Source organism: Pogona vitticeps, chromosome 9, assembly GCF_051106095.1.
Source record: "Pogona vitticeps strain Pit_001003342236 chromosome 9, PviZW2.1, whole genome shotgun sequence".
Classification (NCBI taxonomy): Eukaryota; Metazoa; Chordata; class Lepidosauria; order Squamata; family Agamidae; genus Pogona; species Pogona vitticeps.
In genome coordinates, this window is record NC_135791.1 from 9,465,465 (window position 1) to 9,537,136 (window position 71,672).

General features: G+C 42.6%; 2 protein-coding genes across 5 annotated transcripts; one reads left to right on the forward strand and one right to left on the reverse strand.

Moving 5' to 3' along the window:
• Window positions 1–1,332: 1,332 nt before the first annotated feature.
• WASF2 (WASP family member 2) lies at window positions 1,333–40,925 on the forward strand. 4 transcript variants are annotated; one of them, XM_020810685.3, is made up of 11 exons: window positions 1,360–1,477; window positions 2,044–2,128; window positions 6,201–6,233; window positions 22,787–22,940; window positions 26,596–26,730; window positions 27,200–27,353; window positions 28,704–28,821; window positions 30,868–30,977; window positions 36,796–36,951; window positions 37,840–38,336; window positions 39,403–40,925. In XM_020810685.3, exons 4-11 carry the CDS (start codon window positions 22,811–22,813, stop codon window positions 39,558–39,560), a joined length of 1,458 nt encoding a protein of 485 aa, XP_020666344.3. In that variant the 5' UTR covers window positions 1,360–1,477; window positions 2,044–2,128; window positions 6,201–6,233; window positions 22,787–22,810; the 3' UTR covers window positions 39,561–40,925. The 4 variants fall into 4 exon arrangements, with proteins under 4 accessions (XP_020666343.3, XP_020666345.3, XP_020666344.3 ...); XM_020810686.3 differs by lacking the exon at window positions 2,044–2,128 and having other exon boundaries at window positions 1,353–1,477; XM_078379900.1 differs by lacking the exon at window positions 6,201–6,233.
• Window positions 40,926–64,873: 23,948 nt separating this feature from the next.
• GPR3 (G protein-coupled receptor 3) lies at window positions 64,874–68,655 on the reverse strand. The gene is made up of 2 exons (XM_020810701.3): window positions 68,456–68,655; window positions 64,874–67,272 (listed from the first exon to the last, which is right to left on the reverse strand). Exon 2 carries the CDS (start codon window positions 67,261–67,263, stop codon window positions 66,280–66,282), a length of 984 nt encoding a protein of 327 aa, XP_020666360.1. The 5' UTR covers window positions 67,264–67,272; window positions 68,456–68,655; the 3' UTR covers window positions 64,874–66,279.
• Between the last annotated feature and the right edge of the window lie 3,017 nt (window positions 68,656–71,672).

Genomic DNA, 71,672 nt, shown 5'->3' on the forward strand with positions numbered 1-71,672 from the left:
ATAATAATAATCTGAGTGATTCAGTGCATCAGTGCTAGGTAGTCTCTATAGAAAAATAGTAATTTCACTTTCCCTGCCCCTCCGCAGAGGAGCAGGGGAAGTGTTCAATTGACAAGGGAAGCAGCCAGGGTGGTGCTTGAGGTCGATCTGGCTCATCCCTGTGACTTCATGTGGCCCTGCTTTGACCCAGCAGCCTGTTCCAAAAAGGCCAGTGTAAACATGTCCTTTAGTCCATTATTCAATCCATTATACCACATCTTGTACTTTTAGAGTTCAAGAAATGGGGAAATAAAAAGATAAAGATGGGGGTGGTGGTGGATGCAAACACACACACACTTTTTTTTCTTTTCTGTGCTGAACTTTCAAAGGATCAGACGGAAAAATCTCCAGATTCCTCCCCCACAGTATACAAACATCCTTGAAACAAGCCAGAAGCATCACACACCGATGTTTTGAGCAGGTATGATGGCAAAAGATGCACTTCTTTCTGAAACGAAGGGGGGGGGAATCTACGTATAACAGGGAGAGGCACAAGAGCGTGCAGATTATTGTCCTTCAGCTACAGCTCCCAGAATTCCCCCAAAAGGTATTCCAGAAAGACAAATCTGCACACTTGTAGAGGTTTAATAATGTTTAATTATGGAAGGAGAGAAGAAGAATATGGAAATGTATATATTAAACGGATCATCATCCACAGGCGATGGCTACCAGCTTGCTTTTGCACGTAGCCACAGTGACAGCTGCTCTCAGCTGGCGAATCACGTGTGAACGAGCGCCAAACCCCACTTCTCTTTCCTCGTTCCCCTTGCAATTCTCACCACCCACTTCAAGAGCGTCCAAACCTTTCTCCGTTCCTACCTCCGAACGCCAGGGGGAGCCTTTCGTTAGGACCATAGAGCTGACTAGCCTCCCTGGGTGAAACAACAAGAGCGCGGGCGAAACTACCATGCCAAGCCGACCTCTTCTATTGAAGTCGACGTGAAATGTGAACCATCCTTGGTTTCTTTCTTTTCTTTTCTTTTTTAAAGGACAAGTGCTAGACTTCGGGTTCTTTTCTAATTCTCCTATCATCCCCCATTAACAAGCTACATTAAACTTCTTACTCCCCCCCCCCTCAGCTTATGGTACGTCCCACGTTGTTTACGCTGTTTAAAAAAAGGGCTCACTTGGGTGTGGTCGTTTAAGGGTGCGGGAGGGGAGGGGGGAAAAGGAAGCTGGGCGCGTCCGCAAATCGCATACGGGAACGCTTGACAGACAGGGAGGCCGAGCCAATGAAGTGAAGGCGGGAAGTTGCCGAGGAACCAATGGAGACGCGGACCGGTGGCCGTAGATGAGGAGGAGGCGGAGGAGGCCGGGAGGGTGGGGTTAGGTTTGGTCAGGCTGGGCTGCAGGGAAAGCTGCCTGCAATGGCGGACGGTTGGGACGGCCCGTGTTGGTCCTGACGCGTTGAGGCCCGGAGAAAAGGGGACGCAGGCGGGTAAGGCTCGTTCCGTGGGGCCAGGAGACGAGGGGCCCTGCTGTCTTCCGGTGCCGCTTGAGCGGTTGTTTAATGGGGGGGGGCGCAAATTTCTGTCGTGGATATTCTTCCAAAAAAAAAAAAAAACCCTCTTCCACTAAATGTGCTGATCAGCAAGCCCCATCATCCCCACTATGCATCGTAGGGATGATAGGAGTTGTAGTCTAAGATGGAGAGAGGGCGCTCCTTTGGGTGGGGCAGGGTAGTGGCGTGGAGGAAGTTCTGGGGCAGGAAGAAAGGCTGCGAGGAGGGCCCTGTATGGGTGGCTCCCCCGAGAGATCCGAAAGAGGAAGGCCGGGTTGTGTGTGTGTGTGCTGGCCTTTCCATCCTGGGAGGGGTGGCTTGGCTTGGCTTGGGGGGGGGGGGAAATCTGCTTTATTAATATTATTGTTTGCCTCTTTTCTACTTGTTCTGCTCATATGCTTTTAATTTAGATCTTCATTCCTTAGCAAGTGTGGTTGTTGTTGTTGTGTTTTTTTTTTAATTCTTCTTTAGATAAATTTGGTCAACTTTTCCTTTTTTCTAAGTGCCACCATGACCTGTTGACGCTGACGGCATAATTTCAGTACTTTGGTAGCCTTTGCATTTAATCGGAAACTTGATAACAAAAAGGTGAAGAACAGCTTTTCTTAGAAGGGGGAAACACTGGAGTTTGTTCTGGATCCATTTAGGACAGGTCCTTCGAAAGGAGTAGGGGAGCCAGTCACGACTAAAATGATATTGAGTTCATTGTCTCTAATTATTCCTAAATTTGAGTTTAAATTTGAGTTCAATCCAATTCTCTTTGTTGCTTTGAATTAAAATGGGTTTTGTCACAACTAAAATGCTATTGAGTTCATTGGCACTACTCTAGTTATCGCTAAATGTGAGTTCAATCCAATTCTCTTTATTGCTTTGACTTAAAATGGGTTTTGGACACAGATTGCATGGTTATAGGGCATAAGTTAAAAATATATATTCAGTTCCTTAAAGCATCCCTAAACTCAGTGAGTTAGATTTTAGCTGTGGAGTCAGAGTTGGGAGTTCGATTCTTGGGAAGAGAGCTGGCTATTTTGGCCTTGGTTACGCAGTCCCGACGGGCCCCAGGAGAAGGGAACATAACTGTATATCATTCCTGAATATTTTATACTTAGAAAACCCTGCAGAGGGAGGCCATAAACCAGGATTGTCTTGATAGCACACAGTTATGATTATAAACTGCAGTAGTAGCAGTTTTTGTGTTAAAGTATTCTTTTTCTTAAATTGTCTTCCTGGGTGATTCCAAGTTGACTTTTCAGTGGAGACAATCTAAAAGGTGAAACACTGCTACTTGACAGTAGAGGTGTGGGTGCGAGAGTGAGAGAGGGAGTACGTAGTTTCTATGGACGGAAAAGAGCAGATATGGATTAAATGGTTTTCAATGCATTCCTATGGGAAATGCAGATTCAACATAAGAACTTTTCAACTTGAGAACCACCTTCCAATACGGATTAAGTTCTTAAGTAGAGACCCCACTGTACTCCGAAATGAATTTCATATTAAGAATTTCATGTAGCAATTAGAACTCCAGAGAAGGGGTTTGAAGATCTGGGTTTGAGTTTCCAACTCAGCTTCGAAGTACCTGTTGGACTAGTTGCTGTCCCATGTCCTAATAATCATAGAATAATAATCTTAGAACTGCAGATCTGGAGTGGACCCTACATCATCAAGTCCAGCCCTTGTCAAGGATGTACAATGAGGAAATTGAATTCCCAACCTATGGCTCCATAGCCAGATATCTACAGCGCTGAGCTATCAAGCACTTTTAACCTACTTCTAATGAAAGTTGTATATATTGGTTTGGGGAGGGGGCATTGTATCCTGAGCTCCTTGGAGGCGTACTGAGTAAAAATGAACAGAGTAGTAAATAATAATAGCTGGCATTGTTACTCTGTTTACTTAGGTTTAGTTCCTAGTAAATGCATTTAGGATTACACCCTAAGAGTATTAGGAGATCAACATAACTTTGTAAAGCAGTTCATTTCTGTTTTGTACTTACTGCCACATATGGAACAAATTTTTGGTAATAAGGATAGGCTGTATTACAGTTTCACTTGGGGTACGCTGAGTTGGCAGTGTAGTAGAGAATATACATTTGAACAATTCTATTAATAACCTGTTTTCCCAAAAATAAGACCTAACCTGAAAATAAGCCCTAGTGTGATTTTTCAGGATGCTTATACTATAAGCCCTGCCCCTAAAATAAGCCCCAGTTAAGTGAAACCCCGCCCTCCACCATTGTGCAGCAACCAGAAGATGGCATGACTGTACAGTATTTGAATAAATGTACATAAAAAAAATAGAACATCCCCTGAAAATAAGCTGTAATGTGTTTTTGGAGCAAAAATTAATAAAAGACACTGTCTTATTTTGGGGGAAACATGGTATAGGTTTAATTGGACTTACTCTGGGCTTCACAATACACTGTTATGTCAAGTCAAAGTCTTCTGCAAACTAGGCTTGTGGCTAAGTGTTGGATGCCCATTGATACCTTTTGTTTCATAACTGGCAAGCATACTTGGATTTTGACATTCTCTTCCCTTTTTCCCCTATAGAGGGATCATCAGTTATGAGAGATGGGGAAGCTCTCTGTGGATAAAGTTTTCTAGTTCTTTGTGTGGTATAGTAGGAAGGATGTGGATATGATGGAGACCGCAAAAGGAACAGGGTGTTTGTATGATTGTGGTGGCAGAAAGCAGGGCACTAGGGTGCTGTATGTGGCAGAGCTGAGAAAAGACAGTGGGTGGAACAGGAAAAGGTGCCCTGTGGCTTTAAAGAAGATAGAGAATGAGCAGTGGGCTTCTGACTCTGCTGTATCCAAGAGCATTGAGTATACAATTAAAAAAGTGAGCAAGGAGTTGGAACCTTTCCTAATAATGTAGGATTTAAAAGTGAAAGAATGTGCAACCTTGGTGCATGGTAGATTACAGAAGTTGTGAGCCTACGAGAGCATCTAGAAATGGAGGGTAAGGAAGGGGTTATTTTTAAGGATGGTCTATAACAACTGGACAACTCTTCTCTTAGTGTCTAGAGATAGTGTGCATCTTCAGGGAAACAAATATATCACTAATGCAGCACTAAAGACGTACCAGGTAGAGAAGAGAGTTGTTTTTTTCCAAGTTGATGGTATGTTGAGAAAGTAAATTTAAGTCCTTGGATAGTCTTGGAAGACATGTTGAAGTGTAAAAGGTGTATCTCTTTAATGAGATAACTGAAATTTGAGACTGAAATGTCTCCAATGGTAGCCCTATTGAACAGAGTTGTTAATTAAAACGGGAAGAAAAATGAATAGTTATTATAGTAACTGTGGCAAGGTTAATTTTCACAAAGAATTGGAAAAATAGTAGCTTAATACAGTATAGAAGAATGGTATACAGGAATGTGGAACATGGCTATTAATGATAAATTAACTTGCAAAATTAAGATAAGAAAAGGAATACTGTATCAAATATTAATGATTATTAAAGAACTATGGAATTCGTTTTTGGTATGCATGTTTGAGAAGGGGTAAGAATCAATGTATTTTTGGAGAGGAATGGGGCAACACTATGTAAAATAAATGACTAAATAATAATATAAATAAATTAGTAACTAAGACAAATAGTCCTGAGCAATGTACCCTCTAATTTTCAGCCCTCCTGGAGGGGCTCTGCCTTTCTCTTTTGCGACTTCACCCCCGTACACACGCACAACTCCTCACTCCCACAGCCCAAAGGGACTGAAAACGATTGCTGCATGGAGGGAGGTGGAGTCGTGCATGCAGGTGTATACCTTAGAGCAGTGGTCCCCAACCTTGGGCCTCCAGATGTTCTTGGACTTCAACTCCCAGAAATCCTGGCCTGCAGAGGTGGTGGTGAAGGCTTCTGGGAGTTGTAGTCCAAGAACATCTGGCGGCCCGAGTTTGGGGACCACTGCCTTAGAGGAAACCTTGGTTTGAGGAAGGAGGGGAGCACAATGTGTGTTATAATTGTGCTTTCAAAATTTCTTTTCATTGTTACCTTATTAATTGTAGGTGGATATGTTTGTTTTTGTTATATTATTGAAGACTAATAAAAGTATTTTTTAAAAATGACATACATATTTGAGTATTTAGAAATAAATATTTCCCCATGAGTGTAGTTGTAGTTTGTTTTTCTTCCTATGTTTATGAGATACAAAGCTTAAAGGCCAAAGATACAATGGCAAAGAGCTGTTGATTTGTTTCTTCTGGTGACATTGCCATGTGAAAACAGATTGTTAGCAAGTGAATAAGATCTGCTGGTATAAAAACCCCACAGGCCTTTCTGATGGGATAAGAAGGGTTCTTTAACTTTGGGTCTATTTTGCTTTTTACCTTTGGTGTAGGCATACATAGTTTGAGAAAATAGCTAATGGAAACTAACAGAGTAAGGTTTGATTAGGGTGGTCTAATAAAGGAGAAAAAGGACCATGGAACTGCTACCAAGCTTTGCAAAACATTTTCCCTATCTATTTGTGGAAATCAGTCATCCACATTCTGAATAGCTTCAGCCTAGTTTTGCTGGAAATTCTATTATATGCCTGATGCAAAGTGCTGGTGTTATTTATGATTCAGGTAGCGTTGTGCAGTTATTCATTAACCCATAGATGCTGAAACAAAGTGAATTGCTCACAGATTTATGGTAATACTGTTTCTGTTTCTTTTCAGTGTTGAGCAGTTTTTGTATGTGCACATAAAAGGGTAAGTGCAACTGAAATCAGTAGATATGTCAAGGTTTGTGTTGTTACCGGTACTTTAGTGAAGCAGGTGATTTATTCTCCAGACTTGTCTAACCTTGGCCTTCTCTGGAGTCATTCTCATTGTTGATTGTTGAAGCCCCCGAAGAGAAAAGTAGGGAGGGAGGTGTTACTAAAGCTGCCAGAGGCATTGAGTAGTGCTGACAGCAGGATTCAGCATTCTGCAAGTCAACTCAAGAAATAAGGGTGCCCCAAACAAAAAATGATGACCCTTTACCTCAGATAAGAAACAAAATTGGCACAGCTGTAGCAGAAAGCCTCTTCTTGCTCTGTGCCAAATTTGGGGACATTTGGGCAAAGGGTTATTGAGTTAGCATTTTTAAAAACTTAACATTGTTTTACCCCCATGCTAAGGCAAACAACCTTGAGCTAGTTGATTTAAAACACATTAACTACATTGAAAAGACCACATTTGTATAGCTTGAAAGAAAACATTCAGTCCCAGCAGCTTTTTTTTAATTTGGAAGGAATCCAGCCATTCATGGCTTTAATACATATTTTGAAATTAACACTTTTAAAGCCGGAAAAACTATAAGTTTGTGTGGTCTCTTTTATATAAATTGTCAGCATTCTAAATGGACTGAACTTTTGACTCTGCCATTCAGAACCCCATTCAGTGACTGAAAAAAATATTTTTAAAAATATTTTGAAAGATATTTTTAAAAATAGAGAACAATATTCAGCCGCTCACTCATTTAAGCTGTGAAATTATTTTTTGTGTGTTTTGTGGCTGGGGATGATCTCAAAGCAAATTCTGTCCAGTTTACTCACAAGTAAGGAGACAGCAACCAAGGACAGCTGCATTGTGAGGGGAGAATTTTAGGGCCAAGTTTAGGGAGACAGAAGGAAGATAAAAAGCCCATTTCCCTCCACCTTTTTCACTTTTTATGAGTTATTGACTTCCAGAATGTTCTGTCATTAAGCGCACTGTTCTATCTTGCAATCCAACAGCATCTAACATTTGTTGTCTCTTCCTGCTGCTCTCCCTTCCTAGCATTACTGTCGTTCCATTAAGTTCCACTCAGATCTTGCAAACTAACAGCTATGGGTTCCTTTATTTAATCAACCCATACTAGGTCTTCCTCTTTTTCTACTGGTCCACCTCACTTTCCCCAGCAATATAGTGTATTCTGGTCACTTCAGTATTTCCATTATATGTGCATAGTAGGATAGAGTCAGCTTACTCATTTTTGTGTGAATAAGAGTTCAGGCTTGACTTGATTAAGCATCCATTTTTTTCTGCTTTTCTGTCTGTCTTTAGTATTTGTACCAACACCATATTTCAAATGAGTCCAAGCTGCTCTCTCTTCTCCAAGTAACCATAGTTCAGATCATATGCTTACTTTCTAAAATCCTCTGAGACTGGGTAATTCTCTGAGGGAAATTTCTGATTGAATTTGTGAGTAGTATGTGTATATTTAAACTCACATTTTAAAAAGCTAGGAAATTCAGTTCTTTAAAAAACCTCTGCTTTATGAATTTGGGATACTGTGATTCTTTTTCCATGATTCAAAAAGTCAGGAAATTGCCTTGCTATACAATATTGTGCCCACGTTGGCAGTAGGAAAAAGGATGCCAAGCTTTAACTAGCAAAGGGCATCAATGGCAGCAGTCAAGATGGTCTACAAGATACCCTCTTGTGGTCACTGCCATTCACATTAGTTGAAAGGTAGCCCTGACAATTGCTTTGTGTTTGGGTGAGGTTTACTGATGGAAAAAAGGAGTCAGCTTCTGGGATTTTCCCTTGTGTGGTGTCACTTTGTGAATGGTAGTGAGTAATTGCTCTTGTTTGCTGTCATCTTGATGCAGTGACCATTAGAAGCTTAAAAGTAATTTTAGACTTTTATGGAGCTCTTAAAGATAGGATAGTTGTTAATTTTCCTTTGAGATAACCAATGGGTTCAGCTAATTTTCGTCCTGCCTCTGTTATTCACTTAATGAGTGACATGATCTTGTTACACTCACTGCTTTGGTGCCTCAATAGAGCCACTTCCCTTCTCACTTCTGTTGTTTTCCTGTTTAGTTCTCTGAATCTTGAAATAGTTCTGCACAAGGGGACATAAATATATTTTGCCCTTTTGTTCTACGGCAAGAGATTGAATGAAGTCACGAGCCAGCGCAGTGTTCTGTGTGTGGCAAGATGGCATAGTTAAGAGACTGTGCAAAAAGTGCAGACATTAGGGACTTATTGAAAAAAAGAGTTGTTGGAGGCAGTACAGTTGTTGTGGTATACTCAGTATTTATTTCACCTTGTGTCAAAAGGTTATCTTGAGTTACTGCGGGAGCAGAAGTGAGAATTCCTTTTTGCATACATCTGGTTCTTATTGCACCAGCTGAGAGCATACTCAAGAGTCTCCAGTTCTATGAGAATTGCTCAGTGGGGGTAATTCCATGATCTAATTTGCTAATTTCTCTTCCACAGTTATGAGTGTTACATTCTTTAGAATTCAAGCAGGAGAAAGAATAAAGGCAACTTCTTTCCAAAGGAATTCATCCCCATCTTTCTGAGACTATCCTAGTCAGTGACTTCCAACAGTAACACAGACATGCATTTGAGCAGTTTCTAGTTTGGTTCTTCAGAGATATTCTCAGCTTGAACAGAGGTTGAAGTTTGAGGTTGGGAAGCTACTTGCTCCTCCCGGAAATGTCTTTGATCCACCAATTTCCCAAAGCAGAGGTTTTCTTTTAAGTCTTTAGAAAACCAGAACTGCATCAAGGGCATTTCTGTGCAGCCTTGCATGATGAGATTATAGCAGGTTATCAGTAGCAAGTTCAGTTAGCCCTGATTTCTGGACAAAATGATTGTTATAAGGCTTGTATAGTTCAGGACATGCTCTGGTTCTAAAGTTTACATTAGTGCTGACCTTATTATGTATTCCTGACTTTTATTTTTAAAGAGAATCTTTTTTAAAGTTACAACAATATTATAAAGGTTCTGCAGCAAAGCCAAAGAAAAGAAAGCAAAAACAAAAACTGGAACAAAGAATCTATTTATATTGCTACTAGAAGAACTTAAATGAGTGGGTTATTTAGACAGTTCTTCTGGACTGTGAATATGGCATTTAAGTAGTTATTTTACAATACAGTGGTGCCCCGCTTGACGATTACCCTGCGCCACGACGAATCCGCTTTACGATGGGGTTTTGAAGGGTTGGGTTAAGTGTATGCAATGACAAACTCATTGGTATAAGGACATAACTGAAAGACTGTAATCAGAGATAAATGGCAAGGGAGATAAATGGTTCTTCATAACCAATAATGTTGTGCCTCATATTAGGGTATCTGTGCTTCAGGAATTAGACCATGTAGAGTAGAAACTAGCAGTGTGAAAAGAAATGTCTTGTCACATTGCAGTAGTGTGTTGTTAAGGGTAGAGGTCAAAGTGTTGGACTGGAACTGGGTAGCCCATGTTTATTTCCCACTGTGATATGAAATTCACTGTGTGATCTTGGAACAGTAACTTTTTCCGAGTGGAATCTGCCCTGAATGGTTCCTTTTACTCCCAGGAAATTAGTCTCTGTCAAAGTCTTAACTTCAGCAAGTCTGAAATTGATAGCTTTGACCACTTGTGTCTTTCATTGTCCTTCAAAAAGTATCAAAGTCAGGCTACCTATGTTGTCTCCTCATGATTTCTTTTGCTTCAGTTGAGTTCCCCCTGTCCTGGGCAGGAAGGGCTTGTTTGAGCTGCCAAAGTTGTTTGAATTGGCGCTAACAACAACAACATGATTTCATGGGAGTATGGTGTTTTGGTCTGAGATCAGCAGCATACCTCAGATCCAAGTTCTGCTAGTGTCTAAGATTCAGGCTCCTGTTTTATTTAGGAGCTGTCAAAATTGACTTGTGCTCAGTAAGCAGAGCATCTGGGATGCCAGGAGTTACTTACCAGTCCAGAGTGTTGATCCACACCACCTCCACCTCCCCCCTTCCTCCCCTACAGATCAGCTCTTTATATCACTTTCCCTGGGGCTTCCTCATGTTTCTCCATGATTCTTTCCTCCTCAGGATCTCAAGAACCCACTCCTATCCCTGTATGAGCCCCAATGATGGGGGGGGGGGCAAATCCTCCAGGCAGATCCTTAGCTAGGGCACGAAAACAAGAGTCCCTTCTTCACATACGCAACTACACACCGGGGGGGGGGGGGACACAAAATGGAACAAAAACGGCCGGTTACGGGATTAATCGGTTTTCAATGCATTGTAGGTCAATGGAGCCTCGACCTACAGACTTTTCGACCTGCAGCCACCATTCCAGTACGGATTAATTCTGTAAGTTGAGGGTCCACTGTACGAGCAAAGATTCATTTGTAGAAGCAGCACCTATGATGTTGAACAAAAGACCTTTATCTATTGTTGCTGTACTACAAGCTGTGCCTGTGGCATTTGTAAACTGGTTTCTTCGTGAAATTTATGAATCCTAAAGCTAATTAGTTCAGAATTTTAAACTGTGATTATCACACAGGAATAAAATGTCAGTCTGTATTATAACAAACTTTTCCTCATTTATTGTGACTTGCAGAATTTTAAACTGAAGTTTGGATCCTTTTAAAGAGAAAGGTGGGATAAAATGTTTTTTAAAAAACTAAAATAAATAAGTATTAAAACAATGAAAATGCAATAAATTACAATATTAAAAACAATTAAACATATTAATTGTTAAAAAGTACTAAATAAAATTGCTTTTAAATGATTTTAAAAGATTAAACCTATCTGTTGAAACTTTTCCTTTAGCAGCAATGAACTTGTTAAAGGCCTGCCTAATAAGACAGGTCTTTGCATGCTGGTGGAAGGATACGAGAGAGAGAGAGAGAGAGGGCCAGGCTGGTTCCCATGGAAGGGATTTTTGGAGCTTGGGAACAACCACTGGAAAGACCCATTGAAGTATGCATGGGAGGGCAATGGACCAAGAGAAACAGCTCCCTTAATATCTTAAAATCTGGCTTATATAGGGATATACGGTCCCTCAGATAGCCTGGGCCCAAGTCATTCAGGGCTTTAGATAAAAATCGGCACTTCAGATTGTGCCCAATGACTGGTAGCCAATGAAGCTGTTGTAACAAGGAATCTCTCTCTTGTACCTGTAACCAGCTCAGGTCAAAAAACTAGCTGAGCATCCTAGACTGGGTGAAGCTTCTGAACACTTTACAAGGGCAGCTCCACACAGAGTGCATTATAGTAATCCAAATTTACCATGTTAATTGTTCAGAGCCTATATTTTTATTCCATCTTGGTTTCTCTTACAGATATCTTAGTTCAAATGCTTGAGACACTTCTAATAAGAAATAAACAAAAACACGATCTGCAAAATATTTTAAGTAAAATAAATTAGGCTGCCATAGTTTTTGTAATGTCAAAGGTTGACTTAATAATATGACTTCAGCAAAGATTAATTTAAGATATTAAATCTGTTCAGGCAAGAATGCATGTACATATTGTAATGACTTCCTTTTCTTACAATTAAAGTAATTGGATTATGTTTAATGAGCTATTTACATTTAGTAATTAAGAAAAGACTTATCTTTCCAGTATTCCCTAAGTGCAACAAACGGAAGGTTGGGGGTATTCAATGCTGGGATATAATTAACAAGCCGTAAGTTAAAACTGAAAAGAGCTGGTGAGCTGCTGTGGAAAACAACTGCTTTAATTCAGTAATTTAGAATTGGTTTTGAAAGAGCAGTGCATAATTTAAAATCTGAATCAACAGAAAGAGAGTTGGTTGCTTATATGACACAATTTTGGGCATGTGTTCTGGAAAATGTCAGGAGATAATCATTCCTAGCTAGATAAGATGTTAGAAAAGGAAGGGTGTCGTCTGTAAGGCAAAGATATATTTATTATAAAGGGGAGATGATTTTCTCTCCCTTTTTGTAGGGAAGTAACTAGCCCACATGTCTATAAGTGAGTTATAGCACACATGTAAATTTTAAGTGTGGAGAAAGTGCAGGGTATTTCCTGGGTGGAGAAAGCAGTGTGTCAGCCATATGCAAACGAGAATAAATGAACCAGCTTCAAATGCGTTTAGATATGGGGGGCAAGTGCATACAAAGTATGGCCTGCGTTTCACACACAAACGTTAGTAATTTGCGGAATATTCTTTCATGGAATGAAAAAAAAAATTTCCAATTGACAAATGTTTATCTGGTCTCCTGGTTTCTTATGTAGTTTTTGCCACAGACAACTGACTGTTTACCAGTTTTCATAATCTTTTTACAACTGCTATGATTCTCAAGGCATATGACTGATAGAAGAACAAACCATTCTAGGTATACTAGTCATGTGCAGAATTGTGCATTAGTGGCAGAGAAATTATTTATACTCAAGAAGACTTGAAGCCCTCCTCCATGGTTTTGGAAAGCTGATTATCATTTTAAAGTTGTTTGGTTTACAGCCCAGTTACTTGCATGCTTACTGAGAAGTAAGCCTCACTGAGTTCAGATGAACATCTTAGTAATTGTTATAAGTTTGTCGCCATGTAGCATGTGTTGTATCCATACAGTTTGCATCTTTTGCTTGTCTCCTTGTAGTCTTCCGCAATAGAAGAGCTATTTTTTGAACACACTGCGGAATAATAGCTGACGTGTAAAGCACTAAACTGTAGGAACAGCTTTAGTGTTTAGAGGAATCTCTGAGTAACAGTCCAAGGGTTAAAATAGTTCCTGTCTGTGTTGTTGCACTCCAGAATCTGGATACAGTACCTGCATTGTGAAAGATAGCATAAAATAGACTTCTTTTTAAAAAGCTGCAGCAGATTATCAAGTTGTAGAACATTTTGCCTCCATATACCTAGCAGTTTGAGAGTACAGTAGTAGAGAGCAACAAGTCAGACTGTCATTGTTAACTCTGGCTTAAATAGCTAATAGAGGCTAAGGGACAGGTGGAAATGAGAACACTGTGACTGAAATTTGTGGAGCTCTGTATGTACAGTGGTGATGGTGTCATATCAGTGGCAAATCACCACTGATTAAAGCCTTCCTTTGAGGATTTTGGGGTTCATCACCCCAAAATCACTTTTAATCAGCAGCAGTTTTCCACTGTTGATGATATTGTGTGGCTCTTCGCAAAGAATGATGACAACAGGATTTTAGCCAGTAAATCCTAACTGAAATCCAGCAAAAGGGCCAACACTTTTTTTTCTTGACTATCCTCTTTTCCCTAGCTAAGGTGAACTGACAGGGTGGTGATGGTAGCATGTTGGCGTTCATAATTGTAAATTTGGAATAAGTCAGTTGGTGTGATTGGATTTTCACATTGGTAGGGCAGTCTGCACGAATCTTGGAGGGATTGTAGAGGAGGGTCAGTAGAAGCTTCTCTGTGATTTTGATGTTTCTAGGTGCCTAGGTAGAACTTTACTGGGGGGGGGTATTTTTGTGGGTGTATAACCCGGACATCTGGAACTCAATAGTCATCAAACTTGGAGGGATTATAGAGGAGGGTTTGAGGAAGCTGGAGTCCCTAGGTGCCATGGGGGTGTTTTATAGCCAAACAAATCAATGATTCAAAAATTACTAAAAATTCATTGATTTGTATTTGTATGCATAAATATAAATGAATTAGCAATTTTTAAACAAATTTGATGATTTGTTTTTTAATTTGTCCCCATCTCTATTCACTATTATGCACTCTTTTTTTCTGTAGTTGTATGAAAATAAGAAGCAAAATGACTAATAACCATCTCAAGCAAAAATCCTACAGGCTAATGGGATGTTGGTGAATTTGCACCATAAAGTCTGTTCCAGCTATCTAGGGTTTTCCTAGTTATAAATAAGATGAATTGAAATCAGTGGCTAGTATATAGTTTCTAAATAGATTACTAAACTGTGGTTTACTTTAAATCCAATCCTAAAAATCTTTAAAGCAAAAGATTTTTGTTAATTGATGGTGCAAAAATATGGGGACCTGCAGATCTCAAGAAAATCGGAAGTGTACAAACTCAATTTTTCTGTCTTATCTTGGAATTTTTTAAATCTGCTCAAGCATATTTAATTAGAGCTGAATTGGGTGCCAGAAATATCTCGGGACTGATATATGTAAGGGCTGTACTGTAAACTATTGGTGAAGAATAAGCCATCTAACATAATAAATGATCTGCTTAGAGGAGCAAAGACCATCTAGGTATGAGTACTCTTGTCGCAAAGAGTCCAGCTTTTCATAAAAATCTGAATTTTCTGACCAGATACTAAATCCACTAAAAAAACCTACCACTTATATAGTCAAATAAAGGGTATTTTATGTAGGAGCGACAAACTGATGTAGCATCTCTCTTCAGAAATAGCTTGCTAGCGCACAATGACTGCACCAAAATGAGAAATATTTGACAGTCCCTATAAAAATGCAATATCAAATAGCATACACTTGTTTATGGACACTAGGATGAAATGGGGTAGATTTTAGGGTATCCCAATAGAAGACAGGTTGAGTATATGCGTAGATCCTGTCCATGATGATCTGGCTCACTATGTGTTTGAGTGTCACTTATATAAAGACATAAGAGAAAGATACTTACCGTCTCTTTTAAAGAATGTGAAATACAGAGGTGAACCAGAGAAATTTAGCTATTTATTATGAACATCCTAGCAACATGTGAAACAAAGAGTTGCAGTATTTGCTATGAAGGCCACTATATGTAGAGCAACGTATCTGGATAGTATTTGTGAACTCTTACAAAAATTCAGAGACATGAATGTAAGCCTACTAATTTTTATACTAAAGATTCCTGAATGTTATATAATTGTTCCTTGGATTTTCAAGTATAATTGGAACTGAAGATGATGTGTGTTTTATATATTAAGCATCTGGATGTGGAGCCAAAGGTTGGGAGTCCATTCCTTACTGTGCATCCTTGACATAGACTCAGTGATCCATAGCATCCCTTCCAGCTCTGCAGTTCGAAGATTATAATTTTTTGTTATACGTTTGTCTTATTTCAGTATGTAGTGCAGGGATATGTGGATACCTTTGGTGTGAAGTGTTATAAAATCTAGAGGTATGATTTAAGGTGACAGTTTTGATATAACAGTATTGAGTGTTATTTCATTTTAACATTGTAATGCAACAATCTTTTAATTTAGCAGTAAATGTATTGATAGATGTAAAGTACTTGGAAGTAGTTCAGCAGTCCCACCTTCTGATGGCATTGTGGAGCTTGCCTGAAGCCGTAGAAGTAGGTGTGCATGTAATCCCATCAGCCACACTGGCTGAAATCCTGGTACCCAGAGGCAATGCTATGTAAAGCTGATGACATCATGATGATTTTTTAAAAATCCTTTTTTGATTATCATGATGAATTAAATATTTCATGGCTGAGAAGCTGCTATGTGGGGGTTGAGTGAAGTCTTTACTTTCTGAAAATTGCTGCCAGAGGTAAGATCACCATGCCAGCAATTTTCAGAAGAAAAATCTTCAGTCGTATGATCTCCATTGGCTTCCTCATGGCGGAAGGGATTCCAAGGTCCCAGAAACTTCAGGAAGGGATGGAATTCAGAAAATTTTAAATTTCCAAAATTTTGCCACAGCTGATATCATCACCATACATGACAGAACATAACACTATCTTAGCCACTATCTGGGTCTATCCTCTCTGCCAGAAGGTGAAGTAGGATTTGAGCTCTCAGACCTCATCTTTCCAAATAGAAGCTCCAACCTATATAGCAGTGTTCTGGGAATTGAACAAATAATCAGTTTTTTCTAGCTTTTGTTTTCATTAACAGTGTTTGGTGTACATACAAAGTGAACAGGTTTCCCATTTTAAGCATATTTGTGAATGTGATTGAACAGATGAATCTGTATTTAATGTTATGCACTACCCTGTCTGGATGCCATATTATGAAAGTAAAAAATGAGTGATAAAAATAAAATACAGATTCCTGTAAGTGCAATTTATCTGCCCACAGGGAGAGAGAACAGTTTTGCTGGAATCCAGATTTTTGAGAAAAGTACAGTACTGTATCCATTTTGCACACTCTGTAACTTGCAGCAAGAAAAGGGACACTTTCCCTTAGAAATTTAAGCAAGCAATTTCTTTAGCTGCTGAACTTAAGCTGTGTTTAGACAATCCATTTGTTGGTACCAGACTGAGCAAAACTTAAAGTTTCCTAACATTGCTTGTAGAGCTTATGGAACTGCGTCCTTGGTTTTTGGAAATGCACCAGAATGTATTGTGGCCACGTAGAAGCGAATTATTGTTATGAGTAGGACAAGAAAGTTTTCAGAACTGTTTTCTTGTATGACGTGGATATCTTTGCATAAACTTTGAACTGGTTGGCAAAAGAGGAATTTGCTTAAAAAACACCTGTAGATGATTTCTAGCCATTGTTATTTAGCTGACAACTGTAGCTGGGCTGTTACTGGCAAATAAATCCATGATAATTGGAGAAGTGGGACAGAATAGGTGCTTATTACAGGTGGACTGGAATAGTAGGTAGAATTATGTGACAGTTTCCTAATGATCACTAAGGCACTGATTGCTGAGAGTCCTTCTTAAATTGATCTCGAATTGCAGTGCCCTGCAATTACAGCATCCACTTGTTGCCGCCATGTCTGTGCATACTGTTCTGAAATCTTAGCAGCAACTTCTACTAAGCAGCATTTTAATTTTTAAAAAAATGCTTCATGCCTTTTCATTTTTAGGTTTTCCTTTCAGAATTACATAAAGCTATCTTGCTTTGTTTCACAGAGAAATCATTAACGTTAAGACCAGATGACTCTTAAGAGGTTGGAAGGAACAGTGGGCTTGTGTTGGTAGTGTGAAGTAAGGCCTAATTGAATAGTCTGATGGAGTTTTCAGATTCTATTATCGCCTTCCTGCCTTGCCTCTTCACCTTCTGGTGTGTCTAATCCACCAGGGATTCTGCAGAATTGTCCTTGAGGAGGTCACGGTCTGGAGGCTTATTTCTGCACAGCCTTGCTGCTTAGGTCTGTAACCAGGTGGGGAATTGTCTGTACCTGTGCATCCCAGAACAGCCAGCTTGTGGGGATTTGGACAAACTGCAGAGCCTCAGGATACCCTCTGAAGAAGGGAATGATAAATTACAACTGAGTACTCTCTACCTAAAAACCCTGAAAAGGGTCACCATAAGTCAGACTTGATGGCAGTGCATTATATGTTGCATAAGCTCTTACCTCAAGCCATAGAATAATGAAGTTGAGAGGAGCCTATAAGAACATTGAGTCCAACCCCTGCTCAATGCAGAAATACAAAGCAAAGGGCATCTGCCAGGTGGTTGTCTAAATTTCTCTTGAATGCCAGTGTTGGAGCAGTCGCCACTTCTCAAGGTGATCGGTTTCATTGCTGTACTGATCTAACAGGGTTTTTTTCCCCCTGATATTCAACCGAAATCTGGCTTCCTGTAACTTGAGCCCGTTGTTACATATCCTGCACTCTGGGATGATGGAGAGCAAATCCTGCCTCTTTATAACAGCATTTCAACTGTTTGAAAAGTGCTATCATATCTCCCCTCAGTCTTTTTTTCAAGGCTAAACTTGCCCAATTTTTTCAGTCTTTCCTTCTAAGGCTTGGTTTCCAGCCTGTAATCATCCTTGCCGCCCTTCTCTGAATTTGCTCCAATTTGTCAGCATCCTTCTTGAAATGTGGCATCCAAAACTAGACACTCATGATGACGCCTAACTAGTGCAGAATAGAGGGGAATTAGTACCTTGCAGGATTTGGAGACGACACTTCTCTTAACGCAGCCTCAAATAGCATTTTTTTAGCCACATCACATTGTTGGCTCATATTCAGCTTGTGATCTGTGATGATTCCAAGATCTATTTTACTTGTAGTATTGCTGAGCCAGGTATTCCCCCATCTTGTAACTATGTGTTTGGTTTCTTTTTCCTAGGTGAACTACTTTGCTCTTATCCCTGTTGAAGTTTATTCTGTTGTTTTCAGCCCATTGCTCAAGCCTATTTAGATTATTTTGAATTTTGTTTCTGTCTTCCAGAGTTTTAGCTATTCCACCCTATTTTGTGTCATTCACAAATTTACCAAGCACTCCCTGCACCCCCTGATCCAGGTCATTAAAAAAAAGGTTGAAGAGCACTGGGCCCAGGACTGAGTCCTAGAATACCCCACCTGTTACCTCCTCCCAGAATGTTCATGGCAGGATGTTATTGGAATCTTTGCAACAATGGATGTTGATTTTCAAAATATCTGATCTGGAGCAGAGGTGGTCTTTGGTAATAACCAGCCGTTGCCATCGTGCTGACTTTAAGATTCCCCTCCCCTTGTGTCACAAGTTGCATCTAGGAATCAATCTCTCGCAATACAGTAGAAGAAAAATTGTAGCTTCCATGCCTTTCTCTATCCTCTGTGTTCTCTTCTCCATAATATCAATGATGAATTAGACTCCTGATTTCTTCTAGAAATTTTACCTGGAGGTTTTCTTGCAGTTGTGTTAGTTAAAGGTGGGGTACATACTAGCTTCCTTCCTTTCTCTGTGCCTTTTTGATCACAGTTAGATGGAAATGAGAGGGAGGCAGGGACTTAAATATTTTGGTACCAAAGAACAGCTCACATGAAACAGCTCTTCTGGGACATTAATTGGTAACCATTGGCAATGAAAATATAGTTACTTGCTTTGCAGGGGTGGGCTCTTTGGTGTTTTTGTACTACAATCTCCAGAATTCTCCAAAAACTCCCCAGAAGAATTCTTTGAGTTATAGCCCACAGACACAAGCCTTCAGACCTCCAGATTCTGCTCTTCTAGTGAAATTTTGCTCTCTGGTTATTTACACCCAGCCAGAGTAGATGTGATTTAAATCAAATTGATTGAAATCATGACTTAAATCATGATTTAAATCAAAATTTTGATTTTTTTACAGTTTGACTCAATCATGATTTAAATCACTTTGATTTAAAAAAACCATTGATACTTATCCACCCTGCACACAATGCTGCCTCCCTCCCTTCTGTTAATTTTTTTAAAAAGAAAAGCTGTCACAGTACTTCCCGAGAATCATCATTCTTTGGGTGGCACTCTGTATAGAGTCTAATGGGCAGCAAGACTGGGGGTCCTCACGTGATGATCTGTGCCTAGAAAGTCCTAGCCCCCACTAGTCGATCAGTGTGGCACCCTCTTTGTCACAGAGGTCTGCTTATAGGCTGGGTTGTTTATAAGCACCTAATTTGATAACAAGGTGAGTTTTAAGAATTCATAATATCTTCACGCCTTTAATGACATGCTTCTTGCAGCCAAATCTGTCATTATCATGTCTCATGCAGTAGACCTGTTTCCAGCATGCCTATTGAAACAGAAGTGCAAGTAGTAGAAAGTAAACTGTGTATGTGAACTTCAGCTCTTTGTGCTTTCTGAAGTTTAAAATAGCTGCCACTGGGGATTATGTCAGTGCACAACTTGAGGCGTGGCATCCTTCTATGAGGTAGACAGCTAAAGAGGAAACACCATTGAAATTCCTGTTTTGTAACTACAGTATAGGTCATTTTCAGGGTGATGCCCACTCCCTGTTGACAGAGAATCTGGATGAATCCCTTCTCAACTTCTTTCACAGAGTAAAACCGAGCTGTAGCCAAAAACATTTGAAGCAATCTGGACTACTACTTCTATGGGATTGCTGGGGTTATAATTCTCCTTTCTTGCTCTTTTACTTTGCTATGGCCTCGTATTTTAACTTGTGTCTGTTCTTTTGTTACATTATTTCCTTTTTCACATTTGCATTTCCAGTTCCTCATATTCCTGTTATTCTTATTAGTGTTCATTTTCTGTACTTAACACCGATCCTTTTTATATAAATAATGTGAATATTAGATGTGTAATAAAGGTAATAAAAGTCACAGGCAGATCCTAGAATACTCCCTTTCTACTTTCTCTGATGATGAATGGACTTTTCCATTATAGGAAATCTATGTTTCTGAACATATGTGTTTGTTCACTGGGTGTATAGGATCAGAACCACAATGTCACATTGAGGGATGTTTGTTCCTCCATATCCTCTCAACATTGGAAAGCATGCAGATGTTTTTGTATTGTATCTAGAATTTCCTGCGGTGGGTAAGTTTTGATAGGGAACATCTTCCTTGAGGCGAATACCCAAGAACTGCTAATCTGAAATTCTGTTCCAACACCTGCCTAAAGAAACAAAAATAAGGAAGGCATACCACCTTCCTCCAAGGACCCTGACCTCGCGGGTAGACCACCACTGTCCATTCTGTGGTCTCCTGGACTATAACACCTCCTTGCTTCGGTTCAGGGTCTGGTAACAGTCCTCCGACCTTTAAGTTCGGAAAGTCCTCCAATAGACTTTTTACTTCTTGTGCCTTGGTCTTTTCCCTCTCCTCCTTCTTTACACCTGTTATTACTTGAAAGTCCAGCGCATTGTTACCACCCTTTATATCTTCCTCCCATACCTCCATCCATTGCTCCTCCCTCTTACTTTTCCCCTCCTCTGTCAGGCAGACCTCTGTTTTAACCCTCTCTTGATTGGCAGCTCTCTCCAATTTGTCCCCCTTTTCTCCCTCCTCTTTGATGTTCTCTTTCACCAGAGGAGACGCGGCACACTAGCTGCCTCTTGACCTTCATACTCAGTTTTCCATCTGTAGAATAAGTAAAGCGCTACCCTGCAGGATTAACATAAGGACAAGAGAGAAGTCATTTTGTACATTGGAAAGTATGACAAATTCTTTGACTATAATAATATAACTGGGGTTTAAACCCAGTTATTACTCCCAACTACTGTATAGTAGACCCACTGAATGAGCAGAATTTGAGTAAGCATTGGCTTACTTTACATTAGTTGAGTCAGTGGGTCTACTCATTGTAGCAGTTTCATTTAGCCTTAGTTGTTTGCCTTTATTGGGTGCTGAGGTTATAGAAATAGCAAGTTCGCTGACCTTTGCAGTACCCAAGCACAAGATCTATAAGAAGGTAGAAGTATTATTGTTGAGATTTCCTGCTTTGTCTTGGCTCAAGCTGTTTTCCTTGCTTTTTTTTTCTTATTTTTTTCTTTCTTTTTTTATTTTATTTATTTATTTATTTTTTTTGGTACCCTCATGTTAGACATAAAACCTTGGATGCTGTTCTGTGCCCTCCAGATCTTGAACTCCTTTGCCGTGGCAGGTCAGATTTGGAAATTCAGAGTTTTGGCTTGGGAGGTAATTAGCAAAAGCTAATATCAGCCACAGTCCCTTAACACCCTGATAGAAAAGCATCCAGGAATGACTCCTGGACCTCAGAGATAAGCTGCCAGCTGCCACAGAGACTGTGAAAGGGTGGTTCAAAGTCAAGCACAAACAGCTGACTTTTAAAAAAATGATCCTTGGTCGTTGCTGTGGGTGACAGGAAGCCATGTTCCCCAAGCTGTCAGCTTCCTGATTTTATTTTTTTCCATTTCATCCAAAGCAGATCAGAGTCTTTGTCATAAGACAGCTGTCTCCTCAGGCAAAGCTGTTCTCCTTCTGACCTGGGGGTGGGGTTCTTCTGTCTTCCTCCTAAGAAATCTGCCATCAGTGTTCTTTAATTTTGCAAACTGGATCTCTCATAAGCCATTGGTTTTGTTCTCCACCAACACTTAAAGCACTAAAGTAGGAAAATCCGTCTTTTGGGAGATAAATGATACCTGCAGTCGGCATACAGCCATTGCAAATGGGCTTCATATTTCTGGGATGCGGGATGGTTAATTGTTTAATGAGGTGGGAGGGCAGTGGTCACCAAAAGACTGTCATTCTTGCTAACAGTGATGTATGTTTCAGTATCTATTTTATAGTAAAACTCTGTTTTGAAAAAGGAGTAAAACGTTGCTTTATTCAAGTGTCAAGTTAGCATAATTGCATATGCATTTGATAATGAGGGCAAATAAGCATGAGTCTCTGGCAAGTCTTTTCAAACCTGTAGTTTAATTTCTACAAATAGAATTGTCATCTGATAAGCATGGGTCATTGACTTTTTGCATGCCTTCAGTACTTGCTGTCGTTGGAGCTGTTACGTGTCTTTTAAAACAGCAACTGCCTTAGTGGGAAAACCTTCAGTCACAAGGGAATTTGAGAAAAATGGCACAGCCCTCCAGCTAAGAAGCAGTTGTTTGCAGGCTTCCTGACCACTTAAAAGGGCTTCCTGTTTTCTCATGACTTCCCATCTTGTCTTAAATAAATATTTAACCAGTTTCCAACTGAAATAGTGGTGGTGGGTGTTAGATTTTGTTTCAGCTTTCCATGATTTGGGTTAAGAGATTTAGGCGTAGTTGAAAAAGCTCAGTTAGATAGTTCTCAAACACAGATTGTAGAAACTGTACTTTGCTTTCTTGTAAGCTGGGGGTGGGAAGTATCTGGTTGCTGGTAATGGCTTCTCTCCAGTAAGCCTTTAAACAGCAGTCTCCTTATTCTGAATGTGTGGTTCTGATACATTTGGGGTGGGGAGAAGAGAAGGATGCACTGACTTAGATAAAGCTGATTTCTATGCAGAGAAACGAATGCTGTGCTTCTGGCATTGCTTAGATCCGTGGCTGAGTAATCCCTTTCCTGTTTGGGGAATGTTTTTTTTTATCTTTCAGAACACCGCCTGAAGCTGGTCCACCATGCCGTTAGTAACAAGAAACATCGAGCCAAGGCACCTGTGCCGTCAGACATTGCCCAATGTTCGGAATGAGCTGGAATGCGTGACCAACATCACCCTGGCAAATGTCATTCGACAGCTGGGCAGCCTGAGTGAGTACCGTGGCAAGCCTGTGCTGTGGCTGCCCTCAGGAGCTGTTGGGCTCTTGGTTCAGCTACCTCCTCTCCTTGTGTTCCTATTTCTCCCCCATCTGTTTTCCTTGGGTAGCACTAAAAGATGTGCTAAAACCTTCCTGAAGCTTGATTGCTCCTTCCTGCTAGTAGCCACGCCGTGGCGAGAATATAAGGGAGTGTGTTTAGGTGGGAGGCAGAGAGACTGCAACAGAAGCACAGAAGGAAAGCAAGGCAGATTTCTTAAATGGCCTCCAAAACTCATAGTATACTGAGGGCTTACTGTAGATCTGTTTTCAGTATCTGGTGTGATTGTTCTCATTGACCAGAACCCTGTCAAGATAATCCTGCAGTGCCTTGATAATGAATTGAAAACATAACTGTATTAAATACACAGAATGCCTAAGAGAATCCACAAAATGCCTCTGGCATTTGATATTTTCATGTTGTACATTTCTATGGATGACAAGAGTGAACAACTGGTGTTTTTTTTTTTTAATTTTAGCTCTAAACCTGGCTAGTAGCCTTGTGATAAGGCAGCATTAAAAAGTGAACTGAGGTTTAATAAAGAGAGAAGTCAAGCAGTCTTGCCCTTTTTAAAAATAGGTATGAAATTGAATATGCCATTTAGCTTTTTTTCAGTATGCTTTGTAAGGGGTAGCTCCTTTATTCCACACAACCTTTTGAGGTAGGGCAGCAGAGCAATGGCCACACAGCAGGGTTAAAACTGAGTAGTTAAGGAGGTTGATTTAAATTATAAATTTATACTTCCTGGGCAAAGCATCTATGGTACCTGTTTGCTACAATTAGAAGTTGTTGATTGTACCCACATAAAGCTTTGATGCATTGCCCAAAACCAGAGTGATTCTCCATATACACTTTTTGCTTTGCCACAGATTTCTGTTTATCCAGCTTCCTCCTTTTATATGTAAAGATACTAAACAAGTTCACTTATTTGAAGGCTTACTTAGGCAAGTTCATCCATTTGGAAAAAAAAAACCAAGGATTGATAGTTTCAGCCCACAGTCTGTGACTCAGTGAGAAGATAAACTCACATTTGCAAAAATTGATGCATTTGTCTCAGTTAGTCCATTGCAATGTTTTTCCAGCATTTAAAAAAGGTTAGCTAGGAGGTTGGCAGACATGAAATTTCCATCTTTGCATTCCCAGAGATCGGTGGATTCCCTTGGATTTTCAAACACTGCAGAGAAAGTAAAATTTAGGTCAAATCCAAGAATAGCTGTTGTAGGCAGTAGAAAGAATATCAATGGAAGAGGTAGAATTGTGTTAGATGAGAGCACAATTTTTCCAGTGTTTGAAAAGACCCCTTGGATAACTACTTTGGTGAAGAATATTTAACACTTCAGGTCTACTTGGGTCTTCTTGTAGACATGCATACAGTGATCAGACCAGGGGTTTTGTGCTGTCCAAATGCTTTATACTATCACTCCCATAAGTTCCAAAAAAACAGCCAGCAGTCAGGCATTATGGGAAGTCTAGTCCAAAATATCTGGAGGGCAACAGGTTATCTCTGGATTAGGCTGTAAATCTGAATTACACCAGTAATCTAGAGTGGAAATACATCCTAGAAGTAAATGCACAGACTTCTAAAATGGTGCAGTAGCTTACAATAAATCTATTCAGCTATCCAACTTGTCTGTGTAGAATAATGCAGTTCCACAAGAGGGTTGGAATAACTGTCATTACAAAAAGGTAGGAGGAGAAGCAGTAGCTCCATCAATAGGGCACAAAATGCCCATACAGAAATTCCCAGGTTCAATATTGGGTATTTCAAAGATTTGGATAATTGGTGTTGGATAGTTGGAAAAGATCTTTACCTGAAGCCTTGAAAAGTTGCTGCCAGTCACAGTATTTAACATTGGGGTGCATGGGCCAATGTTCTGATTTAGTTCAAGAGAGCTTTATTCATTATTTTGTATGTCTATTAAGCGTGGCACGTTTCATTTGTCCTGTTTCCTCTCTGAGTGGTGTTCAGAAGCGAATTTGGCAGATACCAGACTGCAGAACACACAGACTGTTTTGTGTAAAGTGTGTTTGTATTAAACACACTTTACATGGGGAAGATGTAAATACAGTGGTGCCTTGCAAGACCATGTTAATTCGTTCTGTGAAAAACGCTGGCTTGCGAAAACATTATTTTACAAAATGCGGTTCCCCATTGGAATGCATTGAAATCTATTTAATGCGTTCCAATGGGGAAGAATCATCGTCTGGGGAAAAATCGTCCATAGAAGTCATCGTCTTGCGAAGCGCAACAGTGATTGCAAAAACCAATCGTCTTGCGGATGAATCGTCCCTCAAGGCAATCGTCTTGCGAGGCACCACTGTACAACTATTCCATAAAGCTGTTTATGGGGGCTAATAATAAAAATCTGTTAGTAGTATTTAAAAAATTAAACATATAAGAGAATCATAGAACAGTGAAGTTGAAAGGGGCATGTAAGGCCATCCCCCTGCCCAGTACACAAATCCAAGTTGATAGCTGTCTGACTTCCTCTTGAATGCCTCCAGTGTTGGAAATTTCACCATCTCATCACTGTTATACTACTCCAGTTAGGAAGTTTTTCTTGATATCCATTTGAAATCTGGCTTCCTGTAACTTGAGGCCATTATTACATGCCCTGCACTCTGTAATGACTGAAAACAAATCCTGTTCCTCCTCTGTATGCCTTTTCTCAGTAAGTTTTATAAGAGTGGGAATGTCTCCAAAGTTTGGAATCCCTGTATATTTTGTTGCTCTTAGAAAGCACAGCTGAGATTTGACGTGTTCTCATTGTGATGTTGACATGGTAAAATAAAACAGCTTGAGATCCAAGTTGTTGTGTTTTGAGCAGGTGATTGTTCTGTTGCAAGGTCATACCACCTATTTTGCCTCCTTTGCTTTCATCTGGTTAATGTTCTTCATGTTTTTGCCATATTTAGGACTCTTCCATTGTGTAAATTGTTTTCACGTATATAAATTTTATATTTCCCCCTCTATTAAGGTAGATCATAACCATTTTGGGGTAGTGCTCTGTCTTCTTTTCCCTCTTTATCTTAGCATCACAATCCAGACTTATTGTAATATGCTGTGCTTACAGGAAGGGCGATCATTGAATTGGAACAGCTGTAGCTATCATATCATTAAAAAAACCTTGTTCCAGTTTTTTCCTTCATTTCCTTTGTTGTAGAAGTCTAGTTTAGTTGAAATATTAGATCTTCAGCTCCAAAGTTTGGAGGTGTTGTTTTCAACCTTGAAAGCACCTTAATCCCCCCCCCCCGATACTGCTACCTGCAAGTAATAAATGACTGTACCCATTGTGAAAGAAAGCTGAAAGGTGAACTCCATTTTGGTAGCATGTAATCAACTAGTAAATTGTTGTTCAGAAGGATTTCCTTTTCCCGGTGGTTTAAGAGTAGTGACAACAAAAAAGTCCTCTTCTCCTGTACCAAGTTAGGTGACTAATACTTTTTTTAAAAGGGTGGGGGGGGGCATAGAAAGTACCTGAACAGCCTCAGGTTTGTGAAAACACATGCAACAGTCTTTTGTGGTGATAAAGGTAAAATCAAGTGTCTTGGTGGCTAATATAGCCATTTAGATATGTAACATTCTGTTGTCCTTTTTTCCCCTTTCCAGGTAAATTTGCAGAGGACATATTTGGAGAGCTTTTTACTCAGGCGAATACTTTTGCCTTTCGGGTGAGCTCTCTAGTCGAGAGAGTTGACCGCCTCCAAGTCAAAGTCACTCAGCTGGATCCCAAGGAGGAAGAAGGTAATGGATTGAAATGATGTACTTCTAGCCCAGCTACGTTAAAAGAGATGCCCTGGAATCGGAATGGAGTTGAAAATAGAGTTAGAATATCTGTAATTTGATACATATTTACTGTCAGAAAGGAAATTCGCTGAAATGGTGGAGTGGTTGCTTAGTGTGTGAAGGAAAGCGGATTGATGCCCGTGTTCTTCAAATGGTGGTGCCTTCTTCCACAGCAGCCTGAAGGCACCTCATCCTATCTGGTGCTGGAATTTAAGTGGGGTTTGGTTTACTGTAACACACTCCTTGTGGGGCTCCCTTTAGAAAGTATTTTGTCTTTCAAAACTTTTTTCAGGATGGAGTCGGAATATCTGTATTGTAACTGCTGAACTTGTTGAGAATAGTAGCTTGGTAGATGTTAGCTTAGATTGCATTTTGAGCTCTCTTCTCAGTTTTTTTCCAATTTCCTTCTTTTTTTTTCCCCCCTCAGTGTCTCTGCAAGGGATAAACACCAGGAAAGCCTTCAAAAGCTCTACAACTCAGGACCAAAAACTCTTTGACAGAGACTCCCTCCCCATGCCTGTCCTTGAAACGTACAGCGTTTGTAATATGCCACCACCTCTTAACATCCTCTCTCCCTACAGGTAATGCACCTTTTGTTTATAACCAACCAGGAAGGTTGCTTATCTAGTTTATACGACTTTGAACCTGTTGTCTTTCCTCAAGCTAGTCTAGAAGAAAACCTGCTTTTTGATCAACACCTTTCCTGTAGAAAAGCTCTAAAATGTTTTGAGGTTTTTGATAGGGAAAAATATTACAGAGGAAGATGTGGAAGAGTGTGTGATGCAGATCTATTTGAGAGAGAGAGAGAGAGAGAGAGAATGGGGGATGGGAATATTGTCTAGCAATACAATTGCTTGGGCTTCTGTGCATTTGACAACCCATTTAGGAAAAGAAAGACGTACTATATACAGCATGTAATTGAGGTGTTGAGTACTGAGTGGTGCTAGATTTTTAAAAAGCAGAGACCAGTAGGGCCTTTGAGCGGCTATAAGTTGCAGTGCCTAAATGGAGCAGGTTCAGTCTCTGGCATCGCCAGAAAGACCAAGAGTGACTCTTCTGTGAAACCTGGGAGAGTTGTTGCCAGGCAGTGTATTAGTTAGAGCCAATGTGTTGCTTTTCAAAAAGTGCTTATTAAAAATATTTACTTATCATTTTTCTGCCTGCAAGAGCTCCCGAAATGTTGTAATAAAACAGATAACATAAATTTAAAATAATTTTTAAAACATTTTAAAAGCCTGTTTTTATAAGCCAGCGTTAGAGATGGGGGTATTCATATTTGTATATGAATAGCCCCACAGAGCTGGACTTAATGAGGGTCCGGCTCCTGGGGCCGGACCATCCACTCACGGGTCCACCGGTGGCCCCGCTCATCCTTCCAGTTGCTCCTGGAGCGATGCACTCTACCCACTCAGTTGACTACTCAGCAGACATGTAGGGGGACTCGCCCTCCCTCTCCTTGCCAAGAGTGGCTAGCCAAGTGGGAAGAGAGTGGTGCCCTGGGAGCAATTACTTACTCCCAAGAACATCCTGTGAGGCAGCATGTGTGTGCAATTGGGCTGGGATGAGACAGAGCACAGGAATACAAATATTTCCTTGGGCCACATCATAATTATCATTTGAAGTGATCAAAAGATAGTTAACTGGAGGTAGTGGTCTCTGATGAAGTTCAGCTGCTCTTCAAAGAAGACAGTGTCCATGCACTGTATTAAAACATTGCCTCTTGCATCCCAAAAAGCAGAGCAGGTTCCTACACTAGAGTTGGTTGAGACTGAAAGATGCAGTCTCTTCCCACTTGGGCTAGAGTTAAGAGGGCAGGGAATTAGTCAAGAGGATCATTACGGGATCATGGGGTTTCTGTCTGTTGCCTGGTGCATTACATTTGAGCTCTGGACAAAGTTTGACCATGTTGTTCTGTCTGTGTCTTCTTCTAGGGATGATGGCAAGGAAGCACTCAAATTCTACACAGATCCTTCTTACTTCTTTGATCTGTGGAGGGAGAAAATGCTACAAGACACCAAGGATATAATGAAAGAGAAGCGCAAGCATAGGGTGAGATGAAGGGCATCTTTTACTTACTGAATTTTCCAAAGCAAGACAAGGAAGGAGAAACATAAGACATCACCACCGTCTAAATCTAAACAAACCCCCCAAGAACCATCGGAAATGGGGAAAAAATACCAAACAAACAAGCAAACCCCCCAAGACCCATCTCAGCACAGAAACTTAACCCCCCAGCCCAAAACCACACTGCAAAACCCACCCAGAACCGTTTTTAAAAAGCAGAAAGCAGCACCTTACCTTACTAGGCAGTCCGAAGCCTCTTCCGATGGCACTCACTCTAACTGCTGTTGCGAAAGAGCTACAAAGAAGCAGCCTCTTCGCCTACCAGTGGTTAGCAATTTGAATTTCCTGCCTTTTTCCCCTGCCCTTTTCTGTTTGCAAGTCAAAGCAAAATTTTGCAGCCGGAGCTGGTCGTAACTCGAAATGGTCGTAAGTCAGGATGTTCATAAGTTGAGGCACCACTGTACTATATGACACCACATCTTTGTTTTCACAGACTTTTAATGTAGAGTGCAAAGGTCCAATCCATTGCTTTAATTAGTTTTTTGTTTCTCATCTGGCTAGTGATTTCCAAACTGAATTCCAAGGGATCTTAGAAACTGCAAATTATGTCATTGAGGAGCAGAAACATAATGAAAAACAAAGATCCCTGTTTGTTTGTTTGTTTGTTTTAGAGACCGCCTTTCTCCCGATAAAGTGACCAAGACGGCTCACAATATTAAATTAATAGAATTAAAAACGTAATCATTTAAACATTAAAAAAACAATTAAACGGTATGCTACTAAAAATGCAATTGAATAATAAAAAGTACAGTGGTGCCTTGCTAGACGATGATAATCCGTTCCACTGAAATCGCTGTTTAGCAAAATCATTGGCTAGTGAAAAGCATTTCCCCATTGGAATGCATTGAAACCTGTTTAATGCGTTCCAATGGGGAAGAATCGTTGTCTAGCAAAGATCGGCCATAGGAAAGCCGCTTTGCGAACTGCCAATCAGCTGTTTAAATCGCTGTCTTGAGAAGCTTAGGTCCCGAAAATACCTGTTTGCGAGCGCGGAGGGAGCTGTCAATATCGTTGCCTAGCGAAAATCGGTTTGCGAAGCAGGGACCAAACATTGTCCAGCGAAATTCCCCCATAGTAATCACTGTTTTGCGAATCGCTATAGCGATCGCAATAAGCCAGTGTCTAGCGGAAAAACTGTCATGCGGGGTAACTGTCTAGCGAGGCAACACTGTAAACATTTAAAACTATTTTAACTTTAAAAAGGCATTCAGGGACTCAATCATGATTGCTAAAAGCCTGCCTTCAAAGATCCTTGCCTGGCATGACTGATCTTCCTGTTAATATGAGAGGGCTGGGTATGTTCCAGGGCAGTTATTCCCAGTCTTTGTGTTGTTTAGTCATTTAGTTGTGTCCGACTCTTCGTGACCCCGTGGACCAGAGCACGCCAGGCCTTCCTGTCTTCCACTGCCTCCTGGAATTGGGTCAACTTCATTCCCAATCTTTAGTCCCCAGATATTGGCAGACTGCAACTCCTACAACCCCTGTTTGATTGGGCTCTTCGGTAATAGGTGTGCCTCTCTGTTTCCTCTTACAGCACCCCCCCCCCCACAGTTTTAGGCTTTAAAAAGCATTTAAAAGAAACAAAACCAAAAATAACCCGTGGATCAAGAAAAAGTGTTTGAGGAACTCGAAACAACCTCTAGGGAGTGTATACGAAACTGTGATTACAAGGCAAATGGTGTTCCCCCAGAGGCCTCTGGCAGGTGTAACATGCTTTCCCCCCCAAGGTTTGGAAGCTTGTTGCCCCACTGCCCATGTCCGTGTTTTAAAAGTTGTGCTTTGTCTTGCTCTCTGACTTAATCAGGATGTGCTCCAGCAAAGGAGAAGCTATTTTCTTTTAAAGTGCTGTGTGGTTCTTGGAGAGAATGGCTGTACTGTCAAAGTAATAAAAATAGTACAGAACTGCAAACTAACCTTTTTGGAGCCAATTCCGAGATATTCACCTCCTAAAAATAAGTATTTGTCTTCTAGAAAGAAAAGAAAGATAATCCAAACAGAGGAAATGTGAATCCTCGGAAAATCAAAAGTCGGAAAGAAGAATGGGAAAAAATGAAAATGGGACAAGAGTTTGTTGACACAAGGTAAAAACTTGGTCCTGGAGAGTAAGAAAAACTACCAGAATGTTTAGATTCTCTAGAAGACCGTTTTTGGTTATAGTGACATTTGAAAACTGAGACCTGAACATGTGCAGGTATGTGTATCTTGCTATGTTCCAAGGGCAAAGGTTTGGAAATCCCTAGATTCTGGGAGTTACAGTCAACATAGGTAACTTTTCAAAACTTTGCCATGGAGCTCAGTGTGGGTCAAATAATTGACTGTGGTCCTGGATAAAAACTTTACACTGTTAAAGTCAGAACTTGATTTACTCTTAGGTGTTAGTTTAAACGTAATGGAATCATAGAACAAGTCATGCAGAGGGCTTTAGGTTTCGAAGTTCTGCGCAGCAACCTCCCAGTCCTACAGCTGTTCACCTGGAAACTGGAAAGACACTCAGAGTGATTGCATAAAGTGAATGTATTATTCAAACAGAAGTCATGCAAAGTAGTCCTCCTCAGTGATGTTTCTGGATCCTAGGCGATTTTGTTCTGTTTTCGGATGATGTACTGCTAAGTGTAGAAATTAGAAATGGGCACAAACCACTGGTTTGGCGTGGTTTTTTTACTGGCCACACAGTTGATCCACGAGTCAGTGTCCCGCGCCCTTGGGGGCAGTTGCCAGAGGAGGTGAGGCAAGGAGGCTGGGGCTCTGCCTCTGAGTGGATGCCCGCCAGAGGGGGCAGGGCATCGAACCTCAGATCAGCTGTGCACTAAACGACCCCTGCCTAATCAGTGGTTCATGACCATCTCATAGAAGTGCAAAGGCTCAGGAACCTCGTATAACAGACTCATTTAGTAGCTTTCTAGAGGATTTCTGCCTCAGCATATTCCCACCAAACCCTCTCCTACACTGAAGTGCTACACATACATTATTTGTATAAGGGAAGAGCAAAAAATTTTAATGCACATTATACAGTGGGAGGCACATCTAACACTGTGCTTTGTAGCCTGACATTCTTGAACTAGCAGCTACTGAACGTCATGTAGTGCTTAGAGCCACTGCTAATTGTTGTACAAACTGATGGTAACTCAGAGTTGGTTGCTCTTGGTATAAGTTTCTGAGATCAGAATCAATATCTTCCACAGAAAGTGTTGTCCTCACTTGGATCATGTCGGTTGTTAATAAGCTCTGTCTGCAAAATCCAACAGGAAGGCATTTCTGTTACCCAAACGCACCCATAAGATCTGTGCTTCATTCTGATTCTGACACATGGTTCTACAGTGCTTTCACAGTAGACTTACCCTCATGTGTTTACTCTGGCTGACAGTTGATTGCGTGCATATAGTCTGGAGTGTTAGCATACACTTTTAGTTACCTACAACTTGCTTAATGCTGCCTATAGAATGGCAAGCCACTCGTTGCAGGAGAGGAAATTTGATCATTGCTGGAATAAAATGCTTTTTTTTGGTTAGTGTGTATTTTTGTAGGCCACTCTTTTACAACCTAGTGCTCTGTAGATGTAGTGCAGTAGAACTGTTAATCATCCCCAGGTTTGGATGATGGGAATTGTACTTCAGCATCTCTGGAGGGCAACAAGTTAAGAAAGATTATGTCAGGAGCCCCTGATCTGTGCGATTATTGAGAGACAGTTGACCAGATCATCACACTTTTCAGAGGCATTCAATGTGGGTCCACTCATATTTATTCTCTGTACTTATTTGCACTAAAAGTGAACTGGCAATGTTAGTTAAGATCTTGAGATCATAAATCTTAATTGTTTCGGCAAGTGAAATCTATGTGCTTCTGTATTATTTTTACATACATTTGCAGCCAGGATTTCTTGGCTTAGAGATGTATGGCAGATTTGTAAACTCTAAATGAGCATGAAATCTGAATCAGTTATATCAGTGCAGATGTGACGTTTGCCATATTGAGGGACCACTACTATTAACGTGTGTGCGCAATTTGCCTATATTGATTAAAAGTAGTCTCACATGAATGCTCTTCTGCCCTCTGCCATTTACTTATTTTGTTCCTCTTTTGGGATGCTGTTCCATGTGAGGGATAAGGACAAATCAATTTGAATAGAAGGTGGTTTGTGTGAATTCATCAGTGCTCTTTTCCTAAATACTTCCTATATGTAGTGCTGTCTTTCTTTCATAATAGCTGAAACTCTGAATAACCCAGAAATACCAAATGGACAGCAAGATGGGACAGGCAGTGTCACAGAGCATTTAAAATTTACACCCATAGGATTTGATGATGGCCACTAAGTTGGGAGGGGGGTTGTTTCCAAAGCACACATACTGCATGCACCCTCCAGGTTTCAGAGGCTATATGCGTCTCAGTTCAGTTGCTGGGGAACAAGAACAGAGATCTAAATGCCTTACTGGTGTTCTTGTGGACTTCCAAGAGGCATCTAGTTCATCACTGTAGAAAATGGGATTTATTTAAAATATTTCTATCCCGCCTTTCTCTCCAAAAAGACCCAAGGTGGATGTAGGACAAGATGGAATGGTGTTCCAGCGGGGTAGTTGTTATGCTGTTGTAGGAATTGTCCACTAAAGGGAGAACGTTTCTGAACCACGGCTGCAAGTGGTGTATATCAATCACTTGCTGGGAATTCCCAACATATGTGGGTGTGTTCAGAAATGTCCTCATGGACTGCATTCTGGTGGTGCTGTTCAGAAAGAACTGTGCTGTGCGACAGTTGCTATTTCAGCTGCCGACTTGACAATTTCCCCCTAAGAGTTTGCAAATTCATTCATTCACATGAAACATTACAAACTGGGAAAGCGACTCAGTGAATCAAACATTTTTGCATGAAGTGCAAAGGAGGAGGAGGAATGATTTGCATGCCCTCTCCCCAAATGCTTATGCAAACAAAGTATTTGGGGAGGGATCATCTAAATCATTCCTTCTCCTCCTCCTCCTTCAAAGTGTTCTGGTTTCTTAACTGTCTTAAGAGACAACTGTTCTGTTCACCCTGTCACAGCAAGAACAGATGAAATAAAACTTCCAGGTTTACTGTTTAATAGCCCTGCAGGTAGTCTTTGAAAGTGCTAAAGGACAGTGTTCATACTACAGTAGAAGCAGCTCCTTTTAGAACTGCATATATAGAGAGACATTTAGGGTCAAGATGATAGAAATCATCCCAGCTTAATTTTCCCCTGGGGCTGCTGGTTGTGGTTCCAAAAAAACTTTTTTAAACAAATCCATGTGAGACTGCAGCTGGTATCTTTTGTTACTATTTGTCAAACTTGTGGTAAGTGCAATAGGAACTGGTCACTGTGACCTGAAAGAAAGAGAGAGAGAGGGAGAGAGAAAATAGGACTTTAATCAAGACTATCTTTTGTATGGTATAATGTAGACATGGAGACGAATTAAAAAATGGATTACGATATTTGTAAAAAAATTGCTGATTTGTTAAATATTCATCCCTTTATATTTGTGAGTTCCAGAGACCATGACGAATACGAAGGGATGAATATTTCCCCATTTTTATCCCTCCCCCATATGAAGGGAGGGAAGGCTAGCCTTCCCTCACTTCCTATGGCTTTCCCTTTATGCCTGTGTGCCGCCCAGCCCCAAAGCCTATCCTCTGCCCCCTTCCTCCCTCTTACCTTAGCCACTGCCACCATCCGCCGCTGCTGTCACCCATCTCTGCCCGGTGTAGTGGCCTCCGCAGCCACAGCCTGCAGTAAGGGACACTGGCTGCCCTTTGCAAAGTTGGTGGCTGTGCCTTCATTTAAGGTAGGGAAGCTGCAGCTGCCATCTTTGCAAAGGCCATTCTGGATTCCCTTAGCCTGCCTTAAGGGAATTCAGGCTGACTTTTGCAAAGATGGTAGCGAAGGCAGCGATTACGGTGGGGGGTGGCAGGAGCAGAGGGCAATAGTGACAGGGGGGTCAGATTTTTTTTCCAGACAACCTGTGGCTGTCTAACCCCCCCCTTGAATCAATGAATAAATTATTGCTTTGTTGGTTCATGGGGGGGGGAGCTTTATGCTTTGTGATTCATCAACTTTGATGGATCACGAAGCAGGATGAATCGCCAAAATGGTGATTCATCCCCATCTCTAGTATAATACTAAAGAAGTACAGTTTTGCTGGAAGTAGTCATTACAACAGTACTTCCTAATAGTAGGCCTCCTAATGTCCTTAGACTAAAACTCCCCAAAGCCTGGAGAAATGCCATATACTCTTGTCTGTGCTGATTAAGCCTTCTTAACATTAGAGTACATTGGTGCCTCGCTTTACAATTGGCCCGCATTACGACAAAACTGCATTACGATGATCTTTTTGCGATCGCAGAACAATGGCCTGAATGGGTTTTTTTCGCTTTGCGATGATCGGTTCCCTGTTTCGGGAACCGATTCTTCGCAAAACAACAATTTTCCTCCAGCTGATCGGCGGTTTCAAAATGGCCGCTGGGTAAATAAATTAGCTCCCCGCTGTTTTCTGGGACGGATTCCTCGCTGCACAGGCACCGAAAATGGCCACCCTATGGAGGATCTTCGCTGGACGGTGAGTTTCCAGCCCATTAGAATGCATTGAAGGGGTTTCAATGGGCTTTTTATTTTTGCATTAAGACATTTTCGTTCTACAGCGATTTCGCTGGAACGAATTAATGTTGTAATGCGAGGCACCACTGTACACATATGTTTATAAAACCAAGGCTGTGGCTAGCTAGTTTAAATCTTTTCAATGGGAAGTGTAGGTGTCTTGCCCTTTGAAGAGGGGGAGTGTGCACTTCATGTGTTCACTCTCTAGAAGACATAGCAAAAACTGTTAAGGTTACTTGTAGATTACATTTTGAAGATTAGGTTTAAATTGCTAAAATATTAGTGGCTTTTTCTCCTTAATAACAAATGTAGTGTGAACACATTAAATCTAACATGTTATTTCTAAGCTTTGCTACAATTGTTATCATCACCAAACTGCCTGGAGAACGATAGCACCCATCTGAGAAGTACTAGGTTGGGGGAAGGTGCTGTATTACTTGAAAAACATGTCTCAAATTGGAATTTTAAGGCAGAAAACATTTGAAGACAAAACTGACCAGAGTCTTTAACCCTGCTCCTGCTCTGCAGAATCCGTTGCTAGTTAATCTGTGTATTGTACGTACTAAGAAATTAATAATAATAATATAATTTATTGTCATTGTAAGTATATACACAGTATACCATACAACGAAAGGAAGCGCCAGCGATTAATATGGAGGCCCAAGCAGCGCCCTGACAAGGCTGGCAGCCCAGCCCTCACTACACATGGGTGGCAGTGTACAAACGTACCTGGGCCTGATCATCAATCTCCTTCCGGATGCGATCCCCCAGCACGATAAGCACGGATACGGCCATCTGCACGTCCCCCTGCTCTGCGTAGAAGAGCAACATGTTGCGCACAATGGGGCTGAAGAAGTCCGCCGGCAGGCGGTTCTCGTAGAGGGAATCAACCTGCTTGTAGAGTGTATGATGCATACTCCTGTAGTTCAGCAAAGGAACTGCAGAATTAAAGGGATTAACTAGTTTTATCTGTAGAAATGCCTACATGATAATGTTTTAGTAAACCCTTTAAATGGCCACAACAACTGAACCAGCGCCCACTGACCACATAGGTGCTTACTAATGTGTAGACATGTTGAGTAAGAACGGTTCTTCCCAAAAGGCTTTCAGCCAAACTTGTCAGGTAAGGTGCTGCAGTGTTAGTTCTCAGAGTGCTGTTCTTTTGATGTCATTATGTGTATTTCCTCCTGACTCAAATATGCAGACATTCATTGGGGTTCCTGTGTTACCTTTGCAAGAAAGGATCTTGATTTATGTGGTCTATGTCATGTAGCTGTCTTTTTTTTTTTAACGATATTAGGTATCCAACCAATATGGTGTATCAGAATGGTAGCATTGGTTCCAACGAGAGTGTCGATGCCAACTATTACCCACCTCCTCCACAGCCAGATTCAATATCATCATCCCCTCCATCATTCACAGATGAAAACCTTCCACCACCCCCAATGGACTTTAGGTAAGCATCATTGAAGCCGTAGTCGGTAAAGCAAAAGAAATACAAGGGAAGTTATTTTGTAGAACAAGTGCACAAGCACTTCCCTATCCAGTTCCTGCCATGAAGTCTCCAGTTTGTTTGGCACAGGAGTTGCCTGCCATGTTTCCATAAAACAATTTCTGTAAAACCTCAAGCTGGCTACTTGGGATGGAACCTGGATCATGACTACAGTTTTGACTGCAGTCAAGCACACCTGTGAGGGTGGTGGGATCGAGAGAAAGGCCTCCCCTGATGATCTTAACGCATGGGTAGGCTCATAAAGGCAGACGTGGTCCTTGAGACTGCTGCTGTGTGGAAAACGTATTGGTAGATACGAATAGAAGTGTCTGTTCATTACCCTGAAGGTTAGCAACTTTCTTTAAACAAAACCACCTTTTTCTGGAGTCCTGACCATCTTGTACAGTTGTATATTACCTTCCTCCCGCCCAAATATTCCTTGCAGCTTCACAATAACTTTGTAGAGGGTTCTTGTAAGTCATTTTAATGGTAACATTTGGAAAATTGATCACACATAAAACCATTTTGCTGAAGCTAATTTTAAAAAAGGAACAAAAAAATCCAGTTGCCGAGCTTATCTTTAAGCGACATGTGCTCAGATTTAGCTCCATTTGTGGCTCTCTGTCGGACTTTCCGAAAGCCAGCCGTTGAATCCGAGATAGAATACTAGACTAGAACTGCACTCTTAATGCTCTTAAGTTTAATAAATACAAACTGGTTGAGGTGTCTCTTCGGGGATAGTGGGCAAGGTTCAAGACTGATGGTTCTCTTTGCCCCACAGTCTCTGATTCTCAAAACTAATGGCAGATTCTTTCTGTTTCCCTTTCTCCTTCCCAATCTCCAACCTGACAGCTATCCAGCACACAACCAGAGCAGTTCTGGAGGGCAGAAAAAGCCCGGCCTCGTCAGCCCAAGCCATCCTCCACCTGCTCCACCGATTGGTTCACCACAGGGAAGCAGACCAGGCTTTGCACCACCTCCTGCGCCACCCCCACCTCCACCTATGGCAGGCATTCCCCCACCACCTCCACTTGCAGGCTTTCCAACCACAGGCATCCCTCCCCCACCATCTCCCTCTTCCTTCCCACCTCATCCTGATTTTGCTGCCCCTCCACCTCCATCTCCTCCGGCAGTGGATGTCCCTCCACCCCAGTTACCCCAGCAAGCAGTTGGTGCACCACCCCCTCCTCCACCTCCACCACCTCCTGGTCCACCCCCTTCTTCTTTTGGTGGCATGGATGGTCCAGAGGCTTCTCTTCCTCAGCCAGATTCAGTGCCTTCAAAGCCCAAGTCCTCGTTGCCTGCGGTTAGTGAGGCGAGGAGTGACTTGCTTTCTGCTATTCGTCAAGGTAAACCTCTTTATTTTGTATATCTGGGTCTTACTGCCTGAAACTATACAATCCGTGAATGTGCATGTGATGACAAGGAGATGAGCACCTTATCAGTTCACAGATATTAGATATCTAAGCCATAAGAAATATGTTCGGGGAATGGCTTTCCTTTACACCAGTAATAAGTAAAATCTTGCCGGCATATCTCACTACTGGCTGTGCCCATTAGGGCTGCTGTGAGTTGCCATCAGACAACATCTGGAACACTGCACTTCACCCATCACTCCTTTAGACCACTGGCATTATCCCCTTGGAACATTTTCTATGTAATCTGCACGCCACATATCCTAACTAGCTGTTATTTTATAAGATCATATAAATCATCTACCATCTCAACATTTGGGAATACCCAGTGTGGTAAAGTGGATATAGTGACGGACTAAGACTCAGAAGACCGCGGGTTGAGGACCTGTTCAGCCATGGAAACTCACCAGGGTGGCAGGGATTGGAATAAGTAAAACCACTTTTTAAATGTCTCACTTACCTTGAAAGCCTTATTAGGGCCACTATAAGCCGGTTTGATCACACATAACAACAACAACAACATAGCATCCACATTTTATTGACAGCTCTTTGGTTATTGTTCATGTCAGTAGTATTGTATTTTCTGGTTTCTACTAAGCTGGTTCAAAAGGTAGCTGCACAGAATTACATATGAGGGACCGTTGAACATTCATATAAGTGCCATCTCTTACATTTTCAAAGGAAAAACATCTATTGCTGACTTATCCTGGCACGCTTTGCTACTTGGCACAATCTGTGATTGTTGGCCATGTTTTGTACCAACAGTATTGTTTTGTTTTGTTTGTTTTCCTCCTTTTGCTTAATGTCTAACTTCAGATCGAATCCATGCACCTATTTTTCCTGAGACTTTGCTTTTGGTTCTAGTACAGGTTCATTTTTTTTAAAAAAAAATGCAGCCTCGTGATTGTACCTGTTTTATTAGGCTGTGCTGGAATGGCTTGAGAAGCCCTTTCTGCTCCCTAGCAGGGTCTCAAGTAGCCTCTTTCTTCTTTCTTGCCAGGTTTCCAGCTCCGCAAAGTGGAAGAACAGCGCGAACAAGAGAAGAGAGATGTTGTGGGTAATGATGTGGCCACCATCCTATCACGGCGCATTGCAGTTGAATACAGTGACTCTGAGGATGATTCTTCAGAGTTTGATGAGGATGAATGGTCTGATTAAACCGGCAGCCCACCCTGCAGGGGGATGTCATGAGAGAAACCCCCTAAAACTTTCTAGATTGCCAAAACTCTCTCTTTACCCCCCCCCTTTCTCCTTCAACCAGTAACCAAAGATCAATTTATCAAGCTTCCAAGAATCTTGTTTCATTGATGGGACTTGTGCCTCCTTCCCAGCCAGAAGGACGGTGGGGGGAAAACTCAGGGTTTGGGGCAGGGAGAGTCTAGTTCAAGATTTATTTGGGTTGGGAGAATACCTTGAAGACTTAAAAATGCAGGTTCTCTTTTAATCAAAAAGTGTTCTCTAAGATAGCAAACATCTCAAAGGGCCATGAATTTTAAGGCAATGCTCTCTTAATTTGTAGGACTGTCTTAGTGGCAGTCCTTGTCAGACACTAGAATAATTCAGCAGCTGTCCAGTAAAATTAAGGGATAGGATTAAGCCTGTGTTCCAAATCCATTCTATCCAGTTTGCTTAAATGCTCCAAAACTTAACATGGACGTTAAAGAGAGTTGCACTGTGTATACAGAAGAGTTATATTTTATTCTGAAAAGTGACCCCACTCCCCTTTCCCAGCAGTGGTCTGGTACTGATTAGAAGAGGGGGTATTTGTATACAAGTTAACAAGAGTTAACAAGAGTGCGGGCCCCAGGGATATTTGAATATGAATACCCCAATCTCTAGTACTGATCCATCCCTCCCCACCCGAACCAGTTAGCGTGGCAAGGATGACTGAGAAGACAGAATACTTCCTTTTTGACCTGGTTGCATATTACCCAGCCATTTTCCAGGTCATTAGTACCTGTGATATTGGAAAGAACTTTGTACTGTTTGTTTTAGAGAGCCATAAGCCCTGGTAGTATGCGGTTCTGTTCATCAGTAGAATGTTGTACACCATTGGGGGACCATGGATGGGTTAGATTGGCTCTAGGTGTTTAAAAACTACACTTTAGGGTGACCTGCAGAAAATCCAGGCTATTTTCCCAAATTCCCTGATACCACATTCCAGCTTTTAGGGATAAAAGATTCATAAAAGATGAAAATGGCTGTTTGTAATATACATCTAAAGCTGCCTTTTTAGCTTGCTCTGATTCCTTCAGTTATTTAGTTAGTTCTGAGATGATCTGCTATCTCTAGTAACAATAACACCTGAGAGCCCCAGCTTCAGTTGTACAAGCAGTTTATGGAGAGGCGCTCTAATAAATAGAAACCATACTCACGTATTTTCTTTAAAATCAGCCAGCCCAGCAGCATTAAATACCATTATGAAAGTGCTGGTTTTACATGTCAAGAGAGTGCTCTCCTACCTTCTTTCCAGTTCGAAATCCTGTATCTTTCCACACACCTGCCCTTCGTTTCCCACTACAATATGCCATGTAACTGTTTTCATATATCGAAGGAAAGGTGTGCAGGTAAAGAGGTAATCTTATGTCTTTCATCTTCTTCTAAGCCCTTATTGCCTGTCTGCTTCTTGAATAAGTTTGGATGTCAGAGTATAGCACAGAGCTTAGTGTTGTCTTTAGTCAAGGGACCAAAGCAGATAAAGAGAACGTGGCCCTCCAGATGTATTTGAGCTGCGACTCACATCATTTTTAACCAGCCTATTCAATAATGGGGGCTAATGAGAGTCATAATCAAACAATATTTGGAGGTTGACACATTTCCTGTCCCATGACCAAGGTCTCAAACACAAGCAGGAATTTGCTTCAAAATGAACTCAATGCCACGAGTTAGGGGAGCAAGCAGTATTCATACTATACTGAGTAAATTTTGTTCTCAGTTCCTAGTTTGGAGCATTTTGCATTGTGGCATCAAGCACTCTAAAACAGAGGTCCCCAAGCCCCAGTCCACGGCCCAGTGCCGGTCCGTGGCCTGAGCCAGACCTGGCTGCCGAGACAGACCTCCCCCCCCTGCATACACTCACCCCCGCACAACCTGTTTGTGGCTGCGTGCGCGTTCCAGGATGCCCGTTTGAGTGCCATGCCAGTGTTTGTGCATGTGCACGAGCATGAGTGCACCCAGACAAGCCCTGTACCGCAATTTGTGCATATGCATGAGTGCACCCATGCGTGCGCTGCGCCGCCGTTTGCACATGCACACGAGTGCAGGGGGTGCCCCACCTTCGCCATTCGGTCCGCAGACCAAAAAAGGTTGGGGACCACTGCTCTAAAGCATCTTATTTCAGCATGTTGAGGAAAGGAAAGTTGGATCTTTGCTAGAAATTTATAAAGCCTTAAAATGACTGTTGAAGAATATAAAATGGTTCTAGGCTACCTGACATCTCTTGTATTGGGCATTAGAATCAGCAGCTGTCTTATACTGAGTGAAGTAACTTTAACTTGTTCCATATTGTGCCTTCCAGTTCTTTTCAGTCTATCCTCTTTATCTATGCAATAGAACCTACAGCTTCATAACTAATATGAACTGTTAAGAAATTATATTTATGTGCGTGTTCCTGTTTGAAAGAACAAATAACACTTCATGCAAACTCTTTTGCACTCATTCAAGATAATGAATAACGGACTGGTTACCCACAAAACATGCTGTGACCCTCACTTTGTACTTGGAATTGTGGCCACTAGGGTAGCGGTTTCTTCATTTTCCTGTAAAATGACGGCACACCTGGTTCCAGTTTCAGTCCATAGCTGAATGCACAAAAATGGGGATGTTGAAATGATGCAGAATTGGAAATGGGCTTCCCAGTGTATATTTAGCATTCTAAATATTTGATAGTGGTGTTAACTCATTCTGTAGTCTTTCAGAGATGGACAGGACACACACCCAAGGAACTGATCTGATTCAGAAATGAATTGATAAAATGCTTCTTCATAAATCTCAGTGAGGTCACCTGCCCTTTTTAAAGAGGCATAAAGGACCCAGAGATTACCATCTTTTGCCCATACTGCAAGCCTAATATGAGTGCCCTATAAGAACCAAGTGTTTGCCAGGATGTTATCATTCATATGTAAGATTAACCTGCATAACATCTGACCCACCAAGCTAGTTGCAACCCAATAATAGCTTGGGAAAAGTTTGAGCTCCAGCTCCTCCAATCTTCTGACCAGGATTTCTGCTGGCCATGCTAGCTGATGGACTATGGTTTTATAAACTGAAAAAATAAATTTTATGGCCTCTGTCCATGAAATATGCCTGGAAAAGCCCACAACTCTGCCCTATATTGTGTAGTTCTAGCCAAACAATAAAAACAAATTTATTGAACTCTTTAAAATAAATAATACTATCTCATCTTGACACATTAGTTTTTGGTGCTTCAGCAAAATTTGAAACAGAAACCAGGAATGATCTCCGAAGTTGGTTTTGCTTAAGCTGTTCTGATTTCTGGATCTTTTTTCAATATGGATGGTAGAGTGTTATGCCTTGGGGATGAATTTCTTGTGGTTCTTGACTTCACTTAGCATTAGCAGTGTTCTAAAAAGCAGGCACAGCGATTCATTTAAATGAACAGTGAGTAGAGGAATCTCTTGAATTTATGCTTGAGTCTTCATCAGAATTTTTATTAAAAACTTCAATTCAAAGAGTGGTATCACTACTTGCATTCTGCAGGAAGTGGGCCAGTCACTGAGTCTTTTTCTTTTTCAAAAAAATGTGATCAGGCTTTTGTGTTTTCAGTTTTCTCTGGTGTTGGTTCTTCACTGTTCTTTGTGCTCTCAGCTGCTGTCCTTGACAGTAGCCACCTCCAGATACAGCAGGCTGGGTCCAAAACTACTTTTCCAGTCATTTAACTTCTCCTTTCCCTACTTCTCCATCGCAGTTGACCAAATCTAAGGAGAGGGATTCTTGAAATTCCTGGATGCTGCACAGCTGTGCCAAGCAGCCTTTTAGGAAAGCCAGGACTCTTAAAATATGCTTATTCTTGAACTACATGCCTGAAGGAAGGGGGCTGAGTCCCTTTACCAGACTGCCTATGCCTTTGGAGACAGAGCTGAGCTATTTGTGATTTCTTTGTATGTACTTTGTAAAAAAACAGAATCAATGTTGGAGTTTGGGTTGTTTATTTTTTAAAACTGAAGTCTTTAACCTGATTCATTTATTTGATTTCAAAAACTAACTGGTTTTTATTTTCTCTCTAGAACTGTAGATAACTTCCATAAGTGCCTTACTTCCTATCACGTTGATTACATTAACCTAACCTAAAACAAAGGGCTGGATGTCAAAGGAAGCCTCCTTAATACATATAAATAAATAGATAGATATTCATAGTAGCATTTCACAATCCAGTGCTTTCAAATGTTTGTCCACAACCCCCGTCATCCATATCATCACAGCTAGTGGCTGTGGATGGTGGGAGTTGTAATCCAACCCATTTGGAGATTACTATGGTGGGGACAATCCATTTATGATAAATGGATATCAGCAGATTTGCCTTGGCATTAGGGGGGAAACGGTTATAATTTCTGCTTGATTTTAACTAGTCAAACTGGGTGGTAGCTAATATTGGAGTAGTGTACAAGGATGAGCCTTTGCGTTTTCAATGGCTTTCTGGACCTGAAGCATGTGGACAGGCAGTCGGTCACTTTATTGAACGCTGAGAACCAAACTGGCTGTTGCCATAGAGTTGACTCCTGGCAGAATCTGATCTTACCAGACCAACTTGTAATGGCCCCAGCCTTCATTTCTGAAGCTGATCGCACGTCCGTGCAAGCTGGTGGCTGGGTGCCATATTGCAGCCTCTTTGTCTTAGCTAAAAGGGGCAGTAACTATGGCTCCATCATTCAGTTTGGTCCTCCTTTGTTCACGTTACTATCTCTGGTTGCAATTCTTAATCCAATCTTTTTTTAATAATGCTTTTATAATTTTTCCAGCTTGACACTCTTTTCCTTGAGGGACTTTTTAAAATGTACATGTGATTTAAAAATACTTTTTACCATGTAAACTTTAAAGAAATGATAAATTCTTTTTCGACAATTTACAGTTGTGTTCTTATTCTCAGGTTATACAGGAATGACACTATTGGGGTGGATGGCAGGAGGAAGAGGAAGGGTGAGTTGGTTGGTTGGTTGGATTTGGCACGAAGGTCTCAGGTGATACTTTGCTGTTGCACCTGAAATATTCTGGGCTATGTGTGTACAAATGGATGCATGTACATAAAAGGGTTCATTCTCCATAGGTTGCTAGGTACACATTTTCCTTGTGATGATATTATTACAGAGCTTATCTTGTCTGGAAATAAGAATTATTCTGATGGAGCAGATCAAGTGTCTGTCTTCTCCATTCTGTTGCTGTCCTCATGTTTTAAACTACAGCTCCTGCAATATTTATTTCATTTTATGCTCTTTTTGCCAGCAAAGGGATCAAAAGTGACTCACTAATTATAACAAATAATTATAGGAAAACATACAATATTGCATTAAAATGTTAAATATATATTATCTGTAATCCAGTCATGTAGCTATGTTGAAATATCTAATGTTACGCCTACGGTAACTACAATCATGGAAAGGCCAAAGTGCGCTTTCCACAGAGCGCTTTCTACTGTTGCCTCTCTCACAGTCAAATCACAGTCACTTTTGTGCAGTCTTTGTTATTCGGGAGGGAATGCCTGGCACATTTATGGTGACATAATTTTACGTTGCACCTTGACAAACTGGATTCCAGCCAGTAGTATTAAAACAATTCATTAAAACAGTACAATAACACCTTAAAACACACACAAAGCAGCACCCAAAATCAAAACTCTTCAGTGCATGATTAAAAGATAAAAGGTTCTCTAAGAAGAACGGTATTTGCCTGTCATTGGATTGGAGATAGGGAGAGAGCCAAGCTAGCCTCCCAAGGAAGAGTCTTCTACAACCTGGGAAGCAGTCACAGGTAAGGCCATCTTATTACCGTCAGAGTGCATGTGAAGGCAGTTGGATTGAAAAAATAACTCCCCTGAAGTTTCTTGGGATCAGTGAAGACTCCTATGGGGAGATTACAGTCCTTCAGGTAGATTGGACCCAAGCCATATAGTACTTTATAGGTCATAGCCAGCATTTTGAATTGGGCATTGAAAACAAGCCAGTAGCCCCTGAAGCTGTCATAACAAGAGTTAGTATGCTCTTTGTAGCTGTCCCTGATCAGCAGTCTTTTGAACCAGATGCATCTTCAAAGGCAGCCTCAAATAAAGTGTTTAACAGTAATCCAAATACGGTGTAACTAAGGCATGTGTCATCATAGTAAAATCAGACTTCACCGGTAAGAGGTGCAACTGGCACAACAGGTTTTACCTCTGCAAATGCACTCCTGTTCAATGCCGAGACCTGAGCATCCACGTTCAGGAAGGAATCTGGGTTTATGCCCAAGTTGCAGCCTTGAGTTGCCAGGTGAGTATAACCCCTTCCAGCTTGTGCGCGATTCTCTCTTTTCCAACGGCTATGTGGATTGAAACATGCCCACTAACGCAGGACAAGCAGAGGCCAAAGAGACATCTGCAGGACTGGTAATCGTGACTTTTGTCTCCGGAGGGCTATGCAAATTCATCACAGCAGACTGTCAAGTGGTCCGCATCTCGTCCTTTAGGCCAAGCGTTGATCACTGTTTACTGGATGATTCTCTGCAGATTCAGTGGCAGCAGAGAAGAGTTTCTTTTCTGCAAGCACTGCCACAGAGTAGGCCTTTACATGAGCTTTACCCCATAGTTTGATTTGCTCCACATTTTCTGCTATGTTCTGGTCTCCCAACTCAATTCAGTAGTGCTAGTTCCATAGTAAAACAGTGGACTCATTTTGGCTCCATTCTATGGGAGGTGATGCTTAGTAGAGATTGTGTCTATGACCTTGACAATTCCCCATTCCAGAGATGAAGAGGCCTTTGGCAGGATTGCCTGAAAAGGGGACCAGAAACTCCCCAAGATCCATCATGAAACGATGTAGATCCATTAGCCTCTTGAGATGGACCGTAATAGTTGGAGATCTGAGTTCCAGTGAGTGCAAATCCCATCAGGTAATATATGACAATGTAACTGCAGCTAACGATCTGTCAATGACAGTGCAATACACAGATCCTCATCCTGATCAGCACAGAGAACTAGCTCCAGACTGTGCCGTCCTACATGAGCGGGGCCAGATATCACATGGGACAAACCCATGGTTGTCATGGAGGATATGAAGGCCTGGGCAGTCTGGCCTGTGCAAATAAGTCTGGCCTTATTTCCCCCAGTTCCAAAGCAGGGGTGTTTTGTTTTTTAATTTGATTTATGTACTGAACCATTAGTGCTGGGTGCTATTCTGGGCAAGTTGCCAAAAGGTTTTTTTTAATGCAAAAATGTAAATAAAATAACAGGAAAAACAAGGTAGACTCTTGTTGGGAAAAGGAGTGGACTGGAACTAGCTGGTTGGCAAAAGTTGAGTCACAACCCCCAGGGGCCTAATCCTGCAAGGAGGTGCAGCAAAGCCTACAGCAGGGGTTCCCAAAGTGTGTGTAGTGGTGCCCTGTGGCAACACCAATGACAGCCAGGGGCACCGCAGAATCTTCTCTGTTTCTTTGTTGAGCCGGTGCTGCTCCTTCGCCTCCGTCGCTGCTCAAGGGAGCCACTGGCTTACAGTTTTGTGGCAGCAAAGAGGGGTGATCAGCCTGGCAGATGTCGCTCTGGAGCAACGTCTGAGCAGAGTGTACTAGCCAGTGGTTAGAAATTGTTGTCCAGTACATCTAAAGGACACCACGTTGGGCAGGGCTCCCTGTAGCCCAACAGTTTGCTTCTGACGCTGGCAGAGGTAGGTGTCAACTACTACAGCTTGTGCACCACAACAAGGATATGGGGAAGAGCTTTAATTTTTATGGTGTTTCATGATCCCAACCCAGTCCAGGCATCTGTACTTGCTGTTAAACTCTGAGGAAAGCATCCACTGCCACCCACAATTCTTCTTCCTTTGGTAGCAGTTGTTTCTTCCCAGATTTGGAAGCCTTGACGAGGACAAAGAACTCTGCTCCTCAGGGCATCTCTACCAATTTGAAGCCAAACTCCTTCATTCCATAAATGATTTGGTTCCAAAGACACAAGATCTTTGTGCATGAGATCTCACATGCTTATAGGTTTCAGTGTTCTCGTGTTCTATCATCAACTGGCTCTGCTATCAAAAAAACCTGAGTCTGCCAATAGGGATGTTTAGCCCCATCCAGCTGAGAATCCTTAGGTGCATCTGTGTCTGTCCCATCATATCCATTGCCACCTCAACAGACTTCTACAGAAGTAGAACAGCTACAAGATAACATCTGTATCACTGGTTCTGTTGCAGATCGGTCTAAAGCTGATCCTCAACCGTGGGCCTCCAGATGTTCTTGGACTACAATTCCCAGAAGCCTTCAACACCACCTCTGCTGGCCAGGATTTCTGGGAGTTGAAGTCCAAGAACATCTGGAGGCCCAAGGTTGGGGACCACTGTCCTAAAAGATCTACACCTGCATCGTGACACAGTGGTTAAGTTGCTGTACTGCAGCCAAAACTCTGCTCGCAACCCCAGGTAGCCAGCTCAGGGTTCACTCAGCCTTCCTTCCATCCGAGGTCCATAAATTCAGTACCCAGTTCGTGGTACTGTGTGGACAATGTGTAGCCTGCATAATTAAATTGTAAACTACCCAGAGAGTGATTTAAGCATGATGGGGCGACACTAAAATCTCTGAAAAAGACAAAACAACTTCTCCAGAATGCAATGATGTTTAGGACTCAGCTAGTGATTTATCACCACATTCCCCTTCACCATTTATTTTTGCACCTGAGTTGGAGGTTGGAGATTTCTTTTTGCCTTCTGAAGATATCCGTTAATACTCTGATGTTATTCTGAGAATGGAACAGTCACTGCACCTTGAGGTTCAAACACCCTCCAAACCAACAGCAGATCTACTTTTTTCTAGAGTCCGGCAGAGCACAAATGGTCCTGCCCAGCTTACAATCGTTAACTGACTTGGTGATGCAGTGTTTCCTCAAACCTTTTACTGCTCTCCCAGCAACTCATAGGATGAAAAACCTCTAGAGTTAAAAAGTATCATAAACATTTGATGCCTAACTCAATTATAGTTGAAGACTCTCGAAGATTCAGAGGTTGCCTTCGCTCATCTAATAACAAGGAAGGTTGTAAGCTTGATTTTTTAGGGTCAGATTTTATTCCTCCGCAGCCTTGCGAATTGGCATATCTAATTACCAAGCTGCAATGTCTGCCCACAATCAATTTGTATGGGGAAAACTGCAACCTCTGCTCTCATACTTACCCGAGATTTAATAAACCTTGGCTCTCTCACTCCAGCAGAAAACCATCTCATTGTCTGCTTATTTGATCCATTCTGCCAGACATGTGACTGTGATGGTTCTACCCTATCTGTTGTGGCTTTAAGATGTCACACAGGGCTCAGATCATAGGCCATTTCTGATTATTCTTGATTGAAGTTCTTCCTTTTGATGGGGAAAGTCTCTCTTAACACCAAGACAGACAAACTGATGGAGGACCTAATTTCAAAAAAGGACAGCAGTGAGATGTGTGGGTTTGTCATCTCAAAGTTATCAGTAAGTCAAAGACAAGTTTTGGAAATGTTACCAATATTCCTCCAAAAATATATCACCGTTGGAGCAATCTAGGGCAACTAATCAATCAATCCCTCAGTTCTACTGTTATCAATCTAAATATAGCAAGCCTAGATCTATCTATACTTTAAAGAAGTCTGACAAGAATTCCAAGCAATGGGTTCCTATGTTACTGAGATTAGCATTTCAGCATCTGTTCTTCATGATCTAACTTCTTCTCCCAGCAATGGGAATCTCACACCATTCATCAACAATCGGCAAGGATCACCAACGATTCATGGATCCTTTCTAGTTTGTTTGTTTGACTTTTATACCACCCATCTGGTTGCCATTCTGGCAGTTTACAACACAACTATTTCTTGTAGTTAAGCAATAGAATTTGCCACTGTCCCATTTACAGGTAAAATTGGCAGAACCAAACCATCCCACGTTCTGCAAGATGAAATATTCGCTCAGCTACAAAAAGATGCTTTAGCCCACTATCAATAGCCCAGGAAGGGTTTTACTCAATATATTTCACAGTCCCCATGAGGGATGTTGAACTTTCCTCCATCCTAGACCTCCATGCAGTCAACAAATACATAGCAGGAAAGAAATTTCAAATGGTGATGTTATCCAAGATTCTGCCATAGAAAATTGGTTTGCTGTAGAAGACTTGAAGGATGCATATTTTCACATAGCCTTCAGTGTTTTCTTCATTTCACTCTTGGGAATAAGGGTTTTTTTTTAAGTTCAAGGTGCTTTGTTTTGGTCTGTCTGCAGCCCCAAGTAGACAGCTGCAGTGACAGAATATTTAAGAGTCAGAGGGGTTACTATACAGCATTCCCTTCTATAAACGGCTGGCTTCTTGTCTCTGAATCATGAGATGCCCTGAAGAAAAACATTATATTGCACTAAACCTTTTGTCCAATCTCTGTCTCCAAATAAGTTTTGAGAAGTCATCATTAATAACCTTTGAGAGAGCTAACGGGCCATTCTGGACTCTCTTGAGCCAAAAGCATACCTTTCACAGGCCAGGATTTTAAAGATTGCTCTCACAACACAACATAACATTATTCCTTTACAATTTCAGTGTCAACTGAGAGACCTTTTAAAGGCTGTTGCTTCCTCCAGAACTGCTGTTATAACTACACAGATGGATGTTCCTTCCAAATGTATTGATGGGAATGCTGTCCAAGTGATTGTAGCTGTCCATATTATGGCCTACAGATGCTATCAAATATTCCACATACCATGTAAATGGCCTTCCAAGGCATTTTGTCATAACAGGACAGAGAAGTTGGTTGCAATCATCTCTGTAGAGGCTACATTCAAACAGGACATGTGACAAAGACTCAGCTACTTCATCTCCACGGGCACACAGCTGATCCTCATAGAGGGTGCTGCAGTATCACCCTTCCAATCTTGCAGAAGGGAGACAGTCGAATCTGGCCCTGGAGAAAGCATGCTGATATCTGGGGACAGTAAGTTTATCCAAATACTGAACTTGGGCATGTTGTGAGAATGGCTGATGGTCGGATTCCAAAAGATCTCCTGTATGGAGAATGAGTGCAGGGAAATTGCTCCAGAGGGAGACCACAGCTGCGATACAAGGATATCTGCAAGCGGGAGCTGATGGCCTTAGGAATGGACCTCAAGAGATGGGAAACCCTGACATCTGAGCATTCAGCCTGGAGGCAGGCGGTGCATCACGGCCTCTCCCACTTTGAAGAGACCCTTGTCCAGCAGGCTAAGGCAAAGAGGCAGTCCCAAAACCAGAAAAATCAGGGAGCTGGACAGGGGACAGATTGTCTTCAGTGTGGAAGGGATTGTCACTCTCGAATTGGCCTTCTCAGCCACACTAGACGCTGTTCCAAGTCCTCCATACAGAGCACGTTACCGTAGTCTCTCGAGACTGAAGGATGCCTAATCTAATCTAATTTGGGAACTAGAATGGGGAGCCCATTGTCAAGGCATGGTGGTTCCAACATGAGAGGGGAAGCCACATCAACTATCTCAAAACTTTTAGCTAGCTTCAAACTGTAAGTGCTTTCAAGTCAGCAGTAACAGGAAAAGTTGTACACATTGCATTATCTTACATGAATAAACAGGGAGGGACGCACTCTACAGTTCTCCTTTACCTCATGGTTCTTTTGTGGGACTGGTTTATAATCAATTACACATGTATATCTTATCATGATCCATATAGCAGGGGGTGACAATCAGGAGGCAGATCTGTTTGATTCAAGGATCGACCTGAAGTGTCACCATCATATTTCCAGAGCAGGAAAGGAAATGGATTTCATGGGATATATGTTTACCTTTGTTTGGAAGGGAAACCTTCTGTCCCTTTTCCCTCCCTTTCCTCTCATCCACTGTACAATTATAAAGATAAGGCAAGATGGATGTGATGCGATTCTGCTGATGCCATGGTAGCTCCACCAACCGTGGTTTGCAATGTTATATCTGATGGCTTTGGATGCCATTTGCCTTCCAGTGGGGAACCATTTTCTCAGACTTCCAAATAATCAAATACGGCATCCATCCATATGACTTCCAGACAGAGACAGGCTAAAGCTAGCAACATGGAGGATTTGTCCTCCTTAGAGATGATTCTGCAAACTGCTAGGAAAGCCTCCACTGAAAGGTCCTCTGCATATAAGCAGATGAGGTATCAGCAATTTGCATTCTCTATACAAGCACAGTCTGATGAGATTCCTTCTTCATTTAAAGGAGTCAGGGCTGTCAAATTCATTCAGAAAAGTTTATCTTGCAGCTACAGCAACTTACCAACCACTAAACCATCTTTCAAGTGCTGTAAGTTGTTGGAAGACTGCACTGTTAAAAAGATTATTGAAGAGATAATTAATCACATCCTCTCTATCCCTAGTACTGAACCCACTGACAAAACCATTCTTTGACTCTTGACAAAAGCAGATTTTTGCCTTCTGACATTAAAGACAGTGTTTTTAGTTGCTATCATCTCTGCTAGGAGAGCAGGGGGAATTTGTCCCTTCAGGTCAGATTTACCGTTTTTTTTACAGTTCCCTCCAGATAAAGTCACTATGTACCTTGATATGGATTTCTCACCCAAAGTTGTTACTATTTCCCATACATCACAGCTTGTGTGGTTCTTCCAACATTTTCTCTTATGCCTGAAAGAATGCCTGGATGTTAAAAGGTCACTTGCATTTTAGTTATCTAGAGCAAAAGAGTTTAGCAAAACAGTTTGTTTGCAGGCATGATTCCAGGAAGTTTCACGCTTTTGTTAAACACTTTGTTGTTGTTCTGTTGTTAAGTCGTGTCGGACTCTTCATGACCCCATCATGACCCGATCGTTAAACACTACAGGCTAAATATTTGAGCAAATACTGATGCTTCCTTTGTCCGAGCAGTGTTGTCTTCAGTTTTGCAATAATCTTGTTTGGTATGTCATTCTTCCTCCATTGTTTGAGCTGGTAAGTCCCTGAATTGTGTGATTCATAGAGACCATGAAGAAGAAGAACAGGTTGTGTAGTTGCATCTTGTGGTTTTTTGAGTGGTCCTCCATGAATTCAGACAATCCACCCATCCTCCCCTCTGTCTGCCATGCCTTCTTATCCTGTTGGAGGCAGTGGACAGAGGGATACTGAAAGAAAGCCCTTAACCGCTCGAAGCACAAGCACAAGGTGATGGAAGAGGGGGAAAGATTTTAATATTCAGAGGTGTGCTCTGGAGCTTTGGTCCGATTGAGCTTTGGCACAGGTTTGTGTGAATCCACAGATGGCCACTTGGGAGAACCACAGTTACAGGTAAGTAAACTGTTCTTTCTTATTCCACACTCGATTGCAGGAGCAACTAAAAGTAGTAAATAATACCCAGGGTCATTTCAGGCACCAAAGTAATTCTATTCCATCTTACTATTGTGAAAAGTAACATGTTACTTGTAATTACAATGAACATGTTACTTGTGAGCTGTGGCCCCAAGATAATACTAGCTGCCTAAGAGATCTGCTTGTGATGGAGGTGGGTTTTCCCACGACCACCAGTTTTTATATTGTTTGTTTTTAATATTATAAGCCACCTTGGATCTCCTTGAAGAGAAAGGTGGGATATGTATGAATAAATAATTTTTTTTTAAAATGGTTGTAATTATGACTGGAATTTTCAGCACTGGTTTGAAGACTTACAGCTGTTCCTGAGATAGTTCCAAGATTGGAAGAGACCCCTATCCTCTTTTGTTCCAGTTAAATGAAACTGCTTCCCTATTTTCTTTCTCATTGAAAGACGATATGAAAGTGAAATGACCGTGGATGAATTCACGAGTGAGAACAAATATTTGAAAAAAATTATGATTAAATAAATAGGTGAATCATTAGCATTGAGACAGTTGGCCTCCATCACCAAAAAGGAAGAGGCAGAGGACAGGGAATGCAAAATAAAAAAGGAAGACTCCTTTTTTTATTATTAAATTTGTTCATGCTAATTTAAACTAATATATGCAAATATCATCACCATTAGACATTATTGCTACAGTTCAAATAGAAATACATTACTGCTCACCGTATTGCAAAGGATTTTGAGAAGGTAACCAGCTTGGGGCACAGCAATAAGAGAATGATATGATATAAATAATATAAAACAAATAAGACAAGGCGTTTAATAACACTCAAAACTGCCCACACCTTGTACTTTCTGCACCTTATAGAAAATGAGTATATATAGATAAAGAACTGCTGGATACCTCAGTAGTGTAGGTATCTGGCTGTGGAGTCAGAGGTTGGAAGTTCAGTGTCCCACTGGACTTGATGGTCTAGAGCAGTGGTCCTCAACCTTGGGCCTCCAGATCTTCTTGGACTTCAACTCCCAGAAATCCTGGCCAGAAGAGGTGGTGGTGTAGGCTTCTGGGAGTTGTAGTCCAAGAACCTCTGGAGGCCCAAGGTTGGGGACCACTGGTCTAGAGGATCCCTTCCAAGTGTGCATTTCCAAGATTATAGAATAAACCGAGATCATTGCAGTTTTCTGGAAATAACTAGTTAGGCAAGTCAGTTATTTTGGAGGAAAGGTGTGAACCGTGCTTTCAGAATATCCACTCCTGGGTCTGACTTGATGTCTGAAGCCCCTATAGAATTGACATGCCATGCTGTATCCTTCCTGCTGTTCACCAGTAATTATATCAGTGTGTGTTGTTCTAATCTTTTCTTACAAAATGATCCTCTTCTCATAACCGCATTACTTGAAAAAATGAGAAAGGGTTGCGTAGATACATGTACCAATCAAAGCCTCTAATGTGCCTGCTTGGTCAGGGAAAGTCAGCGGGGTGGGGAGGGTGGCCACTCCCATCTCACCAAAAATGAAGACAGCTCTCCAAATGAAGGACCTTGCCTTGAGCCAAACTCCATCCATGGCACTGCAGGAATCTTTTGATCTAGTTGAGTGTTCCATGAACCATAAAGCACTCTTGCTAAATAAAAAATACTCCTCCTAACCTCCTCCTAAACCCTGTATCAGATTAGGCTTGGCTGCAGGATGGGGGAGTCTTAGACAAGATGCTTACCTGCTCCTGGATGCTCTGGATGATACTTAATTTGTCCTCTTTCCTTGCGCACCATTTTGCAGACACTCAGACGAAAAGAGCAGTGCAAATGGTTCCCTTGAACCTTGAAGGCAAGTAGATAATAAGAAGAAAGAGCAGACACAATAGAAGAGCTATGGATTTGTGGGTCCTGGCAGTGAGCCTGGGGCCACGTTTACACCTTGGCAGCTGCCCAACACTGCTAACCCTGGTGCCAGCTCTGCTTAAAGCTGTTTTGTGGCATGGAAGGGAGGCCACGATCAATACCTGTGAGCCCTGCCAACGAATAAAATTAAAAGCTTTAATTGATTCAATCAAGCGATTAAGCCAACAAAGGCTTTCAGCCCATTTAAAAATTGATCACATTTCTAATGAGTTGAATACTCAAGGTGATCTCTGCACAATATTTCAAAACAGTCAAATGCCATTAATATAACACTGTGCACAGTAAGAAAAGCAGGAGCACAGCTTGGTGTTTTAAGGATTTCCCCACACTGGTGTTTTTAAAAGCCTTCCAGGAAGGTTGGGGAGACATTTAATATGGTACCCGGACCAAAAGAAGGAAATGGGCCCTGATAGATCTCTCTGAAGTAGTTGTCTTGCAACTGTAGTGCTAACAAGGAGAAAGTGTCTCCCCAAGAACTTCAGGATTTTGCTTTTAGGGGTCCCCCTCAAGGACTTGGTGTCTAACAAACTTCATAGGGAACAAGAAGAGCTTCCTGCACACAGGCCATCTAAAAGCTGGTAGACCTTTGGCAGATTACTAGACAAGCAGAGTTGACTCCAGCTTTCAGGGCAGTATTGAACAAGATACATTTGGGTAGTGCCTCTAAAATACTGGAAGCCCTCCCAAAACATACCACTTCTCTACCAACTTAACAGGGGTTCAGGATAGAGAAACAGCTATAGCCAGCACATACATCTGGCATCACTGGCATGTGCATGCTTTCTCTCAAGGTGCAATGACGGGCAATTAACCCTGCCTGTCATGTCCCAGAGCTCCCCCATGGTAGAATTGAATGCCTTCTATTCCCACAATGACCAGGTGACTCTAAGAAAGGGATGCTGTGTACATTATTGTTGTTGCTGTTTTCATGTTTGTTTTTGTGTGCATTTGAGCAGTGAAGACCTTCGGGGTGTGTGCAGTGTTTGTTTTCCTGCCTGAGAACAACACAGCACACGCACCGCAGCAAGTGCCGGCTGGTAGCACGGTTGGAAGAAAAAACGAAAGAACTGGAGCAGCAAGTGGCCACAGTTAAGGCTGTGAGATAAGATGAAAAATACATAGACAGAACTCTCAAGCAGCAGCCAAGGGGAGGCAACCGGAGGTGGACGAAGAGCAAGACAAAGCAGAAAGAAGAAAAATGCCGAGAACAAACGTAGTGGAGGGAGCATCACGGAAAAGAGTCACAGTTAGGAGCAAAAGAAGGAGAAGAAACTCTTCACCTGTGGAACTGCAAAGCTGCTTTCAGATTCCTGAAGAGTTGTCTGGCAGAGGGAAGACATACAGGGGACTCTGTAGGAGGTCGTGAGAGAGGACGAAACTGCCAGGCAGTCACTGAACCCACACCCTACAGAAATAAGAAGAGCGGTTGTAGGAGGAGACACCATACTGTGTGGGATTGAAACCGAAATATGCTGGGAAGAACTGTGGACCTGCCAGGTGTGCTGTCTCCCCGGAGAACAGATGTGACGGAAGAATTGCCATTGTCCGTAAACACACAAGTGCACATTCCTTTCTTCTCATCCACATGGGAGTCATCCATCATCCACATGGGAGTCATCCAACGGTGTGCAGCCGGCCAGCCCTTCACTCCCAGAAGCATTGTAATTATGCAAACGCTCTGATATGAATAAAGAAAGCAAGTGCTGGGTGGAATCATGCTTAGAACAGGGCTGCGGAAGGTGTGGTGTCACTGCTTGGGGGTGTGTGTGATTGTGTATATCACAGGCCAGCAGCTCATAGCCTTCTGATAATTAAAGTTATGTAAGAACTACTATTTTTGTTACCTTTCAACACTGAAAGATAACATTTTTAAAGTTGCATTGAATTTGGACTGCAACCTCAACTTACTGCTTTACGGATGGGGGGGGAGTCAACTTTCCAAGCGGTGGTGATGCAAAGGAGACGGATGGGGTGGGTCGGAGAGATTTCTCTTCCACTGTTTTCCTTTTCTGCTCTAGGCCTCACACAATCCCCAGTTCTGGCTGTGTTGTGATTTTGTAGGCCTCTTAGGAAAGCTCAGCAGAGCTTCTAGAAATGGCTGGCATTTCTACTGTTGACTCCATAGCTGGGCTGGGAGAAGCAGAAAGAGCTTTTAAGCCAAAGATGGCTTTGTTCCTGGCCTTCTGCCTCCCCCCCCCCGCCCTTGTCCCCCAACCTGTTTTCAAGTAACCATAGGCTGCCAGAATGTGAAGCTTCTGCTGCCTACGAGAGCTTTGGCTCTCTGGGTCAGGCTCAAATGCTTAACGACAAAGGCCAGCTCCTGCGTGCTGAAGGCTTAGAGCATCGGATGATGGTTCCAGGTCAATCCAGCAGCACAACAATTAGATAACCTCTTTCTCTGTCTGCTTCCAACTCATGGCCTTCTCCCTCCCTCTCCCTCTCTTTTGGCAAGTTAGGGGCTGGAAAAAGCCCTTTTTGGCTACTGATAAGAGGGGCCTGATATTATTTCGATTGGCTGCCAAACTGAGTTTAATCAGGGGCTCCGTGCACCAGGGAACTCCAGTGGGGCTTAACATTTGCAATCTTGTTGAGCATTTGACCGTGGCAGTCATGTTTTAGAACAGCTTCTACCACTTCGCACAGAGGGAGAGCTGTCTGTAACAATTTTCTGAACCAGGCACGGTAAATCTCAGACCGACCCCAGGGCGTTGCATCTCCTGCAATCCCAGTCTGACCCTACTGGCTTTCCACCCTACTTCTGTGCTGTCTTCTCCGTGATACTATTATTTGGTTGTTTTGAAGCCTTTTGTAGAAGTCCCCCCCCCCCAAATCCAGGATGGAGGTCAGTATGGAACTCCTCTGGTTTGGTAACTAACAGCAAGAGTTTCGACCCAAAATTTAATGGTATCCTTGATCTCTCCTCTTCGTCTTTGACCCCCCACCCCCACCTGCTGCTGGAATACAGCCCTTCTGAACATCTCTGAACTTTGGTGAATCTGTCAGATTCAAAGAAATTCCCAGTTCTTGGCCTACAACATCCTCTAAAGGTAAAGGTAAAGGTTCCCCTTGACAATTTTTGTCCAGTCGTGTTCGACTCTAGGGGGCGGTGCTCATCCCCGTTTCCAAGCCACAGAGCCAGCGTTTTGTACGAAGACAATCTTCCGTGGTCACATGGCCAGTGCGACTTAGACACGGAACGCTGTTACCTTCCCGCCGAGGTGGTCCCTATTTATCTACTCGCATTTGCATGCTTTCGAACCACTAGGTTGGCGGGAGCTGGGACAAGTGACGGGCGCTCACTCTGTCACGTGGATTCGATCTTACGACTGCTTGGTCTTCTGACCCTGCAGCACAGGCTTCTGCGGTTTAGCCCGCAGTGCCACCACATCCTCTAGACTTGGGCTAATGGGTTTGTCTGTCCATCAGTATCTTTTAGTTGGACTGTCTCGCAGATGTGAGTTACAGACGAGAGAGAGAGAGAGAGAGAGAAGTTGTGAAGTATGAGGTTCTGAGGTCCATTCTCTAGGTGTCAGGCTTTGAAGATGAAATGAAATGTCAGGGGATGGCATGCTGAGTAGATTTTGTGGTCCATCTTTATGATTTCAGAACATGCCATTTAGAGAGGCTCCATTTTCATCACCTTCCAGAGACGCAGCTGCAGCTGCTGGAATCCATACATTATAGCCTCTAAAGTCATTATAGAACCTCAGCATTGTCTGTCAGGCACACAACATTCTGTAATTGTTGCTAAAGTGTCTGCCCACTGAGACAGCACAGCCAACGGTCCCAGGTCTCTCTCTCTTTGGTCCTAAATCCTCAGAGAATGGGATGCTGCTCAGCTGGCAATCCCAGAGAGAAGAAAGTATGTCACATCAGAGACCAAGTATCCCTTAGCCTGGAAATGGGGAAGGACAGAGACAAGAGACCTAAAAAGGGTTTTCTGGTGGAGGGGGCTGGACTCAATGATCCATAGGGTCCCTTCCAGCTCTGCAGTTCTAAGATAATGATGGCTTTAATTTTAGTGGGTTGCAAGCCCTCCCTTATGAATTGTACTATATGGGCTAGATTAGAAGACAGTGGTGTCCATGAGTTCTTTATGCCTGAAGTAAAAATAGCCATTCCATCACCACGGTACATATAGAAGCCAACTGAGATGGCAGTTGGACACTGGCAATAAGATCACGTCCTCCATTACACTTGAGTGCAACAGGCCAGGTTAGTAACCTCAAGAGACTGTGGGGCACGCACAACTCTGTCTTGCAACAAAGTGTAATGGAGAAGCGAGGTTGATCTCTGGTCTCCCTCTTCAAACTCGCTGAATTCAAGAATTTGTTCTTTTCAAATTAGCCAAGGGGTTCTACCTTCCTCTTTTCTTTTGTGAGAAAAGTTTTTTTTTAGGGTAGCATTTGCAGGAGCGTTTATGGCCCCCTAAGGTCCAGGGATGGGAACAGGCGCTCTCTAGATCTCTAGGAGGTCATCCAACCCAGTTTTAGGCAACAATAAATCTTCCAAAGGGATGGGAATATAACTGAGAGGAATAGAGAAAAGAAGCAGCATTTTGTTTTGGAAGGACAATGGTATATTCAGCCCAGCTTTTTGGGTTCCTCCCTTTCACTTCAGAAAGTATTATTTGGAGCACAGAGGGGTTTGAGTTCATTCTTTAAAGTCATCCTGAACATTTGCCTCTGATCTGAAGAAATGGAGCCTCTTTCCTCTGGAGCAGATGCTTGACAAGAACAAAAACACTAAATATCCAATCATTATATTTGGATTTGATATGGCAATAGGTATAGATTGGATATTAGTATGCTATGATTTCCCCTCTCCCTCACAAATCTCCTTCCCTCACAAACCCTCACCCCCATGTTCCTATGTCACCCTTTATGTAAAAAATAAAATAAAATTATATTAAAAAAAATCCAATCATTATTGTACGATCAGGCTGGAATTTTGTCTCCCTGGACCAACGTTGGGAGTTTATAATAGTATGTTTTCCATATCTCTTTCCCTTCCTCTCGCCATCCTTTAATGATACGCTATGCTGATTATTACTTTCTTCGTAGGGTGCTTTATTTGTGATATCCACAAACAGAAAATAATAATCCCTTGTAGAAAATAATAATCACACGCTTTCATCTATTTTCACAATTGTCAGCGTATTGCACCTATAATAAAGCACAATGTTGGTGACCAGAATTGGTTGTCTAATAATATTAGATAATGGGCGAAACCAGGGGTGGCTGGCTGTGTATCCTTTAAGAACCATAAGCAGCAGTCATTGCAACCGGCTGTAGGAAGGGCGAGTGAAGAAGGCAAGACCACCCAAATGGTCTCTTGAGAAGCCAGCTCCATGAGAACTTGCCTTTTCCCGTCTGGCATCTGGATGCAATTCCACCAGGCAGAGCAACCTCATAAGATAAAGCATGTATGGCCTGGATTTTCTTATTTTCCTTCTCCTCTTACTCACTTTTTCCTTTCTTGTCATGCTTATTTTAGATTTTAATCTTAAACTGACGGTCTTCTCTTCCTCCTCCTTGATGTTATATAAGACACTCTGGGAACCTTTCCACCCCTACAGTTGTACTATAACTGCTGTCTATAAATATAAAAATGCATGAATGGCCCATAAATGCATATATCAAGAAGAAGCATAAAATAGATGCAGAATGCGCCTCTTCCAAGCTTAACCCCTGGGAGCAGACAGAGCAGCAGTCTCGCAGTTTTCTCAGCATGGACAGATACATTCTACTGCTGTTTAAATAGCAGCCATAATTTGTCCATGTCCAGCTGTACATATAAATTAGCATATGCAAATTTCATGCAAATTTGAAATGTGTTTTTTTTTCCCTTCGTCTTCTAGATGCATTCCTCTTTTTAAAATGATGCATAAGTAGCCACTCTCACAAAGTAAATTAAGGCAAAGCAATTTAAGTGGATACTCCGTATGCCTTTGGTTCCAGGTTTCTCTAGGTAGATTCTATCTAGTGGTGTTAAGGGTTCATCATCATCACAGGCATCCTTCAGTCTCAAAAGACTATGGTAAGATGATCTGAATTGATGAGTGTCCTCTCCAGAGTAACTCAATTCCAATTGGCTGGAAGACAGACAGTGGTGTGGATTACTGTTCAGTAACCTTTAAATGAGCATGTCCCAGGACCCCGGGCCTTTTTCCCTAGGAAGCTGGGCTGAGGCTGAAGGCCAGGTATGTTTGCATGGACATTTTCCTGAGTTTTTCCCCCTGTGTTTTCTTTTTTTCTCCCCCACCACATGGCCTGGAGGTGGGGCCTAGGGGGTAGGGGCTTTCTGCTTTAAATGAGCGTGTCCCAAAAATTCTCAAATTCTCTGATTCTATCTCTGGTCCTAATATGGTAAATAGGAAAGCCAATTAGCATTGCATACACCTGGGAGGCAGGAAAGTTTTAAGGGTCGGATCATACTTCCGCACTATTAGAAAGCAGGCCGGGTAGGTGGGGCTTGTCAGCCATGGAAGGCAGCCCATCTAGGAGAAGGAAAAGTCCGATTTCAAACCTCCACTGCCTTGTGGCTATATCCACTCATGGAAAAGGCTTCAGGAGTTAACCTAGAGGCAAAATCCAGAGGTGGAGTCCCGAAGGCAGTTCGTGTCGTTCTGCCAATTCCTGCGACGTTGCTGGAACCAGTTGTATTGGCTCTTGCCTTTCCATTGGACCATTTCAGCAATGTGGAGAGGGGGGAATCTGCTGCTTGGGTAACAGCATTGTGGCTAGTGGGGTAAAGACAAAACAGCCAAAGGTGTAGGAAGCCAGGGGTATGAAAGGCAAACTCTGGCAAGCAGGTTGACTGGCTGGCATACAGGCATACATACACCACGAAGTGACCACATGTGGCCCTCTGACCCTCACTTTCTGGTAAGGAGGTAGGAACGACTGGACTAGCAGGGGATTGCCTGGAACCGTGGACAGATCATGCCACATGTGCCTTCATGGACCTGATTTATCGTCAGGTGGGAAAGAAATGTGTTGCGTTCACATTTTCTTAGAACAGTTAGACCACTGCAAGGCTGAACTGTTAGGCCATTGCAAGGGCCAAAAGGCATATTATCTCAGAAATATATATGTTTTTGTTGCTGCAATACATTTTGATGAAGAAAAATGTGTACAAACCATGTGCATATCGAAAATGTGCACAAATACATAATTATTGGGGGATGCATAAAATGCTTAAAAACACTTCTAAAAAGGTGCAGAAATGAATAGTTTTAGGGGACATGTGCCCCAAAGTATGCAGGACTTTCCATGTGGTAAGAAGGATGAAATGTTTTTGGTGGAAGAGAATGAGAACTGCCCATGGAATGCAATGAAAATGAAACTAACAGATTCCTGCATCCCTTCGGAGATTTTACAGGGATTTGGAGTGAGCTGCCACCAGGATGCGGATGACGCTCAGCTCACTTTCTTCTTGTCATTGAGAAAAGTGAGGCAGCCGGTAAAGGTCTTGACTAGAGATGGGCACGGAACTGAACTATGAACCAGAAAAAAAAATAATGAACTGGGCTGGTTTGTGGTTTAGTTTATGCAAGCTAATTTGCTGAAATGAAGTGCCAAACCTCTCTCCACTCGGTCCTTCATTTCCCTTCCACAGAATGGATGCCTCCCCCTCCCCCTGCTCCCCTCACTCCCCCCCAAAACCCAAAAAATGAACCACGAACCAGCTCAGTTTGGGGGTGTGTGTGATAGTTTGTGGTTGGTGGGTAGCCGGAAACCACAAACCATCAAGAACCACTGGGTTTCCAGTTCATCCCCATCACTAGTCTTGACCGACGCCCTGGATGAAGAAACAGAAAGGATGAGCGGGCATGATCTAAATCTGTATTCTGATAAAGTGGAATCACTGTGGATAGATGATGATTCTCTGGATCCCATTTTGGCCCAGATTGCCTCATGTAGGAAGACATGCTCTTTGATGTGTTGAGGTCTTAAACTCCTGAGGACATTACAGGCAGGTATTTATTTATTTATTTATTTATTTATTTATTTATTTATTTATTTGTTTATTTATTTGTTTGTTTGTTTGTTTGTTTGTTTGTTTATTCATTCATTCATTCATTCATTTATTCATTTATTTATACCCCGCCCATCTAGTCAATTGACTACTCTAGGTGGCTTCCAACATATATAATAAAACAATATAAAATACAGTATAACAAAATTATAGGCATCAATAATCAAATTATTCCAGCTGGAAAGAAATGAGAGAAAGTAAATAATAACTGAAAGGATGAGCAGGCATGATCCCAGGTATCATCTCAGCCCTAAAGCAAACTGGCAACCTAGTGCTGTAGGCCCTGGTACTAGTCCTATATGCATAAACCAGGCCCTATCAGTTACAACATGGGCAGTCCCATTCTGCCCCAGCAGAAGCTTCCAACTTTCCTTCCATTTCTCTTCAAGAGCATCTCCGTACCTGTGCAGAGCAGCAACGAAGGTCCTCGACCAAGTCCAGATGACCCCTGCCCTGAACGCCACTGCAGGAGGACCTCTTGAACTGACCAAAATATACCCCATGGCATTGGGCCTCTAGTGACAAAGCTGGGTCTGGGTGTAGCCCGAACTAGACACTCTTCTAGGAATGCACTCCTGTCCAGAACAAGGCAACCCAAGGCAAGAAAATAGGCTGGAAGAAGATAATCAGAGTATGCTGTCATCATACACCTCTCCCCAACATAGAAAGCTTTAGGTCATGGCACTCTGTGCTCATACTCTGCTGGCTCTTAGCACCAGTAAAGCCCTAAATGGCTTGGGTCCAAGCTATCTAAAAGACTGCCTCTCCCTGTTTGAGCTTGCCTGGGCATTAAGAGAATCAGGAGAGACCCTTCTCTTGGTTCCACCACTCTCACGGATGTGTCTGGTGGGGACACGGGAGAGGGCCTTCTCTGTGCCTGCTCCCAGACTCTGGAACTCCCTCCCACAAGAGGCCAGACTGGCCCCATCTTTGCTGTCCTTCTGCAAAGTAAGCAAAGACCTTCCTCTTCAGGCAGACGTTTCCTTTGTGACGGGTGGTCTGAGAGGTTTTTTAAATAGATTGTTGTGCTCTGTTGTTTTAATTGATATTGATTTTATTTACCATTTTAATACTTGTTTAATACCATAATGATACTTGCTTAATTCTTTAAAAAATATTTTATACTTTTTTGTTTGTAACTTTTAAATATCATCATTTTAATGACTTAAGTTACCTTGGGTCCTTTTAAAGATAAAGGGGAGAGGGATAAAACTATTTTAAATAAATAAAATAAAAATATATGTATATATTTTGGTATGCCAATAACCTTTGGGTGCTTTACCTACACAGTTGTATTAGCTCTTCAGAGTGCTATGCCCAAGACTCCTTGTTTTGGCAGGCGTAACTCTGTAGATCTAACCAGTCAAGCAAGCCATGATGATTTCCAAAAAGAGATACCTGGCTTTGCACACCTGGGTTTCCTTTGTAAAACCTATCAGGAAATGTCATGTTATCCCAGCCTTTCTGTATCAGGCAGAGGGGTAATTCTATGCAAATGATGGGGGGGGGGGGGTTCCACTGCCTTGTGAAACGGGTAGACCTGGTGTTTCCTGCAGTCAACATGCACTGTTCCACCAGCAGAAAAAGACCTTTGTTGACAATCTAAAACACACATGGGACTTGAACAGCCTGTAGGCTGTATATGATCCCCCAAGACCCTTGGAACATCTCTTGAGGATCTGGTAAAAAAATCCCAGTTGCCAGAAAAATGAGGGGAATGAACAACCATGATCCTCTTGAATGCTGTTTACATGACCTTTTCCTGGCCTGTTGCTGGAAATATATTAATAGCAGTAAAAGTGGGAGCACCAAAGAGCTGTATACAACCAAATGCATGCCCAAAGATCTCCTTCGGTGTCTTCAGGCAGTTAAGGGTTAATGTATTCCAGTCTGCCCCAGTTGGGAACTTTGCAGATGACCTGAACTAAAACTCCCACCAGCTTCAGACACCATGGGGAGGAGGGGTGGCAATGCTGGGAGTCCTAGTCAAACACATGGATAGGAAACAAAGCATGGGCCAGACCAACTGGTGGGGCCTCTGGGCCAAACAGCACAGCCGCAAGTACCACAAAAATTATCTTTATTTTCTTGATGGGTATCAACAAAGGTGTACAGTACTTTTCAACTCTTACAGTGCATCTTTTATTTCCTCCACGTCACAGTAGCAAACCCACCCACCCCCCAAAAAACCCATCAGTTTTTTCCAAAGTGCCTTTTACATTCATTTCCTTGCCAGGATTGTGCAAATTTGAAGGATCAAGAAGAAATAAAAAGAACAGTACATAGAAGATGCAAGATCCAGTGTTTCCAGTGTTGCCTGCTGACTCACCATTGATGCTGGAAATACCCCTCTCCCCTTCCGCCCCCACTTCCTCTGCTGGATTGCTCCCAGTGCAATAGTTTCAGCCCTTACAACTTCCCTTACCCTTGACACTGGCTGTGCTGCCTAGTGAGCAACGGGAGGCTGCAGCCTAACAGTAAATGGAGACCCAAGCTTGGGAAGTACTCGCCTTACATGTGGACCTTTGATCATTTACTCTAGAGTAGTAGCAGACAGGTCCTTTAGTATCGCATTACTCTCTTTGCTGTTCACATTCTCATTATTTAACGATTATACATTCCATTTCTTAATACTGATTTGGTGAATATACATGCAAACAAATCTCCCCCTACCCGTTTTTCATCTCATTATGCGTATTTAAATAGAACGAACACCAGAGGGCAGCAAAAAACAAAAACGAGACAATATATTTCATTTTTTTAAAAAGCTGATAAATATAAATAAATTAATGCAATGGACATATTTGTTTCAACAATTGGCTTCCTCTCTTCTTCCATTAATGGGAGAAAAAAAGATGAGAATGGGCACAATGATAACCGTTTCAATGTAGAAAAATATTTTTTCTAAATATCTGAGGTAATTAAGGCTGAAGAAACTCAAAAGCAAGGTCAAAAGGTTTTGAGGTTTCTTCCCATATCCCTTTCTTAAAAAATAATGTTATAATTCTTTTTCAAATCAAATATTTGTATCAGATCTTTGACATATAACTACCACACACACAGACAGACAGAGAGATTCACAATACACACAAACACGTTTCCTGCTAAAAAATGTATGGATAAAAAAATAAATGACATATTTCTTTTCTCCCAAAATTGAAAAAATAAATAAAAGATCATCGCAATTTCACTCAAATGACAGAAAATAACTTAAGGGTGTTGTGTATTTAATGTCTCTCAGAAATCCCAGAGGATTGTGCAAAAAGAAAAACGGAAACTCTTATTTCCAAATCAAGTCCATGCCTTGGCAATGTTGTTTTTTTCTGGACTGCAACTCCCATAAAGCCCCAGGCAGCTATGCGATGCTGGATGGGGGAATGTGGGAGCTGTAGTCTCAAGAAGTCACATTTCTAAGCTCTGATCAAGTAAGTCTTCTGCAGAAAAACGGTTAGTGCAACAATTGTGTGATTCAGACATCACTGGGAGATCTGGATCGGAAAGGCATGGTGGAAGAGATGCACCCACAACAGATAGTCCAGAGCACTTTCTGGATTTCTTGGTTCCTGAAGGCATAGATCACAGGGTTGATCATGGAATTATAGGTAGCAGGGAGCACAGTCATGTAGGTGTAGAGAGCAGGGTAGGTGTAATCCCCCAGGAGGCAGTAAATGGCAAAGGGCAACCAACAAGAAGCAAAGGTCCCTAGGATGACAGCCAACGTGGAGATCCCTTTCCTGGTGGTAACGTAGTGGGAGGTGGCCAAGAAGTGTCTCTGAAGGGCAATCTGCTGGGCGTGCCGGCAGACGATCTTGCAAATTTGCACATAGAGCTGCAACATCATAGCAAAGACCATGAAGAAAGAGATGGAGAGGATGATGAGGTTGTTCTTGGTCAAGGGCTTGACGATGCTGCAGCTGGTGGTGTCTTTCAAGCAGTTCCACCCCATCACAGGCAACAGCCCAAAGCAGATGGAGACTCCCCAGGTGAGGATCAGCATGATGTATGTCCTGGTGACGGTCCTTTCCGAATAATAGGTCAAGGCGTTGTAGAGGGATAAGTAACGGTCTATGGTGATGGCGAGGAGGCTACCCACGCTGGCGGTGAACGAGCACACCAGGAGGCCCACCGTGATGAGATCCACCACTTCAGACTGGATGCAATAAACAAAGGCAAAGTGGAAGATGAGGCCCAAGCCGGCCAAGAGGTCAGCTGTGGCCAAGCTCCCAATCAGCAGGAACATGGGTGTCCGGAAAGTGGGCGTGTAGAAGATGATGGCCACCACAATGGCATTCTCGCAGGAAATGATCGTCCCGGAAACACAAAGCACCACATCCCAAGGGTTCAAGGGAAGAGGAGGGGCTTCAGAGAGATACAGGGAATCGCTGCTGGCATTGTTGGACACAAACCAGCCGGGCTGTTCTTTGGTAGAGTTAGGGGGAACTTCCTCTTTCATGCTGTCCACCTGCAAAGGCAGAAGAAAAGCTCACTTAGCTCACTGTCCACCTGCAAAGGCACAAGAAAAGCTCACGAAGACACCACCGGAATCCATCGGTCTCATAAACACATATGTCCCTGAATAAGGGAGAGAAGGAGCGAGCTGCCAGCATTTCTGCTGCTGAAAATCAAGGAGAAAGCAGACTGCTAACTATTTTAGCTGAATGGGTTGGGAGGGAGTGCCAATTAATTGCACACGACCTGCCCTGCACCTGCCTTCCGCCGGCTTCTTATCAATGGCCCCGGATGGGATATTTTTGTCTGGGCCTGCCTTTTTTTTACGCCATCGTCTTCTCCCCACCCCTTCAAATAAAGCCGTCAAGATAAAGGAGGGAGTATAAGCCAGCTCTCGGTGGTCATATGCTTCCTCCTATTACGTCACTATTTTGTACTTTGCAGGTCATTCTTTATTTCCATCTGCATCCCCCACCACCACCGCTGGCCTCTCTGAAACCACTGACTTTTTTTAAAAAAACATACATGGAAAAAGAAGCCTCTGCAAGGGAAATGAAACAATGGCAGGTAGTAAGGGTAAGCCACAATTCCTGGGATTACAATTTGGCTATCCAGGCATCACTTGCAGCCCAGAGGCTTGGTCCTTGCTCATCAAGACTCTCCTGTCCATGGGGATGTTTTTCTCAAAGGCAAAAGAGCAAATTTGCCCCCTTTCCACCCCATTTCCCTTTAAACTTACATTTCCCCCCCTTTGTTTTTAGCCAGGGTCCTTTGGGTTCCTGGCCTTCGGGTTCGACTGCAGAGTCACCCTTTGCTTCCGACCTTTGTGAAAGCACCCTTGGTGAGGAGCACAGCGAGCATCTTTCGTCTGAGCCCGTCATGCCTCTACACAGCCTTTTCCTCTCTTTCGCCTGCCTTTCTCCCAAAGGAACGCCGAACAGCCCCATTCGGGTCCAGATCCGTTCCAAGGTGCGTTCTGTTGAGCTCCACGGGGCGCCCTCCTGGACCAGAGGGGTTTACGACCCCAGCCAAGGGCTTTCTTTTCTTTTGAGAAGAAAGTCACGTACTTTGCAAAGGTGGCTTTAAGGTCACCTTCTGCATTGGCAGTGGGGCTGGGATACCCAAGAATAAAAATAAAATAATTTTTTTTAAAGGCAACCCTTCCCAGGGATGTCAAAGAGGCCGGAGCTACTCACCTTGGTTGCTGCGGTTCCAGCGGTTCCAGCGGTTCCAGCTGCACATCAATAGGGGCAGCTCCTTCGGCGGCGGGGCGGGGGTCCCTCTGCCCGGGCGTCCGGCGGTGGAGAGCAGGCGTCCCCCCTCTCCTCTCCTCTTCTCTCGGCGGCGCAAGGGGGATCCGGGTCGGGCTGCGCGGCGGAGGGTCCCTCGCAGCTGCACCAGCGAGTGACTCAGGGCGGGCTGGCTGCGGAGAAGGACGCGGGGCTCTGGAGCGGCCGAGCCCCCTTTTTGAGGGTGACTCACAGCTCCCCAGGCTTGGAGGGCTCGCGGCTCCGCCCCCTCGCCGGTCTTTCTCCCGGGTGACGTCAATGGCCGGCCGGAGCCAATCGGCGGGCCGGACCAGCGCGCGCGCCGGGTGGCATAGTAATGGGGCTCCGACTGGAGAATTCCATTCATAAAAAAAAAAAAAAAAAAAAAAAAAAACAGAAGCGGGGGACGGTGGGGGGGAAGGAGGAGGAGGAGGAGCGGCCCCGACGGGGCCTTTGGTGTGTGTAATCAAGGCTCGGGGGGGGGGGTCCTCCTCCTCCTCCGCGTCCTTCCAAAAATCCTCGGCGAAGAAGCGGGAGTTACGCAGGAGGGGAGCAACATGCACACACCCCCGAGGATTCCCCCCCCCACCAGTAGGAGGGCACCCCATCGAGGGGCCCCGAGCTGCTCCATCACACCAGGCAAGGGAGCCCTCAGCGCCAGTCTCCCTCCTTGAGGGACAGCGCATCTCCTAGCCCGCTCGGAGCTGGCCCAAGTCCGGCCACTCTGGCGGCGGGGGGGGGGAGGCGAGGGAAGAGCAGCACCTGCGTCCCCCCCCCCCCCGCACGCTCGTCTTCAAACCTGGGATCCTCAAACAGAAACCCCCGCGAAACACCTCTCCCCCCCCCGTCCCCCAGCTTCGGTGGATGTAAAAGCACAGCGGGTCGGATCCGGGACTTGGGCACGCTTGGAGCAGACCCATCGAAATCAATGGGGCTTGAGGTTACCTCGAGTGAAATAATTCCCACTGACTTCAGCAACTAATCAGGTCGGTCTTCAGTCCCCAGTCGGTTGTCGTCTCAGGTACATCCACCTGCCCCTCCTTTACAGCAAAAAGTTTCTTGAAATAGGAAGTCAGGCGAAAGCTGCGGTGGCGACCGACGTCAGTCTCCGCGGGTCCTGGCGGGCGCCCACCGGCCCCAGCGCCGTCACTTGTCTGATGCTGCCTCCTCTTGGGGGGGGGTCGCCCGTCATGGCTGGGGGAGCCCCTTGGGCCGTGGGCGGCTGGCCTTCAGGTCTGTGGTCAGTTCCGACCTGCACCTCTGGGCTGGCTGGCCAGTCTAGGTTCTCACTTGGGAGAAGCCCACCTTTATCCCCCTCAGGAGCCAAACGCATTAGTAAAGCTTTTGTCTCCCCAAAGACATTTTCTTGCCTGAAGAAAAGCTGCAAAGGACACCCCCCCACCCCCCATTCATGTAATGGGGCAGAGCATCCCAAGCCAACTGGCTTATTGTGAAACAAGAGAAAACCCCATAAGTATCTCTCACGAAAATACAACATTTATATTTTGTACAATGACATCCAAAATTTGCTGCCTGCAGTGACTGCAGGTCATCCTTCCTAAAAGTACCGCCACCCCTGAATCTGTCGTGCTAGACATGAACACAGAGACATACAGAGATGCCAGAGCAGTAATAGGTTCATGGTAGGGGAAAGGTGTGTTAATTCAAACTATAGACGGAACTGGCCAAAGAATGTTTTTTTAACTCTAGCCACCATTATTCAGGGAGTTGAATAAGTCTGAAAAAGTGACACCCAGGGGACTCTTTCTCCCATTCTTATCCAGCTCCATCACTAGAAGAGGACTACACAGTGCCCTTTCACATACCCTCTTGATTTGGCCATACAAGGCAGGAAACAATGGAAAACCCAGAAGTAAAAGGGACTACTGGACTCTGTGTGGTCATGAGGAAAGCTTGATATTTTTGCAGTGGCCAAATTGCGTTAGGAGAATAGGAATTCCATTGTATGTGAGTGAGTGGGCAGGCAAGAGGGCAATAGAGACTCCACCTTTCTTCTGTTTCCAGTACAGAGATAATGCTAGAAGGTTCCTTCTTCCTAGAAGTCAGTAACATCTGTGTACTTATTTATTATCAGATCTATATCCCAAGATTTCACTAAAGCTGAGGATCAAAGTAGTACACGTTAAATAAGAATACACGTAACACAAAAAACAAGATTTGAGTGGTTCAAATTAAAATATTGCTTTAAAGCAATGTTAAATTTTGAAATAAATGTACAAATATAACAGTACCCAGCAGGAAACAAGCCCCTCTCCAGCAGCCAGTGAAGAACTAGAACTCAAATTATATCTGTGAAGATTCTCAGTCATCCAGGCGAGGTTATCTGGAAGTTGAGTCATGGCCACTGGACTTCTTTCTTGTTAGGTTGAGATGTTCCGCTACTCATCAGGAGATCCCTGATATATCCTCCATATTGGTTTCACTTCCCTCTGGTCTGAATAGGCTTGTTAGATGTACAAAGGATGTGGGGGGGGGGGAAGAGGGATAATCCCGCCTCTACAGTCCCTCTCCATCCATGGTCATGGGTCTCATTTTGGACCGAGAAGACAGGTGGTTTGAGAGGCCATATACGTGCATATAGAAAATGCCTCACTCAACAGGGGTGGCCTTAAAAACAATCCTATTTATCATGTCCCCAGAAAGATCAGGACCACGCCCACCAGAAAGACCACTGTTAACTACTGTTCGTCATCTAGTCATTTAGTCGTGTCCGACTCTTCGTGACCCCATGGACCCGAGCACGCCAGGCCCTCCTGTCTTCCACTGCCTCCTGTAGTTGTGACAAATTCATGTTGGTCGCTTCGATGACCCTGTCCAACCATCTCATCCTCTGTTGTCCCCTTCTCTTGCCATCACACTTTCCTAACATCAAGGTCTTTTCCAAGGAGTCTTCTCTTCTCATGAGATGGCCAAAGTACTGGAGCCTCAGCTTCAGGAACTACTGTTAACGACCCATAACAAAGGGTGGAGAAGGACTGCAGGGTTGGGATTTCCACACACCCCTTCCTTGGTCCATCTAATGAGCCTATTCAGACCGGGGGGGAAGTGAAACCAAGGTGGAGGACATATCAGGGGTCTCCTACCAACTCTCCTCAGACTGAAGAAGTTACTAGGAGAAATAGTG

Excerpts from the sequence above, each read along its gene's own strand:
- WASF2 (XM_020810684.3), top strand. The coding sequence starts at position 22,811 with ATGCCGTTAGTAACAAGAAACATCGAGCCAAGGCACCTGTGCCGTCAG. Across the intron at positions 22,941-26,595 it reads TCGACAGCTGGGCAGCCTGA|GTAAATTTGCAGAGGACATA; the intron begins GTGAGTACCGTG and ends TCCCCTTTCCAG. Across the intron at positions 30,978-36,795 it reads CAAGAGTTTGTTGACACAAG|GTATCCAACCAATATGGTGT; the intron begins GTAAAAACTTGG and ends TAACGATATTAG.
- GPR3 (XM_020810701.3), bottom strand. The coding sequence starts at position 67,263 with ATGAAAGAGGAAGTTCCCCCTAACTCTACCAAAGAACAGCCCGGCTGG.